Below are 72,089 nucleotides of genomic sequence, written 5' to 3'. Positions count from 1 at the left end.
TACACCACAGTTCTGGTAAGTGAAGGGAACAGAAGGGTAGAGAAAATGGTCAGGGACACCTTTCTCTCCTCCCCATCTACCCACCTGCACAATTGTCTATCTTCCCCAACCACTCACTTGCTTTATCACCCTTCCCCCCTTCCATGGGGGCAGGTGCATGAGGGCACCCAAATCGTATGTGCGTGGGGGTGGGGATTCAGGTGCTGAAGCGGTGGAAGGGAGACATCCTGAATGGGATAAGTTTGTTGAACCAGCTGCCCAAATGCAACCTACGGCTAATAATTCTTGAACATTTTGTTGAGCCTCCATTTCCCATCAAAAGTTTTCCATCTCCCTGTAGGGGCCCACCCCTGGAGGGGCCTGGAACAGGCTTGCTCCATCCCCAGGGAGGCCTCAGATTGGCTGGAAGGGAAGGGGTTCCAGCACCCTTGTCCTCCTCCTTAGCAGAACTGCCACACGTGGCTTAGGGACAGGAGCTGTTCATCAAACAGCTCCCTGCTTCACACTGCCTGCCTCTCATCCCTGGCTTCCCTGTTTTATGGAGCAAGCCCGCCCCCTTTTGGCCCCTCCCCTTCCTCCAGGTGGGGTAGAAAAGGCCTTTCCTGTGCCTGCTTTGTTTCCTTCAGTGTTCCTTGTTTGCCCTGCCAGCCCTCACTGTCTGGTTGGGGTGAGCCAACCTTCTTCACCACCCTCCCCGCCCTGGGCATGGGGTGCCTGCTCCAGGGTAAGTCGGGGGTCAGGGCATCTGGGAGGAGCCCCGACACTCCCCAAGCTCCTTGCAGACATATCACTTTCTATGGCAGTTGGAATGTTGAATGGAACACAATGTACACAATGTGTAAGTATTCAGAACTGGATATCAGTTAATCAGAATATCAGATTTCTGGGATGAAGTGAATTGATTGCATTGGTTTAGCTCATTTTTATTGGTTGGCTTTTTGGTGGTGGAAATGAGATGTGTGAGCTTTTCTTCCAGTAGGCTGCATTTTCTTCTCCACACTTACAATTTGGCCATTTTAAAGTATCCACTCAGCAATCAATCCTCAGGTTCCCGTGCCTGGTCAGTGAGGACTCTATTCTAGAGAGGGCTAATGATTTCAGTAAGAAATGGACACAGGAATGTAGCCATAATTGAGAAATCTTCACTTCTCATATAACATACAACAGCTTATCACACTGCAGGCATTGTTCACTCAGTGAGCTCAAATTCTTTACACATTTCATTAAGAAAGGCATTGAAGATAATTCATTTCTTCCACAAGTTATAATGTGGTTTCAAATCTGTTTGGCATTCAGGATCACCGCAGACATTGATTCACATTAGCATTTGCTGGGGACTTTGGAAATCAGCCATGTCTCTTTCTAACTCTCTATGATGCCCCTGGGCATCTTCCATTTGGAGGATTACTTTTCCTTCGAGGTTAATAAATCTGACATATCATTTATCCTTAGACCTAGATGCTTCCCTGAATACAATTAAATATGATTTTAACATAATTACGTATTTTTAAACTCAGTCACATGACCATTTGAGTTCTTCTGGCCTTAAAAATAATGTATGTGATCTATGGCCTAATTATTTCTCCACACATTCTAGAGGCCACTTGTGCTTTTGCAGAAGACAATCTGATACATACAACAGTCACTACAATGCAAATAAAACTAACAAAACAAGGAGGGTGCATTTCCAACTCTATGGAAAAGCAGAGATCAACTGAATAATTGGAGTGAATAAGCTGACAATTGAAGCTTTTCATACCATGGTCTATCTAGTAACCATTTCAGAAAGGATCCAAACAGTGCAGTGTATGTTTGGTGCCTTCCAGTGCAGAAATGTGTAGAGCAGGGTCATCATCGAAATCCTGGGTTGTTGAGGTTCTCAAAGCTACATGGAGCTCAGCTTGGGAGGCAAAGACTCCTGCTTAATTTGCCACACACTGGACAGGGAATAGCAGAGCCACTTGCCCAGGCTTGTGGAGTCCCTGTACCACTGGGCAAGCAGCTCTCTCATTTGCTGTCTGACATGTATCAAACTGGACAGGAGGCTTTGCCTCCCAAGTTGAGTTCTGCACAGGCCTGGTGATTTTGGGTGATGGGCTGGATAATAGGTTGCTGACCCCTTGTGGAGAGGAAGGAATATCACTTTCTCATTTGCAGAGGCCTGTCCCATGTATGGTAGCTACAAGTAGCTTGGTGAACTTCCTTTTATTATCTACTTGGGACTGCGAAAAGGACGCAGGGTAGCAGTAATCAAGGGGCTGAAAAGTCACAATATGTGGCTAGTGGCTATGGATCATAAGTTGTGTAGGTTTACTTTTAAGTTAATGGGTTGCATCCAAAAGTTCCCTTGCTGGTGGACAGAGTCCCTTCACTGGAGGAAGACTCATTGCATTTGGAGAAGTAATTCTTCCTCCCAAAGAAAACTCAGTGCTGGTGTTAGGTTGCTAGAGGACCCTGGGGCAAAGCCCTGCACACACTTCATCTCAGTTTGCTGGTGACAGCAACACTGGATGGCTTATCTAAAATCTTCCCATCAGCAAATGGTAAAATCTGTAGTTGCTGACCTACTAAGAGTTTGGGGGTTGTCTCCACTCTGATGGATGTGGATCCTCAGCCAATGCATGAGCTGGTCACCTTTTGATACCACCCTGGGAAAGTTCCTTCCTCTAGAGTCAAGGAAAATTTGGGGGCAACCCTACACAGTGCTTTGTGCCTACACTGACTTCAGCCTTTAAATTTCTTGATCAACACAGTTTGAAATCTTCTAAGGACCTTCTGCTACCTGGAATTGGAATATGTGGATAATTGACAATGTTATGATAATTACCTTGGAATTTCACAAAATGTTCAAATATGTAGGGTGCAATCTAGAGCAGCCATTTTCAACCACTGTGCCATGGCACACTGGTGTGCTGCGAATGGTCTGCTGTGCTGTGGGAGTTTGGGGGAGAGTCCTTTATTAATAGGGCCATTGGGGGATGTGAGCTCCCAATCAACAGCATGGTGTGCCTTGTCCATTGTCAAAAAAACTGATGGTGTGCCTTGACAACTTTAATACCTTGTCAGTGTGCCATGAGACAAGAAAGGTTGAAAATCACTGATCTAGAGGTATGTTACATAGGAAAGGCCTTTAATCAAAAACAGCTTAACTTTAAGCCAACCTTTAATTCTTTTTTTTTTTTTGATGCTAAGAAACTATCAGTTGTGCATTGGAAGCCTCAGAATGATGAAGACCAATGCCACATTTCTACCCCACTGAAAAGATTCTTCAAATCACTCCCAACATCCATTTCCATTTAAGTAGGACTACTGCAGAGTGTTAAGAGGCTTTAGAACTGTCAGTCAGTCAGTCAGTTTATTAATGTTAGCTTTGTGTTCTGAGGGAAGCAGAACCACAGCTTACAAGTTGGTTCAGGGAGCAGGTGTAGATTGCTGAGTCAGCAGAATCAGCAGGCACCTGGGACTGACACACCCTGGGTGTGACCAAGCCAGCAATGATTGGCTAAGCTGACTACATAAGGTTAGTCTGCTGGAGTTTCCAGTGCAGTAGTAGGGGAGTTGTTGGAGATAACTGAGGAACTGCTGCCAGTAACTAAGGAGGCTGGATACTGTATGTATATGTTATTACTGACTTATGGACTGAACCTTTGACTGTGTATTGTTGGAAACTGATTTGGATTTGTTATACTTGGACTGACTGCTCTTTGTGTTGACTCTTGGACTGTTTACTGACTACTCTACTTGTGATATCCCTTGCTCAAATACATCTGCTGAAAGTACTCTGCTGTATTTGCTGTTTTTCTTGCAACCTGCTCACATTGGGACAAAGCAGGGATCCTACACCAACCATCCCATACAAAAATAACCTTAACAATTAATTTGGTCAATGACCAGCACAACTTTAAGTCTGTAACCTGATCAGTTTGGGGAAAGAGTACTACAATGGAAAATGTATAGACACTTCAAGATGCAAAAGTAAGAAAGGCAATGGATTACTCAGTTAGCGAAAACATGTTTTATTTACAGCAGTGATTTTTCAATCCTCTTCATCTGAAAGCACAAAGGTGCTACAATGATCAAGACACACCACCAGTTTTTTGACAATTGAAAAGGCACACTGCACTGCCAGTGGAGGGCTCACATACCCAAATGCCCATACTAATAAATGACTGTTCCCCAAACCCCTGTGGTACACCTGTGAACAATTCACGGCACTCCAATGTACCACAGCACACTCTGAAATTCACTGATTTAGAGCATGTCCTCATCCCTCACAAAACTATACAAGAAGCATGAACATGAATCTTGTTCTTTAGTACACTTCAATAGTACATTTTAATCATACTTTTTGGTTATGCATCTTATGGATGGTTACTGAAGGATGTAGCCTTCAGATCAGTGAATATTACAATAATCTTTCAAAGGTAACTAATAATGTAGACTATTAAGTATAAGAGAGTGGATATTTCAAGGATGTACAATTACATTGGAACATAAATCTTGCTAAATACTGGTACCCGGAATATTCAAACCTTCATTTCTTATATAATTTGACATAATTTAAAAAAGAGAATCTACATGCTTTCCTGTAAAATACAGCATGTCTCTTAAGTGAGGCTTCTTAAATAAATTTAGATACAAGAGTCATTCATACATCATAACTTTTTAAAAAACATGATATATTTTGTATTCATTTATCTTTCATGTTTCTTATTTTAATAGCAGGTTACTGATTAATAGTAAATGCATTATAAAGAAAATGCCACGAAGACTTCAGTTTATCTGAGTTTGGGTGCAATTCACCACTTCATATACCACAGTCTGACAGCCCAATGCTATTGGCTGAAAGTACTGGCAGAGCATGCCTTGTGGACAGGCCACAAGGCTGTGCAGGCTCAGTGAGATAGTGGCCCAGGGTGTATGCCCATTAGGCCACCAGGCAATCACTGCAGTCCTTTTGAAGGTGGCAAAGTACACATCGATGTCATCTTTAGGGGTCACTCTGAATGGCAAACTGCTTTCCTTGATAATTGCTCCTTCACCGACGGGAGATAAACAGTTGGTCATCCCTGCATACATTCTGCAGGAAGGCCACCTGCAGATCCTCTTGTTACAAGATCTCTAATCTGAGATCCTGATATGAGCTGCCCCTGATGTTCAATAACCACTGACCAAACTGCACCCAATCTACTGGGGTGGTCATGCTTCTAGCACTCAAAGGTCATATCTTTGCACGGCAGGACCTTTGTCCATACTGTCAAACTCATGTCATCTGGACCCTCATGGCAGGGCTTGTTCCTTCTTTGGTCTGCTTGGAGTACCTCTTCCCCAGGTCTTGGTAAGCTCCTGGAGTTTGAAGAGTATTGGGTCATTCCCCCTTTGACCCTTCAGAGGTCTTGAAGAGTGAGTGATGGTGAGGGGCTTTACAGTCGTCTCTACTTCCTCCACCTAGAGGCTTCCAGTTGCCTCCTTGCCTTCTGTTACCTCCTTGCCTCCCACCTGAGACTCAGCAGAACCTCCAACAATGGCTTCTTCCTAATAGACCTGTTTGATCCTGTCCGGCCCCAAACAACCTTCCTGGTCTATCCACCCCTGCATCCCCCTGACCACTCCAGCCCAGGCCTTGGTGTGGGATTCAATGATGCAGCTATCCTCGCCACTGTCATGCTTGGCCAGCCCCTCCTTCCACATGAGACTTGATTGTGCAGTTGCTATCATGTTGGGAATGAGCTCCTGGACAGGAGGTGCTTGTGTACCTAGCATGTTGTTGGCAGGGCCAGGTTCCAGCTCCTGGCATTCAGTGGCTAGCATGGGTTCTTCAGCTGCCTTCTTTGTCCTGGCCCCATCATCTAATGCAGCCTTGAAACCAGTAGTGCTCCCAGATTGCTGCACCCATCATCCAGGATGGGCTTGCCTGACTGTTATTGCCATGCCTCCCCTTGAGCCACAGTGAGTCTGTCCCTGGACGTAAGCTTAGTAAATAAGTAAACACTGTAAGTAAGGAATGTTAATGAGTAAAGTGACTATGTAAGTAAACAAGGAAGGAAGGTAAACTTCCATGAATTTGTCAGCCCAAACCTAATTAAATTCCCCCCCTCCGCTAATGCAGCCATGCCACCATAGTGTGCACTACACCCAGCGGGGGAGGGGAATTCCAGAGGTCTCCTTCAGGAAACATTCACTACCTTGCCCAGAGGTAAGCCTCTACTGTCTGAATAGGTCTACCTGCACGGGCTCTTTTGCTGGACTTGGGAAGGTGGACTGAAGCAATTCACCCCTTTTCCTGCTCCATTCCTGGTCTCTGCCCCATTCCACTTTCTCCCCACCCTGTTCTGCCCACCCACCTTCCCCTTCCTGCCTCTGACATGCCTCAGTCCTCCCGTATTCTTCCCCAATCCTCCCATCCCATCCTGTTAGCCAGTGGGATTGCTACAGGGTGCAGGCCACACTAGGTGGTGTGCACTGTGGGAGTGACACCACTACTGGCCAACATTTTTTAATTCTTGGTATTTTCAAATAATACTATCATGTTATATATCAATTGATGTGTAATTTCAGAATGCAATGAAGCTAACCATGCTGAAATATATTCTGTCAAGTGATAGCCAAAAAAAACAGTGACGTGGGACAATGGTACATCACCATGCCCATCACCCAGGGCGTTGCCCCACCCCATGCAGCAGAGAGTGCATCACAGGGGTGACACCCTGGCCTCCCACTCTGGGTGACACTAACCCTAGTGATGCTACTGCTGTTAATCCACCCCACTAACCTACCAAACTCAGCAGGCCTTCTCTTCCCTGCTGCTGCTGTGTGGGGTCCTCTATGGCATCTATAGTGGTGATCTGCCAGCGTGCGGCTAGGAGCGCTTCTGGACTGACCATCCCTGACATGCATGACACCATAAAGTGTGTTCCACCACTAGGACACTAGTTGTGGCTGTGGCAATGCTGTTTAGGACTGAGCTGCAAGCTGGGGTTTCCCAGATTGCCCCCCCCTCGCCTGGTCTCGGTAGCCTGGGATGATGGCAGAGGATAGAAACAACCTGTTTCCTGCCCCGTTCAACTGTTGGTCCATGTTAGTGAAGTTGTTGGTTAAGTCAGGCTGCTATCCGATCCACACTTTCCTGGGAGTAAGTCCTATTGAACACAATTCTGAGTAGACATGCATAGGATTGTGCCCTGAAAAACACGAGAGAGAGAGAGAAAGAAAGAGCCCAGCTCATAGCTGGTGGACGTCCCTGCCGCTTTTGCTGGCTTCCCATTCTGCTCTGCTCACCTGTCTTCCCGGTCTAGGCGAGCAGCGGACCTGCAGCTGCCACTGCTTCAGGGCAGGGCTTCCTTCCTCCTCCGGCGATCGAATGAGCTCTGGGTCCGCTGAGATGGTCTCAGGGGCCGGAAAGCGCAGGGGGCCAGGCCGGGTGGGCGTCGCTTTGCCCTCTGCGCCGGAGCCCCGCCCCCCATCCGTCCCCCCCATCGCTTCGGGCCGATGAGGCGCCCTCTCGAGGGGTCGTGGCGCTTCTTCCCAGCGGCGGAAGCTGCTGGCCTGGGAAGCGGCAGATGGGCGCCGCTGCTGCTGCGTGTCCGTGAGCTGCACGGACCGGGCAGCCCCCGCCCCTTTCTCCCTTCGCTCGCTCTCCAGCGCGCACAGCAGCAGGCATCGCATTCCCAGGCGCGCACCGGGCGAGCATCTTCGGTCTCTAGAACGAGTGGAGTCGGATCGCCGCTGGCCGGGAGCAGCCTCCTTCCTGTGGACCAAGGGAGAAACGATGTCCAAAGCTGTCCTCCCGTAGGTGAGTTGGCTGCCTGCTCCTCCTGCCTGGAAATCACTTCTGCTGCGGACTCGCCTCCTGCATGCCCAGCTGCGTGTGTGTTTGTGTTGCTCCAGTCAAAAGTTATTTCCCACGAAATGCCTTTGAGTTTCGGAATGATGATCACCTGCTCTCTCTCTCTCTCTCTCTCTCTCTCTCTCTCTGGGAGGGAGAATACAGAAAATATAAAGTGTCTGTGTGTACAACAATTTATCTCTCTCTCTCTCTGGGGGGGGGAAATAAAGAAAATATAAAGTGTACACACACACACTTTATATTTTGTTTTCCCTCCTAGAGAGGGAGAAATGGTGTGTGTGTGTCAATTTCTCACGTGTGTGTGTGTTCTCAATTGTGTGTGTCAATTTCTCACTCTTTATATTTTCTTTATTTTCCCTCCCAGAGAGAGAGAGAGAGAGAGAGAGAGAATCTCTCTCTCTCCCCCCCCCCGGAAAGTAAAGAAAATATAAAGTGTACACACACATACTTTACACGCGCATGCACGCACGCACACAATTTCTCTCTCTGGGAGGGAAAATAAAGAAAATATAAAGTGTGTGTGTGTGTATATATATGCACACACAATTTATATTTTCTTATTCTCCCTCTCAGAGAGAGAGAGAGAGAGAGAGAGAGCATGCCTAAACTCAAAAGTGGGGGGGGGGGCTCAGTTACATTTTTGTAATTTGGAGAGAAAAAAATATTTTCAAACTATGCAAACAGCCAAAGGCGAAAACAGAGTTAAGAAAGATTCTTGCAACATTTATTCTGAAGACAAAAGAAGTAAACCTAATCTTTGCAATTCTAATTCTGAATACATCTGGACAATGTCTGAAGACATGAATGCATGCAGAAAATATTGGTGTGTATTACATGAGGGAAAAGTTACACAATGCATTTGAATATGAACGTGAATGAATCGAAAAGAAGTGTTGGATATGGTCATAGGAAAGGAGGGAAAACAATGCCGATCTGGTTTTTTTTAAGATATAAATTTACTTTCAGTATGTGCAAGCTTGTTAATTGAAGATTAATTGAAGATTGAAGATTTGTTAACATGGGAGAGTTTTCAGTGACAGTAAAATCTCTTATAACCCAATCCTATGCATGTCTACTCAGAAGTAAATCCCATTACAGTCAATGGGGCTTACTCCCAGGAGAGTGTGGATAGGATTGGGCTGACAATGGTTAACATGAATATACATTAAGAATTGTCATTGATATTGTGAAATGTGACTTGCCAATTGTGAAAAGTGTATGCCAATTTTTTATTACCCACAAATACCCTTGATGGAGCACTGACCTAAACAAACAGGGTAGACCATTCACATTATTTAAGAGATGCCACAGAATTAAATACTTTGAAGGCAATTCTTGAGCTTTGATTAGTATTTTACTACCACATATTTTTAAGTCTTGCTACTGAAGAAGTCCTTGTGGCTTCAATTGTACTGACTGCTCATGTCAACCAGAAATACTGGTTGACATGAAAGAGTAGGGATACTCTTTTCAATGCAAAGTTTTTTATCTTTAAAAGCTTCCAAGAATTGGTGTAAACAAATTGGTATTTGTTGAAGCATGTGTCTTCTAATGGTTTTATTTTATTGCAGTTTGCATAAAGGCCAGGGATAGGATATCGGCAGTGGCACTGCCACGATACTGCCCCCTTCCTGGGCTCAATCTGCCCCCTCCCTGTCCCATCCACTCCCTGTTCTACCCTCTTCCCTCCCTGTTCCACCCACCCCCGTCCCCACTGCCATCAGACCTATCTGTCTGGGTCTAGCCGCAGTCCTCCTGTGCTGCCATTGGTTGTGGCAGCTCTTCTAAAATGGCCATCAGTGGTGCATAGCATGTACCGCTGGAAGCCATTTTACAACAGTGAAACTGTTCTGCTGTCTTAAAGCCCCTCTGCATATCGACTCATTCCTGAATAGGAAGATAGAAACCCAACTCTGATACTTTTGTTCTATCCAGGAGCCCCAAATAGCACTTGGGCTAATAAGTGTACAGTAAACCTTCTGTGCCAAGTTAAGTCCAAATTCTTCAATGGGCATAAATTATGCAAATAATCAGATATCTCGTGCGTGTGTGTGTGTGTGTGTGTGTGTGTGTGTGTGTGTGTGTGTGTGTGTGTGTGTTCCTTTGCTTCTGCTAGGCTGGACGGGAGGAAAAAGCATCATAAATGTGAGGGTATGCACCCAGATTTTCCTTGATACAAGTTACAACACTCCATTCACCCCATACTCCATAGGTTCTCTTATCAGAGCATCCAGTTCCTCTCCCCTTAGCTTTTTTAGATGACAGAGTGAGGATACATAGGATATAGTCATAGATACTACATCGCTGAAGAAAATACAGTGATAACCCTTCCCTTTCTCAGGTGGAAATGCCTGTTCATCTCAGCTCCCACCTTAGGTGAACCAGCCTATCCACAATGACCATGTGCCTTCCACTAGGTCAGCAGTACATACTCAGTTCCACCAGGACCCTTCCAAATGACCTTTTCCCAGAACTTATAGACCTTGGTCTGTTGAGTGATGTGGTAGTTATGTAAAGTCAGAGTATCTGGGAATGTGTAGGTGGCCTTTATTATCTGCAGATTCAGTACCCATGGATTTCATAATGGGTACCGCATCCACCTGTGGCCTCTGCAGGTCTCAGAATGCAAGTTTCAGGCAAAAGAACCCCACAACTTACAGTTTCTTATGGAAACCAGCCCATTCTGCCCTTCCCCTGTCACTGCTCCATTCTATCCTCTCTCCACCCTGTCCTGCCTCCCCTGCTATCTTACCTGGGTTGGTGGGTCCTGACAGTGTCACTGCTGCTTGCAGGCCTCTGTGGCCTCCCCACTGGCACTCTGGCAGTGCCTTCCTGCACACATAAGGCAATCACTGGTGGAATGCTCATTCTGTGTTAAAGCCCAATAGGATTGGGCTGCTTTGAATCCCTATCTAGGACCTGGTTGGCAAGCTTCAGGTGGTGCATGCTTGGGAAGTGGGGCTTGGCAATGGGAGGCTGAGAAGAGGTATTGATCATGCAGTAGTCAGTATGCAGTATGGCCCTGCTGACAACATTGCTGTGCCATCACCAGTCTACTCCTATGAGAGGCCTCAGAGTCACCACTGAAAATCAACTTAGCACACAATAGACATTACAAATGATACAGTTTAAAAAAAAAATCACAATACAAATTATAACATTTATAGGAATATGTACTGTTCAAAACGATTGTCGATGGTATTGCCCAACAAGCCAGCATGCTAATGGACACAGCATCGGCCTTTGACTAGTGAGGCCTCAGTGCGAATTGCACCTCACCCATGAAAATGCACTGGGTGGCCTGGGGCAAGTCATGTCTCTCTATAACAGCTCCCTATCTTCTGCTTCAGGCAGAAACATCTGTTTTGGAGACACACTGACATCCCACATTAACCAGGCATTCATCTGACTGCTGGCATACATTGGTATGACTTGTTGAAAACGCACACAACATTTTCTTAAAACTCATTATTGACTTAGAGTGCAAAACCTCATCAACAGACATGAGCTGTTTTCTTAGGTGAGGGTTTAAAACGGCTCTCGCTTCAAAAAGATTGGTAATGCATATGTAAAGCCTGCTGGCCAGACTGCTTGTTCACATTACTTCTCCTCTGATTTCTCATGCATGATTAGACATTAATAGAAATAATGCCGAGAGGCTTAAAGATGATTTACGACTCATGTGTGGTAACCTTTAATACGTAGGCCGCTGATTCTTAATGCTAAGAACTGAAGCCCAGCAGTGCCATTATGACACTCAAGCCTTTATCTCAGGCACTTACCCTAACACTTTTGTGTTATTCCTAGACATATGGGTGCTTAAGAACTCTTTCTATGAGGTGCTTTTGAGTTACAAACACAGGTCTGCGGGTTGCTCCCATGTCTAAAATTGTCAAGGGAATCCTTCAAGGGTATTTCCAGGCTGCTGCTGCTTCCATCAGCGGAAGTGCTTTTGTGAATGACAGGTGTGCTTCATCAAAGCCCCTGGCATTTACAAGGCAGTGAAGGTGCCAACCTTGTTCTGAGTTTGACTTGTCCAAATGGTTCAGTGTGGGATGCCAAAAGGCAGTTAGTGCCAAACCAGCCACCACTGTGTCCACACCTTCCTCTCCCCTGGAAGATTTTTGTTGCACTTTCTTGTTGCACTTTCTGTACTAATCACTAGAGGTGCGGCCATCCATCTGAACTTATTGCCTAACCCCCCCCCCCCCCCGTCTCATTTTATGTAGATCTCTTTGCAAGCAGCTACACACACATACTCTCTCTCTCTCTCTCTCCTGTTTCTATGTTTTCAGAATTGGGATGACTTGGGAGAACACACCTAAGGCATCAAGTGGCCTCACAGATTAAGCTGTGAATACCAAGTTGTCATGCAAAGTATCAAACCGCTTGAAGTTTTGTTTTGTTTTTGCAAGTCTAAAGGAGGAAATCCAAGAGTTCTGGAAAGGCATTTACTTTTAACCTATGGAAATCTTTAACAGGGAGCAAAATTAGCCATAGATCACCTGTTCCCATATAACAGCACAAGCTTCCTGAAATTATCAAACAGTAATTAGATAACAATTTAGAATGTATATGTTGACTTCCAGATTTAATTTTGAATTAACAAACCTTAACCATTCCAATGTTTAACTAAGCAGAATGACCAGGAGGTTTTAATGATATTGGTTGCGTGTTTCTTTCATATGGATTTTCATGGTTTTCAAGAAAATCATGCGGGCTTTCAAGATGCACATTTGTCTTACCAAACATGTGTTTGGAACCACAAAGGAATAAAACAAATGCCTCCCAAAACTGGTTTTAACCAGGGAAAACAGCTGTTGGGCTTTATACATGTTTGGGTGCACTGTGTACAGTATTCCCCTCTGTTGTTATGCAGAACTTTGCACAGAAACATCCTTGTAACTTGAATGCTTGCATTTCCTTAATTCCAGAGAAGTTGTATCCCTTTCATTTTCTTGTCCTTTTTTGGCCACAGAAAACAGCACCTTGAACAAGCTCTGAAAATGTTAACATAGCCATTATTTCGAACAGGCAATATATTCAATAGCACTATACTAGATCCTTGCTGTGAGTTATTCAGGTCACCAGAAACACCATTCTATCTGAAAGGAGATGCTAAATGATGGTGGCATTCTCCGATCATAAACAGAAACCATACAAGCTGGATCCCAATCTAAGCAGAGAATCCTCTTGGATGTCTCAGCTGTCTTCCCCTGCTGTTTGTTTGATAGGCAAGATTTCAAATGCTGTCGGAAATTGGAAGTTGGCTGACTGGCATGCTAGGAGCTAACGTCAGCCAAATGAAAGCAGTAGAACTGCAGCTTATAACAGAAAACAGACATGACTTCTGGCCTGCTCTCATCAGTTGGCTATGACCAAAGAGTGAATCCAGCAGCTTGGTCTTTATGTCCTGCAGTATTCATGCCTACTGGGTTTCTGTTCCCACTCCTTTAAAAAGTCACCTTTACATGCCTACCTATGATATTAATAAGCGTGTAAATAAAAGAGTCAATTTTCTCTGTGCTGTACTATTATTTTCTCTAACTTTTTAAAATCTTCTTGTTAAAAAGCACCCACCCAAGTGAAGCAGTAGATGATACTGGGGTGATGTTGAAATACTGAGGTCATACTGAGTTGGAAGGAAAATAATGAGACCCCAATCCTATAGCGCAGCGTTTCTCCACTGTGCGTTTCTCAAACTCACTAGGTGGGTTGCAAACCAATTTCAGGTGGCTTGTGTAACTCAACCACCATTGAAAATACATAGCTGAAAATATGGGATGCAGAGCTGCTGGGCAGGTGGGCTTCTGATGGGAAAGAGGCATGTCGCTTTGCCCTGAATAGTTGGGCAGCTGGGATGTTGGAAAGAGGGGAGGACTGTGTGGTTGGAGAAGGCTCCAAGTCTGCATTCTGCTTTGACTTCTGAGCTGGCATGTTTGAATTCCAGGCTATGCAAAAGAACAGCACAAGCGCACTGTGTACTGGAGCCTCTGGTTGATCGCATTTTTTGTTTGAAGCCTAAATTGATTATGTCACTTCTGGCCACGACATCACTTCCAGGTTAAGGACATCACTTCTGGTGGGTCCCAACAGACTGTCATTCTAAAAAGTGTGTCCTGGTGGTGAAAAATTTGAGAACTACTATTATAGGGGCCTTGCACTGCTGGAACTAACATTCCTGTGTGCAAGGCCTTTTACGGCGGCATGAAAGCTGGACCACCATTGCACGCTTCTGGATCGCTGCTGCAAATGGTCAGTGGTATGGCACATGCAGTAGTAGCTCCCAAAGCCCCTGCCAGTGCCAGTAAGTTGGCAGGATAAGCATGTTGTGAGAGGGGAGGGAGAAGGCAGGGTGAGTTTCAGGATGGAGTTTCAGGCAAGGAGAGGACAGAGTGCATCCCAGCAGCAGTGACTGGCACCAGGATTCTGTCTCCTCTTTCCTAGACTGTTGTGCCCCTTCTCTCTGCTGACTTACTTCAGCAAAATGACTGGGGTACATCCGAGGAGCAGTGGTGGGCCTGGGGTGGCAGGGGATGCCATGCTTGCTGCATCCCTGCCACTGCTGCCTCTGGCCACTGCCCTGCCTACCTGTCGGAGCCATTCTGGGGGTGTGGTGCTCCGAAGTGAATGAGAAGCCTTCTGAGGCTTCTAGTGCAATCTTAAAGAGTACTTCTGGTTTAATTGGGAAACCTGAAGAACTCCTTAAACCATTTTTGCCCAATGTTGCATATATGCAACGGGGATAAAATGTGTACACCTGTGAACCGGGCAAAAATGGGTTAAGATCAGAAGCCTCAAAAGGCTTTTTGCACATTTTAGAGCATTGCGTGAGGCTCCATTACACCTGGGTAAGTATCCACTTGGGGAGACGGCGTGATGTGGGGGGGGGTGGCATGTTGTGGATCTGCGCCAGTGGTGTAGCTAACGATCATGTAGCCCGGTGCCAAGCTCAAAATGTTGCCCTGGAAGTGATGTCACAACCGGAATTGACGTCATGCCCAGGCTTTTTAAAAAGTGCAAATTGGGAGGAAACCACCTCCTCGCCCAGCAGCTCGCCACTCACTTGCTCTGCTGCCTCCTCCCAGTCAGTGCATAGCTAAGCCATCTAGCTGCTATCTGGAGCCAAAAATGATTTGTAGGCCCCCCCCCCATAAAAAAATAAAATTTAATTAAGTAAATAAATAAAAAGTGTGCCTCTGATTGGTTCAAGACACTCTGCTGGGGTGAAGAGGGATGGTTATTCTCTCCCTGCTAAATATAAGAAGGGCACCACTTGAAAAAGTGCATTTTTACCCAGTTAGCAGGGGTAACTGTATTATGATACATGGAAATGAGAGCTGACTCATATTAACACCTTATTGATTTCATGATGTATCATGATAACATGTCATTACAATATGTCAATAATATAATAACATCTCATTTGCTCTCAGAACAAGCAGTTTCACAGGTCAGTTTTGAGTTAAGAAAATCCATTTTTTGTTCTGTAAGGCAGTTTTGTTTTCATTTTCTGGTTAATTGGCCATAACTTCTGATAGAATACAGATATTCCAATGCAGTTTGTTTCATTGTATTCTGCATTAAATTACCTTTCCAATGATATATAAAATGATGGTATTATTCATACATACCAAGATTTTCACAATTTTGGTCACTAGTGTCCAAGCTCAGCTTGTTGCCTCCCGAAAGCTTGATGCCCGGTGCAACTGCTACCCTCTGCACCCCCTTAACTACGCCACGGATCTGCACCCTGAGGTGCCATGGGGGCCAGGTCCGTTACTGCTGAGGAGACCCATAGATAGAGTCATTGACGGTAACTAAATAAAACATTGCATTTTTCAAGCACCTCTTGTCCGTACGTAATGAGTAAAGAATACTGGAATTGTGTATTTCAACTGAGAATAAAAACACAAAACACCACATTTTGCATTTTAATTCAACCTTTTTTTTAAAACATCATTCTCTAGCACCTCTACTCATTGGCAATCAGGCAGCCTAGCAGGGGGTAAGTAAAAAATATTTACTTACCTCCTGCTGGCTGTCCAGTTGCCCCACCACTACCACTACCATTGGATGCAGTGTGCTCTCTCTGTCAGTGTGACTGCATCAGTGCCAACTGGGCAGTTATTGTTATACTTCTGTTTGTGTGCTTGCTTGTGGAAAAATGATGCAGGGCTGCCTAGATTTAAACAGTTCTGTAGGGGACACTTTTTGAGAGCAAGCAAAAGAAATGTATTATCCCTCCAGGGGTTGTACCTTTGTTTATTCCCCAGACACTTCATATCAGAGGTTGTAGAAGAACATGCAGAAGTGTATTGTGTCAAGATGTGAAGAGGGTTTTTGTGGCGAAAAAGGCAGTTTGTAGAACAGCTGAGGCCCAGGAGAGAGTAATCTGTATGGTGGGAGGTTTTTAATGCCTGAACAGATGTTGCGGGTTGATGTGGAATGGCTAGTTGTTCATTATTGGCCTTGAGGAACTGATGGTCATGTCCTGTGGTTAGGATAACATTCATCCCAGGTATACAGTGTTAAAGGAAAAAATTATAACTCCATGCCTGATAATCCTGAAAAGGCTTGAAGTCCTTTCTCCTGGCCAACTGCTGCTTTGGTTCTTTTCATCTGCAGACTGCAACATCCTTCTGTTCTGCTTGGCTGACTACTAAATCTCCTCCGTCTCAAGGCTAGAAACGTATTCCTAGGCTTTGGCCTCATTGCTGATTCTTCTCACTGGTCACTAATCTGGTTACAACTGTGTAACGTGCACCTATGGACTCAAGAGGTCCAAGGCAGTTGGCTTGCTCTTTATAATACAGTACTAGACCAAGATAAGCTTAGTCCTTTTCCTCTCAATAGCCTTACCTCTGGTCTAGGCAAACTACTGTTGAATCTGAAAAAAACCTGTAAACATTTTTTTGTGCTCCACCCAGATTTCCCTCTTGACTTTCTAGTTTCCATCTTGGCTTGACCAATGACTTGCCATGTGTCACTTGCATGAAGATCTTAAAAGATGCGAAGGTCTTATGACAGATTATCCGCACACCCCTATGCATGTCTACCCAGAAGTAAGTCCTATTGTGTTCAATGGATCTTACTCCCAGGAAAGTGTGCATAGAATTGCAGCCTAAGTATAATCATTCCTGTTTAGTAGAGCAATTTATCTACTAGTAGTATCGTAAACAGATTGTTTTTAAATAACAACTACTTAAATGCACTGTAAATATGATTTTTTTTCCTGAATAAAAAGTTATTACTTCTACTAGCATTCTCCCACTCTTGTATCTGCATGTAAAATTTGGTCCTTCTTGGTTGGATTAGTGACAGGACTCATGGCCTTGCATGGTGGCCAAATCTTAGTACAAGTAGAGGTACAGCAGCAGCAGCTACCAATACTACTGCTCCAGCAGTACCTCTGGTCAGGGGCAGCCCAAGTGGAAGTGCCACCTCACCCCTCAAATTCTGCCACATGCACCAGCACAAATGCAGAAGCAATCATGTGTACCAACATCCTCCCACATGCCAGCTCCTCTGCCATCAGACAGCACACGCGCACAAACTCATCTTCCTTTTTGTCATTGTTTATTGGTGCATGTGTCCTCTGCTGCCTCCTGCTCTGAGCTGACAGCCTAATCCTACGTACATCTACTCAGAACTAAGTCTGATGAGAGTCAATAGGGCTTACTCCCAGAAAAGTATGGATAGGATTGGGTTGTGAATCCCTTTTGCCTGGCCAGTCCAGAGGAGCTGTTGGAGGACGGCAGGCAGCAGAGGTGCTTTGGTAAGTTTGGGCAGTGGTGCTGGAAGCAGGTCCCCCAGCTTGCCCACCTAACCGCCTACTGCCCTTCTTTAACATTTTCCTCCTCCATCTTAGCTGAGCTGCTGTTTAGGAATAGAGCAGCAGAGCAAGCCAGAACAAGAAAGCTGAGGAAAGCAGCGCTCCACTTAAAAAAACAACGGAATATTTTGAATGGGGGTTGGTGGTGCTTCTTCCAACTTCCTTGTGCACCGGCAGTGATGGAGGATGTAAGTGGGGTTAAGGTGAGGTGGCTGCAGCGGTGACTGACAAGTGCAGGTTGCCACCTGCACCCATAAGGTAGCTTATCTCACCTTGCCTTATAGAACGGCCAGACCTGTGTCTAGTTGCGAAGGCAGCACCATTGGAAAGGGAACGCCATGGACTTCCTGATTTGGGCTGAATTTCCCTGACAAAGTGAGAACTAGACAGAATGTCCACTGACCTGGGGTAGAACTTGCTGTAGTCCAAGCTTGTGCTTCTGTTGCTTATGTGACTGCATTTGGGGCTTTATTCCTAAGTCCACTCACTTTAAAGTGCCATTGAAATTAAGAAGAAATTTGTTTCATTTAAAATTGAGGAGGAAAACACAACTCTGCAATGCTGGATTAGGTTAATCCTCTCTGAATTCACTCTGGAAGAAGTTGTGTTACTATCTGCTGGTTTTCAGACAACACTGTTGAAAATATCACTGTGAGTGTCCTCATATAACCTGTTAAGAGTCAATGTATTTATCATACTGCTGTACAAATAAGGCTTTCCTTTGTTTGCTTTCAGGAAATAATAGGATTTTTGGAGCCAAGTCCAACAATGTGCACCTTGAGCTGGGTTTCCAAAGCCCTTTTTCTAATTCTGTTGTGCAGGTAAGAGATAGTATTTGCTGTATTTATTGTATTACTCTTACAGCTGTCATATACATGTGAACTATTTTCAGATATTGGAAAATAAGATTATTAGACTAGTATTTTCAGGCAATAATAACAAATTTCAGTGTAATATGTGGTTACATGCAGTGAAATTTGGGGGGAAGGGCATACAACACAATTCTGAGTTGCCCGGGGTCTGGGGCTGCAGTGGTGCTAAAAATGGCTGCTGCTGAATCCTGTGCGCTCCGGGCAGCCGCTGGCAGCTCCTTGGAAGAAGGGGACTTTTGTGCCCCTCCCCTGGGTAAAGAGAGTAGCCCCACAATTGGGCTACTTGATTCACCACCAACGCAAAGGTCGGCGGTGAATCAAGAATCTCCATGTTGGGCAATAAGCCTGACGAGGAGGCTCTGGATCCAGTGGAGCTGCTCCACCGGTCCCGCTTCCCTTCCTCCCCGCTCCCTTCTCCAGAGCTCCTCCTCCCTGCTTCTGCTCTCCCCATTAACTCCTCCTCCCCCACCTTGCCCACCTCCCCCCTTTCCTGGAACACCTCCTCCCTGCCTCCCCCCACCTTCACTTACCTCTCAGCTGCTGCGTAGTCTGCACGACCACCGAGGGGTGGAGCTCTGGTGGCTGCCTGGTGGTAGCCTAGCACCAGTCAGTGTGCTGGGCTACCACCAGCGTTTGCCTGGTGCTAGAGCCCACAAATATGCCTTACAGCACATTTGCGACAGTGTTCGCCGGCGGTAAGCCAGCGCGCACTGTTCAATATTGGGCCCATAGTTTTGAACATTAGTTTGTCTGTTCACTGTTTTCACATGGACAGGACGACACACACAGCTTTCTTGGGTCTTCCCTTGATCCCATCACCCCCCCCTTTCCCTCCTGTCTGTTGAAGAAAGCAGGAATCTTTTCCCCTTTTGGGCAGGTGTTGAAGATGGACAACATGTGCAGGAGAGGAATGAAAATGGGAAGGGGGTAAATGAGGTGGGGGAGGGTAAGGAGGGGTGAGGTGGGTGGATCAGGTCTTGGGAGTGGGATTGGTGCCGTTGGCTCTGCCGATATGCTAACTTCCTTCCAGGGTCTGATCCTGTGGCATGGGTCAACGTGCATTTGCAGTAGCAAAATAGCTATTGCGGGTCCAAGTAGACCCTCCCTTCCCTGCACCATGAAGTCTTACCCCTAGGGATAGGGAATGATTGTTCCCTTACGTAGAGGAGACTTTTGCAACTGCCCCTAACCGTAGGATGCTGCAGTTGCTGCTGTATCAACAGGAGGCAGAATGAATAAAACTGGACTGACAATTTCTTGAGTCTGAAATAAACCACAGTCCTCTGTTACATAAATACTGAAAACACTGAAAAACCTACTTGCCACCTTCTTCTCTTATGCCCAAGGGAGAGTGGGGAAGCACAAGAACCTGTGGCTGTACGTATCTGGTTCACATTGCATAAAGCCTGTTTCCTGTTGCATCCGAACTCACTCAATGTATGTACAGGAGGGCTCCCTGGTAGCTCTGTTCTCCTGATCTGAGCTCTGATCTCCCAGAGGGTGGTCTGAGCCCAGCAGAGGCTGTGCATGTGCATCTGCAGCCTCTGCTGGGCTCAGACTGAGACTTAGAACAAAAAAAAAAACACTTCTGGTTTTTCAATAAAATCGAAAGTGACTTTTCAATGCCTTATAAGGCATCAGGAGTCCCGGGGAAGCCCTCAGGGGGCTCGCAAAGTTCACAAAGTGGTTTGCAGAAAAAAATCAAATAACTAAATGGCTCCCTGTCCCAAAATGGCTCACAATCTAAAAAGATGCAGAAGAAAACACCAGCAAACAACCGATAGAAAAGACACTGTGCTGGGGTTTTCAGTCACTAGAAGAGACACTGTGCTGTGTTCCCTCTGCTAAGTTTAAGAGGAGCACCACCTGCAAAAAGTGCCGCTTGCCCAGTTAGCAGGGCATACTGTTGTAGCAACAATGTCTTGAGATAAGCTTATTGCACAATCATATTGGGCAACAGTGCAAACCAGTGGCTAGCTGCTGCATCCAATGTGCTGTTTGGATATGAGGCAATTCAGGAAAGATAAGAAGGGGCAAAACTTATTTTCATATTGAACTTTTCATGGCCCGCAGTGGGTCTTTTCAGACCTGTATCAGCTATTTTGGTGGCATAGCTCTGAGGAGCCTGCTGGGGGCTGGCGGGTGGGGGGGAGAGGTTCGAGATGTGGTAGATGCCATTGCTATCATGATCCACCCTGCCCTGCTTTGATCCACCCCAATCTCCACCACCAGCAAAACCCCACTAGTGGCTTGTCTGTGCTGTGCTGCTGCTGGTGCACGACTTTCTGTCTGCTGCACCAGTGACAGTGCAGCACAGACCAACAGAGTCTGCTGCATCAACAGGGCCCTTATTGCACTAATGTACCTGCTGGTATGTCAGTGCAATAGGCCCAGAGGATTGGGCCATTCGTTGAGACTGCCTGGCCCAAGCATGTCCAGTGAACGTTGTGGCTGAATTTTTGAACTGAGGTCTCTGGTGTCTATACAACACTTTCCCTCTCTTTGGCATCATTGCAACAATACCTTTTATAATTTCCAGAATGCTGATTATTGCAGATGCTTACTTTCCTATTCTCTCCCAGTCTATTCTTCCTGTTCTCTTTGATTCGAGCTAAGTGCACCATCATTTGAAGATCATGTGCTAATTGCTATAGAAACATACAAAGTTATCCCTGCTTAAAGAATTTTACTATCTACTTTGGAAGCAATCAAATGAGTTCAGTCATGCGTTCTCTGGTAGACTATGCTATAGCTTGTAAAGGCTACTTCTCTTTGCTAGTGACTGGAAGGTTTAGGAGAAGCGCTGTTTAAAAGCCTTGGTCACCATTAGCCTGTTCTCAAAAACTATGCTGTATGTGTATGGTTTTTTGTTTTTTTTAATTTGCAGTTCATTTTTTACCTACCATAGATACTTGCCTATGGTAAGTAAAATTTTTGCTAAGTAATCAAGCTCCAATTATCACTTCACCTTATCTCCAGGTCAATCAGAGGGCAGAGCCTTTCAACTCTGAACAGTTTCCTTTCTCAAGCAGCAGGCAGGCACTGCAGAGATCATTTGTTTTTACAGCAACTGGGAAATTCCAGTCAAAGTTAACCTTTTATTCTCCTTCCTTCTGCTGCAGCCTGGTTCTGCTTTTCAAATGCTTGCAAAGCAGGTCTGTTTTTTTGAAACAGCAGGTTGGGACCCTCCTTCCCAGGCTACAATTCAGTGCACCATTACTTAAGAATAACACCCATGGAAAGCAGTGGGTCTACTTCTGAGTAAAAAGGGTTGCAAATATCTCATCTCTCTGCTGTGAATTGAATTGCACACTCTCAGTTATGTGTTATAAATTGTATGTTGTATGTAGAGCCTCTGGCTTAACACACCAGACACCTTAAAGGTGTCTTTGATTCATGGTTCTCCTCATGTCCACCTTAAAAGTGGATTTGATTTGTGGATCTCCTGCAGTGGTTCCCAGCCCTTTTCACTTGCATATCCCTTGGCAGTCCATTTCCATAAATTGTACCCTTCATATTAGCAAAATGTTTGTAATTAATAATACAAGCCTTCATCTCTTCTATATGAAAGCCCAGACTTCATGTATTCATCACACATTTTCTCTTTTCATCTGTTTGAAGAACAGAAGACTCTGCCTTTGCACTGTTTTGCACCAGAACTGTGCTGAGAAATTCTGGGTGATTGATCACTTTCCATATTATGTTTCAGCTTTTTTACTGTGCTGGTTTTCAATCTCTGGTTCATAGATGAATTGATGACCAAAAACTAGCTATTGGTGGGGCTTTCACAGCCAACTAGCTACCTCCCTTCCTGCCTTGCTGGTCCTTGAAAGCATTCCTGTCTTGCAAGGCATTCTGGAGCATGACCTGCCTTTTTCTGCCATTATTTCATTCTTTTTCAAGTACCCCTAAAGGTCCTGTTGAGTGTCCCTGGGAGTACACAAATAACAGGTTGGGAACCACTGTTTTACTGGTATGTTGTTTACAGTGCACTTACTCTGATAGTGTTTACAAAAGGGTGGTGACGTCCAGAATTTAAAAAGAATAAAAATGTATCTTATGATCTTTTACTATGTTTTTAATAAATTAGACTACAGTTCTTAGGTAACAATTAGTGGTAGGTTATTTTTCAGGATCGGGCCTTGGGTAAAATCAGACAAAACTATAGTCAGACACCTCCCTAAGTTTAATTTTCCAAGGGTCATAGAAAATTCCATGATTTTTTTGCTCAAAACCTGCCCTTGACTTATCTGTGGGATCGACTTATAGGCGAGTGTCTGCAGTATATTTGTCAATCATGATTTGCATCTTGTTTGTATCTTCCAATTGGGAGTATCATCCCTGCACAGACAGGAATCAATTTTTAGAAAGTTCAGTCAGTTGGTAGACCACCAGATCATGTAGATTTTCATGTGATAAATATGTCATCCTTACGAACCTGGTGCACAAATAATATGTAATGACATATAAATTTTACCATGTAAAGCAAAATGAGGTGACATTTCTTGTGAGCTCTGGAAAATGGGGAATAGCATCTGGCATGCACCTTTACCACTGAGATCCACCCCCTTCCTGCTCAGTCCTTACAGCTGCCCTCCCTGTTGCAAACCTCCCCAGATCTGCCCATTAACCACCCCATCCACCACTTTACCTGAGCTGGTGGAGTGTTCAGGCAATTCTGGCATGTGTGCAGAGCCATTAGCCATTTCCACTAGTGGCTTCATTGCATGCTCTCTCCCCCAGATGCCTCATCCCCTGGGAGCTAGCCGCATGGTCATTATGGATTTCCATATGTGCCAGTGCGTTTGGCATCAGTTCCTTGTGTTTGAGTAGCATTTATCAGATAAGAACTTACTAGGCATCTTTAAAGATTAAGCACCACTTATTACCCTGTGCAAAAGAAGATCCTGTTATTACAGGATGAATAAAGATCCTGTTATTACAGGATTTTCTCTTTATCAGGATGATAAAGAGAAAATGATTGCTCATTGCACACCACTTTCCAAACAGTACGCTGTAGAGCTGCTTTAATAGAGGAAAGATAGCTAAATGTTGTTTAAACAATACCGTAGGTTGCATACAGGGAATAGTTGAGAAATGAAGATGGAAGCTATCTTGGATAGTGCTAGCCACACTCATCTCACTGCAATAGACCATGCTACATGTTACAAATCTACAATTGTACAATTAACACTATCCCAAAGACCCTTTTTTGTACAGGATATACCACTTCCAGAGTACAAACAGGAAGTAAACAAGCAATAGGAGAGGGCAATGTTTAACCCCCTCCCACCCATCATTACTTTGAGGCGGAGGGAGGAACCAGGATGGGGATTGGGATTGGCAGAGCCCTGATACACTGGATCCTATCTTCCGTGTTGGGCTGCAAAACTCAACACAGAAATTCTCGCATCTATGCCAGCAAAATAGCCAGTTCGGACTTGAGGAACTCCATTGCAGGCTTTGGACTTCCCCCAAGGAGACCTCCAGCGGCCCCTGCAGTGCTGCTGGATGCAGAGGTAGCTATTTTAGTGCCGCTGCACCCAGCACTGCCACAGGGGATAGGATTGGGGTGTGAATGCCTTCTGCCCAGCCAGTTAAGAGGAGCTGTTGGAAGAGGGCAGGGAGCAGTGGTGCTTTGGTAATCTTTGGCAGTGGTGTTGGGAGCTGGTCTCCTGGCTTGCCTACCTAGCTACCCACTGCTCCTATGTAACATCCATCCTCCATCCTAGTTGGGCTTCTGTTTTGGAATAGAGCAGCAGAGTGGGTCAGAACAAGAAAGCTGAAGAAAGCTTCCAAAAATGGAATCTTTTGAATGGGGGTGGTGGTGCTTCTTCCTTGTTCTGGACCGGCAGAGATGGAGGAGGTAAATGGAGTCAAGGTGAGGTGGCTGCAGAAGGGACAGATAGGGGAAGGTTGCCACCTGCACCCATCTACTACCTAAGGCACCTTATCTCACCTTGCCTCATGTATAGGCCGCTGGGGATAGGATTGGGCTGTCAGTCATTAGTAGAGCACCAGATTTGCATGCAGAACAAATTTTTTTTTTAAATAATGGAAAAAGTGCAGCAAGTGGAGGAGATGGAAAAGAGGCAGACACCAAGAGAGAGGAGAAGGAAAAAGACTTGTATGGTCAGAAATTAAAAGTGAATCTCATATGCCCAGTTGATGTTAAAGGTGGGTCTTAGAAGGATAGATGCTTGACCTTGCTATCTTTTGTGTCCTGCAAAATTAATACACAGCTCTCTCTTTTTTATGTCATTGTAGCAAGAGCCTTATTTCATTAAATGTATAAAGCCCCATTATATTAATCTTAGTTTTATGCATTTTAGTGATGCTAGTTTCTTTTATTTTTGGTCTCTGTGTGTGTGTGTGTGTGTGTGTGTGTGTGTAAACCTGAATACTTCTGACTTCTGTGGTTCAAGGAACTTTTCTAGTATGGTGGTTTTTGCATTGCTTGTGTTAACATGCTGCAGTTAGAGTAGAATTTGGGGACAGTAACACAAAATTGTAATCTCCAAGAACGCACTCCTCTGCATTTTTTCCCTTGGGGGACTTTGGTTAAGTGGATTTCATGGTATACAACAAGAAACGTCATTACAGTATAAGCAATGAGAAAAGGTCTACTATTATGTATCTCACAAAAGCAGTGAGAGAGGAATCTGAGCCACTTTAGAAATTAATTAAGGGATTAGGGCAGTTGTACCAAAATTGAGAAAAACTGATAGAGTCTGCACTGGAGGAATTATCAAGTCTGACGTTTTCAGGGTGATGTTTTCACTTCAAGCCGTAGGCAAGATGGAATACAAAAAAAAACTCACAACAACTTCAATGTTATAATTCTACCAATAAGCACAATTTTGCATCTTTGGCACTAGCCCATGAATAACTTTCCCATTCTTCTTTCTGGTTAGATTATCGAATGTTTCCCTGGCTGAAGGAAAAGGTGAAATTCTTCCTCCAACTATACAGAAAATAATGAAAGGATATAACAAGTATCTGCGCCCATTTTTTGACAGTAAGTAGAAAAAGGAATTTGACTGGGTACGAAATGGTATGTGAAGAATGAGAAACGGAGCTATAATGAAAGCCTTGTTGGGTCTCTGACAGTATCATGTCACTCTGAAAGATGTGAAGTTCTGTGTCATTAAATTGGAGGACTTGGAAGGAACTTGAACATTTCATTCTACCCCCCACAATACTGATTCATGATCGTTATCTTGCAGATGTGATTGACTGGCCTATATAATCAGGTTTCTAAAATATACAGCTCAAGCCTATATATGTCTACTCAAATATAAATCCCATTGTATTCTGTGGACTTACTCCCAGGAATATGTATATAGCAGCGGTTTTCAAACTCTCAGGGAGTTTGAAAACAAAACTTCCGCAAAACAAGAAGTGGAGCATGATCGCTGCATTTTCACTTTTCAAGATCTGCGGAGCCCTGCAGATGCTCACACAGGGCTCCCCACACCCCCAGGAGGCTGCTGCAGGGACTGGTAAGTAAATGCCATTCCCTGCAGCCCTCTGAGCAACACAATCCTGGGGATTGCATTGCTGCCTTCTCCCCGCCCCTTAAGGGGAAAGTGGCCAGGGCTCACAGGCTGGGGTGTCACAGCGCCCCAGTTTGAAAAGGCCTGGTATATAGGATTGCGGCCATAGTGACCTGCAAGCATAGTGTATGCCAGGGTGGCCAATCTTTCAACTTTAGGGCCGGAATTTCAGCAGGCACAACTTGTCAGATGATAAGCTGCACCTGCTGAAATTCCCTCTTCTACACAATTGTTAAAGAACGAGAAGCCCTAAAGTTGAAAGGTTGGCCACCCCTGGTGTATTCAGTACAGCCTACCTAGAAAACATTGCTAGCAATCCTGCCTTATGCTGGAAGGGAAGCGATGTTATTTATTTATTTTATTTATTTACAAATTTATATCCTGCTTTATCTCCCTGGTGAGCGTTCAAAGCAGCTGTCTTCTATCCATACTTTGGAACCTCATGAAATCACTTTTTGGGCTCCAAGGACCATTTCACTCAAACATAATTTGGCACGTTTTGTACATATATGGGCGCAATCCTAACCCTTTATGTCAGTGCTTTCCAGCATTGATATAGCAGTGCCCATGGGACATGTGCTGCATCCTGCAGTTGGGTGTCACTCACAGAGGCCTCCTCAAAGTAAGGCAATGTTTGTTCCCTTTCCTCAGAGCTTCATTGCCCTTATGTCAGTGCTGGAAATTGCTGACATAAGGGGTTAGGATTGCGCCCTACATTAGATAAGGCCTTCTTAAACTCCTACAAGGGAATTGGGAGCACTGTAAGTGTATGCATGGGAGTGGAGAAGGGAGCAATATAATCCCCAGGATTGTTCTGCTGGTGGGAATGGAAGGGGATTTTTTTAATTTATCTGTAGCCAGCACTGAAGCCTGAGGAGTCCTCAGCAAGGCTTGTGAAAACCAAAAGTACCAGTTTTTTAAATAAGACTTTTGCAGGTATGGGGAGCCCTGTGGAGGGCTCCCTGGACTTCAGTGTTGGCTACAGGTAAGTCAAAATAAACCCTTCCTGTCCCCAGTAGCAGCATGCTCCCAGGGATCGTGTTGCTGCCTTCTGCCCTCCCCACACCTTAAAGGAGCAGGTATAAGTGCTTCCCTGGCTGGTGGGTCCCAAACCCCCCAGTTTGGGAACCACTGCATTAGATCAGTGGTCTTAAATTGTAGCAGCTGCCATCCCTTATGTATTTTCAGGTGGTTTCCAAGACCCTGATAATAAAAATAGAGGAAATTGCTGCACAACCAGAGGCAGTGGTGGTGCTTTTGTTTTGACATTGTTGCTGAAGAAACAATCCACGTTTCTGTTTGAAATTTTTTAAAAAATAAAACTGAAAAATAATCCAGTTTACCTCTTCAGCTGTACAGTGGAGGCTTCAGAACAACCCTTGACAAATCATGCACCAGCATCATTTAATCTATGTATATTAGTTGGGAGTCACAAATTTTGTTATCTGCCAGTTCAGTAATTTAGTGTGATATGTTTATATCAGAGTTGGTTATTTGACGTTGTTTGTAAGTGCTATAATTCAAAGGAATGTGCTGAATTTCATATTAAACATACCCTTCTCCAGGTTCTAAAATGAATTATACAAATGTGGAGATAGATGTTCTTAGTACTGATTTCTCTTTCTCCTGTTGCCCTGGGAGACAGATGTTTTAAACACAGAGAATAAAATACAGTGCATCAAAGCACACCATGGACTGAACTGGGCAATGAACCATACTCCATGGGCATGCTAAGTTTCCAAACTTAACAACTTTTATTACTATAGAAAAGTCCTATACTGGAATCATTGACTTCGTCAAGAATATGCTGGCTGTGGAATTGCAGCTCTGCTATGCACTTCTTGGCACAAAACAAGCAAAACATACAGGGTGGTTTCAGACATAATGCTAAACTATGTTTTGACATTACTTGTATGGACCTGGTGTACCCAGCAACTACTTCCTGTTCTGTCATACTATGTCTCTTAGCAAGCAGTGCTTCAGCTCTGTTGCTCACCAGAACCACTGTACCTAACACCAGAACCAGGGAACAGCCACTAAAATTGAGGGTTGGGAGAGTTAGAACAAAAGAAAATATCTTTACCACTATGTCATTAATTTGTGGAACTCCTTGCCACAGGATGTAGTGATGACACCTGGCCTAGATGCCTTTAAGAGGGGATTGATTTTTCAAGCTTGCGAAAACCACGCACTAGAGCTCTGCCCATTGAGCTGAACCTCCTGCCACTGTTTGTCACATTGCAGTCTTGTTGTCAGGCAGCAGTGTCTAGGGGTGTCGCACGTACCACCAGACACCACTTCTCATACCACTGATGGTACACAAAGCACTGGTTGGGAAACACTGTTCTAGAAGTACTTTTTATGCATTCCAAAAAGGATGCTTCCATCTCTACACAGATCTTCTTCCGTGTTTGTCATCTTTTTCTCCTTCCTGTTTCTTTGTTCCTTCCCATGAAAACTCAGTGTCAGCAGTGGTGGGGCTGAAAAGCAGTTGGACTGAAAAGGGGCTCTTCTGAATATATGCACCATTGAATATTGAGGATACACCGGTGCAATAATAGCAGGTTGCTCATTAAGGCTACAGTCCTACCCACATTTACCTGGGAGCAACCTCATTAAGTATAATAGGACTTCTGAGTAAACATGCATAGGATTGGGCTCTAAATAGTTTAACCTTGGTGTCCATTTCACCAATGTAGTCTGGATAATATTCAGCTGGTAGGTGTTTACAAGATCACCTGGAGTAATTCCCCATCAAGAGATACCTGCTGGTAGGAAGAGCTCCATGAGTGTGCTGGAGTTCCTTGTGCTTGTAAGGAACTGCTGGATCAAGCCGAATACATTGACAGTGTTTTGGTTCACACATACCTGTAAACTGCATGATTAGGGATTACTTGATGACTCACTGCTGATTGTGTAAACAGCCTCCACTGAAAAAATATTAGGTCTATGGGGCATATGAACTTCTGTTAGGTCTCTGATGGCTCTTTAACGCATTTGAGAACCCATTTCTGCCCAGCCCACAGCTGTACATATTTGATCCCTGTTGTGTATGTGCAATGTTGGACAGAAATAGCTTAAAGTAATCAGATTATGAGCTTGTATGTCTGAACTGGCCCAAAGCGTGCATTGTAAAAAAAAAAAAAAAAGACAAAATTCAAATTTGCAGAGTTAGAAATACTGTACTTGTTAGAAAATGCTGTACAGAGTTAGAAAATACTATTTTCATCCCTGTTATCTGTAGTAATGTCAATAATCTGCAGCTGCTTTAAATAGGAGCATTGAAGTCCCACTTTTTTCTTCTTCCTACAACTGCTTAATAGCCATTTTCTTCTTTTTTTTTTTGTTTAAGGAGAATGTAGTATACTGAAGCACCTTTATGTGGTTATGTATGGCCCATAGGTGTTCATGTTATAGGTGAGCTGTAGTATATCCTATATCTCCTTGTTTTTCTGTCAGGAGATAGTTTTCACTGTATAATTCTGTTTCTCTGCTTAATGTGAGAAGACTGGATAAAAGGGGTAATTTAGTTTATATGTATTGATCTGGTATTTGTTGCAAATTAAAGCTTTCACTTCTGTTTAATGGTCTATGTTGGACTTCCTAAACAAAAACAAAAAAAGGCAAGAGTTATCTACTGCCATCTATTGGAAAAAAGGAGGAACAAATTCAATAAGTTTCTTGATACTCAAGAAATTCACTGACATTTTCCTCTGTGCTTAACACTTTCAGGGGGTAGAAATCTGGATTACAGCTGGATTTGGGGAAAAGGGAGCAGATCTCTCTCCCACAGAAACACAACCCTGATTGAAATTAGACTCCCAGTTGACTGCTTTTGGGCATCTCTGTCACAGGTTAGCCCTATCTGGATGGTTAACAGTGCAAGTCTATGCCTGTCTACTCAGAAGTAAGTCCCATTGTGTTCAGTGGAGCTTACTCCCAGGAAAGTGTGTATAGAATTGCAGCTTAAATTGTCCAAATCCACCGAAAAAGAAGAAAAGAAACCATCTTCTTATTTGTTCTATGATGATGTAAAGTCCATTTTGCCCAACTGGATGTAGCAAATACTTATTCAGTACACATCACCTTTGATAGGCAAGGTATCAGTATAGAACAGAAGGATGTTATACAAAGGACACAATCCAGTCAAAGTTGATGGCTTTGAAGAGAAAAGTGTGGAAATAATATACAGTATGTCCTTGGTTCTCAAACTCCATAGGAGTTTTGAAAACTGAGCTAAATGTGTGCAGGGGCAGGGCAAAGGCAGCAGCATAATCTCTTAGATTGAGCCACTGCCAGGGCTGACTGGGGGTGATTTTCACTAACCTGAGCCAGTTTCTGCCTCCTCCCAATCAAAAACAGGAAGTCGGTTCCAATTGTTGTTTACTTTTGGGGGGGGGCTTCAGAAATTTCAGCAGGGCTCTCTGCACCTCCAGGAGGCAAGATCTGGCTCAGGTAAATCAAAATCACCCAACCCACCATCCCCCCAACAGCAGCTCAATCCTGGTGATCATGCTGTTGCTTTTCCCAGCAACCACTCCTTAAGGGGTCAGAGGCAAAACTTCTCAGGCTGGGGTGTTGCAGCGCCCCAGTTTGAGAACCTCTGCAGTATGTATATTTCAGTATACATCTGGGAAACTTGTGCCAACTGGGTTTCCTACATCTACATGCATATGCTTGGTCTTATTCATTTCAATGGGAGAGAGTTAAACACATGGTTAAGTATCTAGTCTTGATATCAAAGATATGTCAAAGTGCTTAGTTTTGGCTAGATAGTGTGGCACAAACATCTCTGACTCATTCTGCTGTCAACTTTGGCATTCTCATGTCAACTTTGGATGTGCTACAATCCTAAAATGATAGCTTTATTAGCCAAGCTGCTTTGGTATATGGAAGATTTGGCCTTGGGATGGCAATTAGGACTGCAATCCTTTGCACACTTACCTGGGACTAAGTCCCACTGAATTCAGTAGTACGTACTTCTGAGTAGACATGCCTAGGCTCATACTTTTTTAGGGTGGGTTCCTTTCAAATGCATTTTTTGTGGTTTTCTGAAGCTGCCTCTACAAAATCTACAAGCTGTTCCTAAGAACTGTCCTGGGATAGGAAGAAAAAGGCAGCTTGGGGATTTGACAACAGTACCGTAGGCCCCCCCCCAATAAAACCTGGGGGGGATCGCCTACATACCACCAGCTGTTGCTAGTTAAACTGCTCTATGTCAAATCCCCTAACGACTTTGGGAATTGGCTTAGGAGCAGTTTGGGTGGGTGTTGCTCCATGATCCATAGGAAAAAAAAAGGTCTATGGATAAAAACTGCAAAAAATAAATAAATGTGAGTGCATGTGAATGGATTCTGCAATTTCCAGAGGTAGAATTTTCCTGCCGTTTATAAGTGGCTTTTAAAAATTAATCAGGTACATATCAAATATATCTATTAATCACCTGGGAACCAAGGTGTTTGCCTTCTTGCGTTCCATCATGGAAAAAAGGCAGGAAATAAATCATCCAACTTTAATTTGCAGAAAGATTAGATTAATACTGTTGGTTGTGAATGAATGAAACCCTCCATGTCAAAAAACATGTATAGTTGATAAATTTTACTGTATGTGTGTTTGTGCTTCTATTTCAGATGGTCCTGTCTCAGTAGGAATGAGTCTGGATATAGCAAGCATTGATACAATATCAGAAATAAATATGGTATAATATTCTTATTTTGAATTCATGTTAACTCAAAGTAGGAAACTGTTTCTTTTGCTTCCAATATTGATTGCGTGCTAGCTTTTAGAATAAGGAACATGTCACTGATTCTTGTTCGGGCTGTGTATTTGCAAATCTAACTTTTATATACGGTTACAGGTTGGAACTCATTATCCAGGGCAGATCTGTTCCTGGACCCCCTGCGGACACCAAGCGTACGGATACTGAGATACGCAGGTGGGTCCACAGAGGACCTCCAGACACGACCAGAAGGCACTTCAGTCACGTCTGGAGGTCCTCTTTGGGTCTTCCAGCCACTGGTTCGGAACCCATGGTGGGTCAAATCCACAGGTTCTGAATTCATGGACAAGGAGGACCCACTATGTATTGATTTTGTGGAAACTTGGGGAAAATTTTTTTACCGTCATCATCACTTTGACTAGCACAGTCAACTGAGCTTTTATTGTGTTGTGTTTCGGTTTGTTTGTTTGTTCTTCCCATTCTGCTATTAAACTAGCATGAATCATATGCATCCAGAACAATAGTGGAAGTTGCCTTTTGCTGTCTTAAATACAGCAGCTTTGTTGGAAAAGGCACTGGTCACTGCTGGGCACCAGGGATCTGGCAGTGGAAATTGCCTGCAGCTCCTGGTGCACTGACAGCCTGCCCAAACCACTCCAAGATAACAACAGTGGTGGGGTTGTTTCGTGGGTGAGAATGGAGGGAAACAGAGCTGGGACTGGGGTGGAGGGGGGGTTTGAGAGTGGGAAGGGGGCGGTTATTGGTGACAGCAGCTCTGTCAATATCGTATCCACCTTCTTGTCTCAATCCACCCCCCTGGGTTCACTCAAACTTGCACCAGCCAAGGAGCTGGTACAGGCCTGAATATACCCATTAGAGATGTGGCGGCTTACCCTGATGTATGGGAACAAATGCTGATGTAAGGTTCCCAGATGCAAGGGAACAAATTTCTTTTAAATCTGATGTAAGGGAAAAAAACTGACCAAATGTGTAAAGCAGTGGTTCGCAAATTCTCATGTAGAGTTTGCGAAACACTATGTCTTTGCGGGGGGGGGGGGGGAGCCAGTGGCACAGTCCTCAGGATCACGCCACTCCTGGGAACTGAGGGGCTCTTTTCTCAACTTACCGTCCTTGTGCCAGCCTCCTGGGTGTGTGGGGAAACCCCACAGAGCCCTCTGCAGGGCTCCCCACATCTTGGAATATTTTTTAAAATGTGATCGCAACCTACTTCTGTTTTTTTGTTTGTTTCTTTTTGTCATGGGGAAGGCTGCTGCTTGGTTGGTGGCTGGGTTGTTGATTTCTGGGGCTTTAGTTTTGGATTTACCCCTGGGTGCTGGGGATAAGAATAGGCCCTCAGTTTGGCTGTACTTGTCGTAAGAGGCGACTAAACAGTCAGTGGGTAGATGGGACTCGTCAGCCTGGGAAGGCAGCTCATCTGAGAGAAGGAAAACTCTGATCCCAAACCTCCACTGCCTTGTGGCTACATCCAGTTATGGAAAAGGCTTCAGTCAACCTCGAGGCAAAATCCAGAGCCGGAGTCCCTGAGGCAGTTCATGGCTGAACACAGTCACGTTCTGGCAACTCCTGCGACGCCGCAGGAACCAACCGTATTGGCCTCTGCCTTTCCATTGGACCATTTCAGCGACGTGGAGAGGGGGGATTTGCTGCATGGGTAACAGCCTATCCTCCATACCTACTTTACCCAGGCTTTGCGCTCTGGAGAGGACACTCTGTTCCAGAACCACCATTCAGAGCGTGACACCATAGTCTTCCGAGACTGAAGGATGCCAACAACAGTTTTGGATTGTCATTTTGTTTTAGCTACCTTTTATAATATTTTTGACTGTGATTTTAATGATTTGTTTTATTTTTGCTTTTTATTTTTGCCTTGGGACACCTTTGCTGAAAAAGGCAGTATGTTTTTTTTTTTATAAATAAAAAATAAATTCAGAGTAACAGTCACTAATTTGCAATTCTTGTGCAGCATCCATGAGAAATACATAGTGCAATCCTAACTTGAGCTGGAACAGGCAGGCTGGTAGGCCTGAGCTATATCCAGTGCAAACTTCGGGCTGTCTGAGCTTTGGTCCGCGGCAAGGGGAAACTTTTCCCCTTACCCTGGGGAGAGCTGCAGCAACCCCGATGGGGCTACTTGGATCTGTTCCACCAAAATCGCCCTTCCCCTGCCCCAAATGTCTCTCTCCCACCTCCTCCCTGCCCTCCCCTCGCTCCCCCCCCCAGAACCCTGCGCCAGCCAAGCTTGGCTGATGTAAACTTATCTATTTCCAGAGCCCACATCAGTGCAGGGAAGCTGGCACGCATCTGTGCAACAGCCTATCTCCCCGAAGTGTGGCACGAAAGTGCTTTACAGCACTTACATGACACTCTTCAGCCAGCGCAAGGGACTTGTGCCAGACAAAGGGTTGCTTAGGATTGTGCCCATAGAGAACAACAGTATTTGAGGATTATGAGCTGTACTGGTGTCCTTTTTACTTTGAAATTTGCATTTTGAAGAAAGTACGTTCCCCTTTAGAGTAAAACGATTGTGTTTTGTCACCCTTGTTCATTTTGTACAGGAAAATTATTTAACTTTTACACATACCAGTGGGAGTTATATGGAAAAATCTGTTTCATTCTTGGGCAAGTCACATTTGACTTTGAACAGCCGACTGAAAAGTAAAAACTTAAGTTGACCAAATGTATTTGGTCCAGGAGAACTGCCCTCTAATTAAATGATTTATGGGGCCAGTCAGCTATTGCCAAACTTCAGTTCCATCAGCTTTATATAAAGGAACTTAGAACTTATAAGTGAACTTAGACTGCAAAAAATATTTATTGTACCCTTACTTGGAGCTTCCAGTGGTCTTCCATCCAAATTGTAGTTGAGATCCATGTATATTTTAACTCTGGCAATGCTCTAACATTCACTGGGCTCTAGAATGCAAACAAGTTGCTTATAGTATTTTATACAACATGTTTTGTTTGCAGGATTTTTTTTTTTAATTGTGAAATTGGAACTTGGGAAACTGGAATATAGAGGGCCATAATTTGAGGGCAATAGACTGCTGTTGAGGTTGGTGTTAGATTGCAAGAAGCAGGTCAGGGCCATATTATTCATAAGGCTGACTAAACTGAAACCTAAGGTCCCTGCAGGGACTAGGGGTTAATCATCATTATTATTTTTTTTGCTGAGGTACTGTTACCTGTGCCCTCGGGCTCCAGTGGTTAAAGGCATTTTGCACCCTGCACCACAGGGGTGTGTGTGTGTTTGTGTGTGAGAGAGGGGGGGGGCCTGAAATACCTGAAAGCCTAGGGTCTCAGCCATGGGTTAATATGGCCCTGGAATAGGTTGCTGTTGAGGGCATTTATTGCAGGCAGGATGGCTGAAATCTATCCATTTATCAACCAATGTGTACTTAGCATCTAGGGTGTGGCAGATATGGACAGTTGCCCTGGGTGCCTCTTGAAGGAGGCACAACTGAACTGAAGAAATGGGAATGGGCACGCCATACCTTGTGTTTTGGCAGCTTCAGGATCTGGCTGTCCCTGTTCCTTCTGTTCAGCGGCACCCCCTTAAAGGGGACGCTACCACAGGAGAAGGAATGGAGGTGGAAGCAAGTCTGTAAAGCTGCCGCCGCCAGCGCTACCTCCTTCTCTGGGTGAAACCGGAAGTGAATCACCATGTTATGTGATGTTGTGAAGTTACTGCCCCAGGGAGCTGGGTCTGTTAGTGATGCTGCTGGCACTTAGCCCACATTCTGACCCAGTGTCGCTCTCTGACGCTGACACTGCCAGGTGTTTCTTCCTATGCTCCATAAAGATGTGAGTTTAAGAAGTATTTTTTTTAAAGTAATAGAAATTCTCTGAGTTCTGGGCACCAAAGAGTGCAGGAACACTAATGATGCTGAATTTAGTGGTTGAGGACACAAATAGGGCAATGCAGTTGCCTAGCTATTTTCTTCCTCCTTCCCCATGACAATTTATTTTGTACGTAGTTTTACCTAAAATCATCTAATGCGACTAGTGGAATGCAAGCCAGGGTATGCAAGCCTGTTCAGTGGGGAAGTTGCAAAGGGAGGATGTGCAGGCCTTAGCTGGTCATGAAGCCTATTCAGCTTCATTGCACAACCCCCTTTTGACACAACATCTCTGGTGCTGCCAGGCCAAACATGGAAATAAACATGCATTCTGCTGGTTGTGTGGAGCTATCACTTCAGCAATTACGCTTTTAATTTTTTCCTTAAATTGTTCCCATGCATTAAGCTGCTCAAGGAAGGGCTAACTTTCTCCTGCAACCTTTTTTGAAATTTGTATTTACTTGTTCGTAGGATTACACAGCTACTATATTCCTAAGACAGCGATGGACAGATGAACGTCTTTGTTTTGAGGGTAATAAGAGTTTGAGCTTAGATGGCCGTCTTGTAGAAATGCTGTGGGTACCGGACACCTTTATAGTGGACTCAAAAAAGTCATTTCTTCATGACATCACTGTTGAAAACCGTCTAATAAGAATATATCCCAATGGAACAGTCCTTTATGCCATACGGTATGTTCATTATGGGATCTCTGCTTTTTCAAAATAACTCTGCTTGCCCACTGCTGAAACTTATTTTAGTGGCATTTTTCTGATACATTCCACTACTTTACACTGGGTAACTTTGGCACAAAAATATATATTTGTTTTCCTAGGCTGATACTGTGCCTGATTCAGGTATTTGTCTACCCTCAAGTAGCCTGTCCAGAGTGCCTTATGAAACCTTGAGCCCTCCCTTTCCTGGGCTACTCCATCTCTACTTACTTTACTTGATCAAGTCCTGTGGTTAAAGGGCCAGCATCACACCAGAATGTTGGGGGGGGGGGATTGTTCTGCAAGGAGCAGCTAACCCTTGCCTCGATGGCCCAGGGGACAGTGGAAAGACCTGACATACAGCCAGACATTGGCCATATGGTGTTGGTGACTGCTTCCCCACCATGGTTGTGATGGGACAGCTGAAGTCACCAAGACTGTCAGGTGAGCCTAGAATTAGACATTCCCATTTTTCAGCCCAACCCGCCGTCATTCTCTCAATTTATGCAAGCTATGTAGCTGTCATGGGTCTGAGGAGTCCCTTAAGTGGCCAAGAGACCTACCCAGAAGGAAGTCGTTTTCTTTTAAATTTACCTCTGATTGGCTTTCTGGTCAACTGTTACCCTGCACATGCCCGATCTCATCTGATCTCGGAAGCTAAGCAGGGTCAGGCCTGGTTAGTACTTGGATGGGAAACCGCCTGGGAATACCTGGTGCTGTAGGCTTATACCATAGTCTTTTGAGACTGAAGGTTGCCAACCATTCATTCATCTCCCCATGACCACTGGCTGCAGCATGCACACTGTCAGCACAGCTGCGTCATCATCAATGATGGGGATAGAATTTGGCTGTTAATATTATTGCCGAGACTCCTTGTAAACGAAAACTGTGTCTGCAATTAGAGAACAATTGCCTAGACACAGTTTTTTTTTAAACACAAGGAGCTGACCTTCCCAGCTTTCTTTTCATAAAACATCAGCTGATGTTTCCCCTAGCCATATGTTTTATCACTCAAAAAATAGCTCAGATAAGCAGGATAATTTGTTGCTATTTTTGGTGCTCAGTGTTATGCATAGATGGTAACCATCTGTACTTTGCTTTTAAAGGATAACAGCAACAATTGCGTGTAGTATGGATTTGACTAAATACCCTATGGACAAACAGACGTGTACCTTGCAACTGGAAAGCTGTAAGTGATTTTATTGCTTCCATAACAAAGGAAAATACTGATTCAGTTTGCAGGGATAGATTCACCCTTAGGCAAAGGATGCTACAGAGTAAGAACCTAGATACACTGCTCCTCCTCCAGTGGCCCCCCCCTTCTGTAGTAAAATCAATGAACTCTAGTCTATCACATGCCAGGGAGGCAGTGGCCATTGTCTCCACTGGAGACAAATTCAAAATGCTACTCTGTTGCTAAACTCTTCCTGTAGTTGGGAATTCTTGGACCCAGTGTTGTTCAATAAATTACTTGAATGAGAACAGAGGAAGAGTTCATTAAATTTGCAGATGACACCAAACTGGAAAGAGCGGCTAACAGGACAGGAAGAGGACACAAGATGATTTTGACAGAATTGGAAATAGGATAGGAAGCTGGGCAAATGCAAGCAAGACTTTGACAGGAGTAAATGTTCAGCATTGCAGCAATTTTTCAGTTCAGCATTTGGGTAGAAAAATCAGAAACACATATAGTATATAAGAGTGGAGGTACTTCCCTGAGCAATAGTTGTTGTTGGCAACCTTCAGTCTCGAGAGACTATGGTATCGCGCTCTGAAAGGTGGTTTTGGAACATCGTCTAGTGTGACTGAAAAGGCCAATTCGGGAATGACAATCCCTTCCACAATGGGAGCAAGTGCAGTCTGTCCCTGGTCTGTCTCCCTGGCTATGGGCCTTCCTTCTTTCCCTCTTAGCCTCAGACTGTTGGCCAAGTGTCTCTTCAAACTGGGAAAGGCCATGCTGCACAGCCTGCCTCCAAGCGGGTCGCTCAGAGGCCAGGGTTTCCCACTTGTTGAGGTCCACTCCTAAGGCGTTCAGATCCCTCTTGCAGATGTCCTTGTATCGCAGCTGTGATCTACCTGTAGGGCGCTTTCCTTGCACGAGTTCTCCATAGAGGAGATCCTTTGGGATCCGGCCATCATCCATTCTCACGACATGACCGAGCCAACGCTGGCGTCTCTGTTTCAGCAGTGCATACATGCTAGGGATTCCAGCATGTTCCAGGACTGTCTTGTTTGGAACTTTGTCCTGCCAGGTGATGCTGAGAATGCGTCGGAGGCAGCGCATGTGGAAAGCGTTCAGTTTCCTCTCCTGTTGTGAGCAAAGAGTCCATGACTCACTGCAGTATAGAAGTGTACTCAGGACGCAAGCTCTGTAGACCTGGATCTTGGTATGTTCTGTCAGCTTCTTGTTGGACCAGACTCTCTTTGTGAGTCTGGAAAACGTGGTAGCTGCTTTACCGATGCATTTGTTTAGTTCGGTATCGAGAGAAAGAGTGTCAGAGATCATTGAGCCAAGGTACACAAAGTCATGGACAACCTCCAGTTCATGCGCAGAGATTGTAATGCAGGGAGTACATGTGAAAAACAGTGACATTGCTAAGGGCATGAGGGGGATGTGGACCGTACCGGGTGACACACTTGGGTTATATATCATTCGATGTGTAAATTAATGCAGAATGCAATGAAACAAACCGCTCTGAACTATCTGTAGCCTATCAAAAGTTACAGCCAAATAACCAGAAAAGGAAATCACAACTGCCTTATGTATCAAAAAGTAGATTTCCTTATAAAGGACCATTGAGAGTGATTGTTATGAGAGCCAATGAAGTGTTATGACACAACAAAGAACCAAAAAGATGTTAGTATGAACCAGCTCTCATTTCCATGTATCAGAACTAACATTAGAACTAATATTAAACTAATTTTTCTCTGTAAACCACTTTGTGAACTTTCCATTGAAACATGTTATATAAATAAATACTGTTGATATTAGAACTCTTATTCAGTTATATGAGTGTCATCAAGGTGGCCACTGGTTTTTGGTTGGTTCCTGATTTGTTGGGTCACCTCTACTCTTCTATATTTAAAAAATAAAGTTAATGGGAGTGACACCAACACTAGTGATGCCACTGCTTTTAGGTTGTGCATATGATATTGTAATTCTGTATGGTCTGGTATGGGAGGAGGTCCATCATGGGGGTGATGCAGTGAGCTCTTGCACTGGTGGACGACCAGCTAAACATGAGCCAGCAGTGTGACATGGCAGTGAAAATGCTGAGTGAGATTCTAGGCTGCATCAACAGAATCGTATTGAGATCGTGAAAAGTAATGGTACAGCTGAATTCTGCTTTAGTCAGATCCCACATGGAATAGTTCTGAGTGTCTACTTCTGAGTGCTGCAGCTTAAGAGAGATATTGACAAACTGAAGTAGGGCCGGAGGAGGGTAACTAGGATGACGAAGGGACTAAAGACCATATCCGATGAGGACAAGTTGAGGAACTGGGCATGTTTGGAGAAGAGACAGTTAAGAAGTGACATAATGTATATCTATAAATATCTGAGGGGCTGTCATATGGAAGATGAGGCTATCACCACTGCCACCAAAACCACTACATACCAAGACCCAATCCACACTCCTCCCTGCCGTTGTCACCATCCCATTCCATCCTGCCTCGGCCCATCCCACCTCCCCTGCCCACTTGGTGGCAGGCTGTCTCCAAGCTGTCACTCTACACAGGGCCGCTCCAGCTTCACTGCCTTTCGTGATGATGGCCATAAAGCATATTCCGCCATCAGAATGCCAAGTCTGGCATCAGCCCACATGGATAAGATTGGGCTGTAAGCAGAGACTAGATAGCCGTCTATCAGGGATGTTGTCGTTGCAGACAGCCTGTGTTGTTAGGGGGCTTGATTATTTCCTAGGTCCCTTCCAACTCTGATTCCAATTCCCTTCTAACGGTTGAACTGAATCAACCTGGCTCCAGCTGCATATGTGATACAAAGCTTGTATTTTTTCTTCACGTGACTTTAGGTTGCAGTTTTCAACCTCAATCCTATGTACACTTACATGGGAGTAAATCTAATTTAGCATAGTAGTATTTACTGTCAAGTAAACATGCACAGGTTATGCTATTAATGAAGTCTTGGTTGGGGGACGACAACAAACAAACCCAAGTCTTAGAATGTCTTGGGGAAAGTACTCAATGAATAGAATCAAGGCGTATTTGAAGCAGAAAAGAACTTCCATGCTTAGTTGCATATACCATCCCTGAAGCATTTTCTCATACTGGAAAAAACACACATTAGTGTGTGTCTTATTGGCTAGGGCCCAGTGTTCCAATTTCAGGTTTGCTTTCACAGTCAAGTGCAGTTCTGTGCACTGTCTCACAATCTTGGGCTGCTTAAATCCCTTTACTTGATTATATGTAAGCAGTCCAACCTTGCATGGAATTATCATCCAGTCATACAGGTCAATCCTTTTTTTTTAAATTCATCTAACATTCTCAGGCCAAGGCTCTTGAAGGGGGAGAAATGACCCACATGTCAGGAGACAGCCTAAAACTGATGTGCTTTAGGCCAGGACCCTCCTTCCATTGTATCTCAATCTTGCCTTAAGGCTGTGATTCTATGCACACTTACTTGAGAGTAGGTCCCACTGAATGCATTGGGACTTACTTCTGAGTAGACATGTCCAGAATTGCACCATGAATCTATATTTTCAAAGGTTTACGCTGAAGGTTTACTGGCTGATAGTATCTGAGTGTCCCAGTTTAGTCTTAACTTCTGCCACCATTCATGCAAGCAAAACTCAATTGCACAATTATTTACACAAAGTGAACTGCAAATTTCTTTTCTACAACTGAGAAAATATCTGTTGACTTTTTCCTAACAAAATTTGCCTTATCATAAGCTTTCAAACGTCCAAATCAACAGCACCACCAAGCATATCTAGACGTCTTCAGGGGAGAGAAAGGCGCCATTCTGTAAACACGGCCATCTAGTGGGAGACAGAAGAACATGCCCAGGAGAGGAAAAGAGTCAGAGAAGGGACAAACAAAAGAAATCCTGAAGTGAAATGAGAGGATAAATTTGTTGCTCTCCCCCTCCCCCCCCCAAAAAAAGAAATCCTGAGGGCAGCATAGAATCACACCCAGTGTGCCCCCATTCAATAACACACTAAGTGGAAGGTGCAAAAACAGCTATTTAGTGCAGGTTAACCAGCAAGGTGCAAGGAGAATGTTCTCAGATCATGTGCAAAGTTCAGCTGGATGCAGCCAGCCTTTTACATTCAGTTCAAAGCAATACGATTCAACAGGCAAAAGCTCAGTAAATTTCCACCCCTGCCTCACCCAAGTGCCCCTCTACCCATTCTTTTGTAATGATATCCTTTCTCCAGACACATTTTGCTGCTCTTGCAAGATAACGGTATTTATGCAGATTGGCCCTGTGGACCTTCAAGGTCCAAGGCACGGGGTGACTGGGACTAAAAGTACTGGGTGAGGGCATGAAGCTATCTCACTAACTTAGCAAGCACAAGGTTTGTGAGCATTTAGTTTTACTCTAGTCAAGGAGTGTCCAAACATTTTGGCAGAAGGGCCACATCATCTCTGATATGGGGTCGGGGGCTGGAAAAAAAAGAATTAATTTACGTTTCAAATTTGAAGAAATTTACATAAATGAATTTATTAGAGATGGGACATATGATTGAATGAAGGTCTTGCAGTAGCTCAAGGCCTATAAAAGGCCTTGCACAAAGTAAGGCTGGCCTTTCCTTTTCTGCCACTGCTGCATCACAGACGTGAAATATCAAGTAGTGGAGGGAGCCCTAGTCCCACAGCTCAGGTGAGAGGTTGAACAGTCATTCTCATGCTGAGAGCAGATGTATCGGGCCAGCATGGGCTCCAGCAAGTCTCCGGAGGGCCAGAGGCTCATTGGAGACTGGGGGCTCCCTGAGGGCCTCATTGGAAGGCCCCGAGGGCCGCAAGTGGCCCCGGGCCGGGGTTTGGGCACCCCTGCTCTAGTCCAATGGTTTCCAACCTTTTTCATCTCATGGCACACTGACAAGGCACTAAAATTGTCAAGGCACACCACCAGGTTTTTGACAATTGACAAAGCACACCATGCTGCCAGTGGGGGCTCACATCTCCCATTTGGCCCTATTAATAAATGACCTTCCCCCAAATTCCTGTGGCACACCTGTGGACCATTTGCAGCACACCAGTGTGCCACGGCACAGTGGTTGAAAATGGTTGCTCTAGTCTCTAAATATGGAGTTGTCAAAGCATATAGCCCTCTCTCTCCCCAGGTTGGAACACTTTTTCCGTACTTGTGGTGTTCCATGACTTGGCCTAGACCAGTGATGGTGAACCTTTTAGAGACCGAGTGCCCAAACTTCAACCCAAAACCCACTTATTTATTGCGAAGTGCCAACACGGCAATTTAACCTGAATACTGAGGTTTTAGTTTAGAAAAAACAACTCATACATTAACATCTTTTGTCTTTAAAGAAAAACACAATAACAGAGCTTTCAGTGATACAACTTTTTATTGAAAGGTCAAAGTTTGCATTTGGCCTGCTTTTGAACCATTAATGTGATTTTTGCTGTTGTATGCATGCTGTTAATTTGTCTAACCTTGGCTCATACTTTGTAAATTTGAGAGCAACACATGAAGCACTCAGGTCATCTGTTAGTTTCTGGTGTCAGGTTTGATATCATTCAAAGCTGAAAACAGTTGCTCACAAGCATAAGATGATCCAAACAAAGCAATCCCAAGTGCTTTCATTGACTTAAAATTATTTGGCAGAGAATTCCACACTTTAAGGATTTCATTTTCAGAACTAACTGTGCTGTCCTTTGTCATCCCTTCTATCTTCTCAAGTGTTTCACGCAGGTAAAGAGGGTACACAGTTGCTTTCCCCTACTTTAAAAGATGACTGGATTGCCCAGGATCCAATTAGACAAGGTTAAACATAAGGAAGTTACAAAAGTTATACTGAATAAGAAGGGCATTTCCACGCACTAGGGAGAAATGAACCTTAGCAAGTGTAGTCTAGTGGCTGAGATGTCAGCTATCTGCAACAGGAGGATAATAATATTGTCCTACCTGAGAGTTACTGCAGGTATGGACAAGACAATGCCAGGGCAGCATTTTTGAAGTGCTGCATAAATACTTATTAATACTTATTACCACCCCCTGTATAAATACAACAGCAAAGGAATAGGGCAGCAGGCACAACTAAAAAGGGAATGTGCAGAGTGATCCTGTGACACTTTACTCAGAATTCAGTTTACAATGAAAAAAGGCTTACTTCTGAGAGAGCCTGCACCAGATTCACACCCAAGTGAAAGAGAGGTGGGGGTGGAATGAGGACAACTACAGACTTGGGGCCCAATCCTATCCAATTTTCCAGTTCTGCTGCTGCTGCTGTGCCAATGAAGTATGTACTGCTTCCTGTGTTGGGGGGGGGGGTAGTCACAGAAGCCTCCTTAATGTATGGGAACATTTGGTCCATTACCTTGGGATGCACTGGTGCTGGAAAGTTGGGTAGGATTGGGCTCTCAGGGTCTGTCTACTCAGAAGTAAGCCCCATTATAGTCAGTGGGGCTTACTCCCAGGCAAGTGCGGACAGGACTGCAGCCTCAGAGCTCAAGCCTATGCCTGTCTACTCAGAAGTAAGCCCCATTATAGTTGGTGGGGCTTACTCCCAGGCAAGTGTGGACAGGACTGCAGCCTGAAGCTTCCACCTGATGCCCAATTTGCGGGGATGAAGCCCCCAGGCAGCTAGTGAACATGCCCAGGACAGAGAGACCGAGAGCGACTGAAGAGCAGTGACCCAGCTTTGATGGCGATGACGTGCTCCCAAATCTAAGAGCTGTGTATCTGCCTGGATGGCCAACTGCTGCTGCTAGTTCATGGCGGGGGCAGGTGCTCCAGCGACCACCCCGCCCGCAGACCCACCGACCGACCAAGGCAGCAGACAGCAGCCCCCAACAGCCTGCCACTCAGTCCGGCAGCCAACACACACCAAGCTCTGGCGCTGTCAGTTCATCCCCGCTCCGGCTGAGGAAGCCTGGGGGCACAGGAGGGGGCCGGGTGCAGAGGCCACCCCTCGCATTCAACACCCCCTCGGGCCTCCAGAGCCGCTGCCACTGCTGATGGCACGCCTGGCACCCTCGCAAAAACCCAGCCCCATGGCTCTCTGGGGCTTCTCTGGGGTTGAAACTCTGTGCTGGGGCAACAGTGCACGTGCCCACAGAAAGGGCTTTGAGTGCGCTCTGTGGCACGCGTGCCATAGGTTTGCCATCACTGGCCTAGACTAACAGGGGAGCCCTTAGCCTATGGCATTGATTCACTACGGTGCCTGTGCACCTAGGACAGGAGGCAAGTGCTGAAGTCTCTGGTATTAGCAGCCTCAGTGCTGCTAATACTGACACGTAGCTAACAGGAACAGTTGATTTAATATGGTAAAACAGGAAAGCTTGCAACCATTTGAGGGTGGCATATAAAAGCAGGATTCCACACTGTCATAAGTCATGTTTGCCAGTTCCATGGTGTGGTCCACAAGTTCCGTGATACATTAGGCCTTTCGTTTCCAGGACTTTTCTCACACAGCCATTGCAACTAGAGTCCCAGAGCAACCTTTGCATCTGCTTAGCTGCAAAGGGTCTTAACTTCTTGTAAGGCCTTCACCAGCCTTCATAGACCTACTCCTAAGCTGTCATTCTCTCTCAGAACCTGATCCTATTCTAGGCAAGTACTGGCAGCTGTTGCACTGCCCTAGTAACCACTCTCACAAAAGTGCTGTAAGGCACTTCTGTGCTGGCTGTAAGACTGCTGGATCAGCACTGAGGTCAGGGCTGAGAAGATGATGCTAGAATGGCTCCAGTGGTAAGTTTCTCCACAAGCCATCAGAATGGCTTTTCAGGGTGAGAGGAGAGTGGATCAGGGGTGGAGATTGCAGTAGACTGCTGCCGAATCCTAGGCCTCTTCTCTGGCCAGAAAGCCTGGGCCTCTGGTTTTGCAACAGCAAAATAGCTGGCGCAGCTCTGAGGAGACCCATTGGGGCCACAGCGCCTTTACCTGGGGTAAGAGAACAAATGTTCCCTTACATTAGAGCTTACCTTAGAACCTAAGGTAAGGTTAGGTAGAGCTTACGTTACCTTAGGGCTTAGAGTTAGGAACTCTAACTTTCTTAGAGTTTGGAAACCACAGTAAGTTGTTGTGGGGGAGGGGGAGATGCAGCGACGCAATCCCCAGGATTGCGCTGCTGCCAGGGGTCCAAGAGGCTTCCTTTGACATACTGGAAGGAGCAGAAGCCACCTGGGGGTGCAGGGAATGCCATGGAAGCCTCCATAGGACTCCCTAAGCTGCTGGCAATCTGAAAATAATGTGACCCACGTCCTGGGAATTGCATTGCTGCATTCCCCCCTTCCCGCCACTTAAAGGGGCAAAGGCAGAGGTTCTTAGGCTGGGGCGTCATAGCGCCCCAGTTTGAGAACCTCTGCCCTAGGACTTCCCAAATTGGGGAGTTGTGACGCCCCGGCCAGGGAAGCCCTGTCCTGTCCCTTTAAAGGAAGGGGGAAGGGAGCCATCCCCAGGATCATGCTTCTATCAGGGATGGAAGGAGTTTTTTTTTACTCACCAGCCTCTAGTGCCATCGTCCTGGGGGGGCCCAAGGGGGTTTGAGGAGCTCCTTGCAGGGCTTCCCACACTTTTAATTGTTTAAAAATAGAAAAAAGGGCACTTATGGTTTTCATCACACCATTCTCAGTGGAGGACGAAGTGGGTAGTGGCTCTGAAAATTTTGGGAACTACTGCTGTGGTGGCTTTGAACCAAGCTTACCATTCTGATCCATGTCTGGAAGGAGAGTTGCATGTACATAGGGACCATTCCCACAAGTGTGATTTTCCTTCTGTTCATGGAAGGACCTTCCACAAGCAAAGTAGTAGGCTGGGATCTAAGTCAGTGCTATAAATAATCAGTGATTGATATCTTCATTAAAACTAACAGAGCTTACTATTTGAAGTGATGTATAGTTCATAGTTTTTCCCTCAAGAATAAACAGAATTGTGTTTTGTTTTCTTTTTTAAACCAGTGTATTTTACTCAGGATTTGGGTGAGGAAAATAAAAATTCCCTATGCACCCAAAACCAAAGGCTTTTAAAATAATACCATCTGTCATTCAAAATGCACCCAAGCATCTTCTGACTGAAAGAATGAAGAGAAAACACAGTAATGAGATCAAAATGGGTCCCATGACATTTGTTGCTTAGCAAACAAAATAAAAGAAAAACTGAAAAGATTAACCGGTCTATGAAGCTCTGGTCTGTTCATAAAAAGGCACACTAATGCTCCCCCCTTGTTCGGTTTAAACAGCTGTCACTGAATAAACAGTGACATTGTCCAAAATTATGCTGAGGATATCAATGTGTACCTGTCAAACCATTTATATGAATGTATAGAATTTCTAACAGCAAGAAAATTATTAAATGAAAATAATGAGCATCTGGAGGAAAACAAATAATATTGTCAAATAACTATCTTCAAAATTGCTTTGCAAGAAGCTTCCAGAAGACTGTAGTAGTGACCCTTACAACCCTTCTGTTAGTGAGATTTGCTGCTTAGTTATGTCAGGCTGAACACTTCCCTGCATGTCAGACCACCAGCTCCTGCTTCGCCCCTCCCCAGCAGCACATAAACTGTCACCCACACTGCTTCCCTTCCTCTTTCCACTCCTTGGATTCAAAATAGAAAAAGGTGCAGAACGGAAGTGGGAGGAGAGGAAGAAAGATGGGCTAAAGCAGGGATGTCAAACTCATTTCATACAGCAGGCTGAATAGCATTGATGGTACCTGCTGAGGGCTGGAAGTGATGTCATTAAGCAGGAAAAGATGTCATTAAGCCAATGATGGCCAAAAATAAGCACTTTGTTTTCATGTAGGAACTTATTAGCGGCAAATGGCAGAAAAGAAAATATACAAATCTTGATCATATTTTCAAGATTTATCATGAAATTATCATGCCAACTGCCCTTTCAGCAGCACCGCTTTTGCCATGGCATGACTTTGCAGCTCTGTAGTTAAGAAGTTCTCTGCAAAGTGACACCTTGCCAGAAAGCAGTGCTGCTGAAAGGGCAGCCCTCATGAAAATTGGGCTCTCCCTGCACCTCAGCAGCTTCTCCCCCTCTTGGTTTGTATTTATTTATTTATTTATACATACAGGTATATATATACCGCCTTTCTTTGGTCGTCAGATTTCTCCTCAGACTTTAATCCAAGGCGGTTTACATAGGCAGGCTGTTCTAAACCCCCGTAGGGACTTTTACAGTTGAATAGTTCTAGTCTTTCATAGAACTCCTCCTTCCAGCTGGATTCCTTCCCAGTCTGGCCTCTCTCTGGCCCTTCGCCTCCCACGCTCCACTTGACGGCAACTCCTCTCTGCCACCGAGGGTCAGCTCATCAGTATATCAACGTGTTGTCAGTTCTCGGGTACTTCCGGTAATACCTTCCTTCCCCCATAGCGTTCCTCGCCTTTTGAGGGCTTTGTCCATGATTTCCTCCCAGAGCCTTGTCAGAAGTGGGACTGCTAAAGGATGGAACTGGGAGAGCCCAGTTATGTAGGCCAGATAAAGAACTTTGGAGGGTCATATCCAGCCCACGGGCCTTATGTTTGATAACTCTTGGCCAGAGCATCTCCAGTTCTTAATAAGTCTTGACTGCAATAGTGATTGTTAGGAGAACTGATTTCTGAAATGGCACTAAGAAACCATGACATTTTTAATGGAAATTTCAGATTGTTCCATTGTAATTCACTTCAGTTTTAACATCTGTTTACTGAAGACACCTGTTTAAACAATAGTTCCATTGTTCTGATACAAACGGGGAATAAGGCGTACCCAGGTCTTAAATATACTATTTGCTTATAAGTATGTATGTTTTATGACTGTAGATGAAGGATGTATTTGCATGGCTGTTTTGAGAAGTGGATCAGAGCTATAAAAGTTGCAGTCTGCATTGATACCCCTTTCATTGACTGTAACAGGGAATTACAGCCCCATACATGGTGGAGGAGCAATGTCAGTGCAAGTTCACCCAAGCTAAAGTTCAGGAAGTTTCCAGGCAGGCAAACCTTTGGATGAATTCATATTCAGGGGTATGAAGAGTTGCACAAAGAGAAGATATATCCTTTAACCTGTGCAATCCTAGTGTTTGGTATCATGTTGTGCTATACAGTGGCATAACAAGGTGGGGGGCATTGGAGTCGATTGCCCCAGGTGCTAGCAACCCTAAGACGGTGCTGTCGCTGGCTGCAGCAAGAGGGTGAAGTTCCATTGATGCTGGCGGCTGCTCATGGGGGTTGCGTAAAGCTTGCTGCTTTGCTATTCAGCCCACTCCAGGGAGGTGGGCCCTCACTTGTCACTTCATGTTCTCACTGATGAACAAAAACACTAAGTGATGAGCAAAGGCCCACTCATCCCCAAGCAGGCCGAAGAGCAAAGCAACACGTGAGGGCATCCCCCCCCCCCGAGCAGGCTGAAGAGCACCCAAGAACTTTTCATCATAGCCAGGAGTGTGGCCACCTCCCTCGACACCTGGCCTCATTCTGGGGGAAGCTGAGCTCTAGCAGGATGACTCTCCTTTCCTCCCCAGCCACCACCTCCAGCAGGCCACAAAGCATCAGCTGCTCACTCTGCAAAGGTGCTCTACAAAGTGATGCCTTGCAGAAGCAGCGCTGCTGAAAGGGAGGCCTGCGTGATAATTGAGCTCGCAAGTGCCTTGGCAGCACCTTCCTTCCCCCTTGTCACCCCTCCTGGTCTGCCCAGTCCCCTGTACCTTCTGAGCTGTGCCTGTGCCTATACCGTCTGTTCCTACCCTTCTTGCCTTCTGAGGCCTCCTTCCATTTCTTCCAGTGCCTTGGCAGAAGTGGTGCCATTGAAAGGGTGACCCACATGATAATTGGGTTCTCCCAACACCACCCCTTCAGTAGTGCCACATCTGCTAATACATCACTTCACAGCTCTTCAGCTGAGAGCAACTGATGTTGGTGCTGGGAGAGCCCAATTGTCTCAGGGGCTGGATAAAGACCTTCAGCAGCCTGTATCCAGCCCAAAGGTCTATTTGACACCCCTGGTTTAGAACATGGCAAAGCCTGCTGTAACTTTAAGGTATTTACATTTAACAGTTCCTGTAGGGTTCTCTTCTGCAACATAATTCTTAGAGGTGTTCGATGATCTATGGGCTTGCTTGATCCTTGCCCTTTCTGGCTTCTTCTGAAGAAGCCCTCCCTAGATCCCCCCATATTGAACAAGTACTAGTCAGTCTCTAGCCTGTCACGTTGGGCCAAGGTGTTTGAGTGGATAGTAGCAGTCCAACTCCCGGAATGTCTGAATGAGACTGTTTATCTGGATCCATTTCAGTCTGGCTTTAGGCCAGGGTATGGGACTGAAGCAGCCTTGGTTGCCTAAGTTGATGACTGCCAGGAACTAGACAGGGGTTGTGCATCCTTGTTGCTTCTGTGGGACCTCTCAGCTGCCTTTCAGTGTCATAGATCATGGTATCCTTCTGGAACACTGAGTGCAGATGGGGCTTTGGGGCACTGTGGATTGTTGGTTGTGCCCCCTTTTTGGGAAAGGTGGGATAAAAATGATTTTAATTTATAAAATTTTAGAAGGGGACTTCTGCCAATTGTGAAATCTATCTTCACTGCAGTGTTTTGACCTGATAACCCTAAGCAGCAGTGAGGGCTGGGAGTATGGAAGGACAAGGCTGAATTCCACATACACTGATTTGCCATAGCTAGTCAGATTTCTAGCTGCAGGCTTCTCATAGCATGAATATATGACATCTACTTTGCCATTTCCAAGAAGGGTTCTAAAGAGTAAGGGCTTCAAAATCTATGGGAATCTAAGGGTCAAACAAGACAATTTCAGAATGGTGGGGACTGAGGGTTGGTTTTTCCATTTTGTGCCAATGGGAACTTCCCTTCTGAGGCAAATAGTGTGTGGGTGTGTGAGTGAGTGTGAGTGTGAGAGAGAGAGAGAGCGCGAGAGAGAAAATAAGCAGAAACAGTTCAAAAGGACCAGAGCAGCAGATGGTGACAAGGCAGGCTGAGGTCAAGTGCCAGCTTGGATAGACAATGATCAGAAGGACAAGAGATAAAACATGGTCAGGACTAAATGGCTGGGTCAAGTATGAAATGAGATGAGGCAAGGATAGTGGTCAGAAGAGTCAGAGGTAGAAAATGTAGTCAGGATCAAGCTGGGGTCAATTATCTGTCCAGTTTCACCCTCCCCAGGCAGCAAAGAGGAGAAGTTCTCGGTAAGGCAGGATCTGACCCCAGACACAACCATCTTTAAGGGGATCAGATGCATGTTCAAGCACTACTACAAGGGGCACGTGCTATATAGAGACTTCCAGGTGCCCATTGTTTTATTTTGATCACCTGGGCAGAAGAGAATAATGGCTCTGGTCATTATTGGGGTGTATGTTGCAAAGATAACAACTTCTTCTGTCAGTCTCCCAGACATCTTCTGTGTGGGAGATGTCTTGGCAACATGGGGCACCGGAGGCCTGCTGCGGGATCCACAGGTCAAGATTCTGCACCTTATTGGGGGGGGGGGGGAGGCAGATGAAACGGTAACAGGTGCAAAGCAAAGCACTCCTGCTGCAGTTACAATCTTGATTGAGGTCCCATGTGGTTGCTATTATAGAGACCAATCTGCATTTCATCTAGACTGATTTTAAACTTGCCATGCAGGTACAAAGGAAATTAACAGAATTTAAAAGTATTTTTTAATGGCAGAATATCCTTTAAATCTACTCTTCGGCTTGTTATTTAGAAAGCAAAATGAGAAGTTGTGTTTCTTAGTTTCAAGGATGGTTTTTCTTTGGTTATTTACAGAGTTAAGCAAAAAAGAAAAAAAATGTCTGTAGCATTTTATAATCTGCTTAATGTGACACTTAAAGCAATTTGGAACATCACTGTAAATGTCATAGTACTGCAGACATCAGCAGACTCTCACCGCAGGGTGCTAAGGAGCAGTAATGATATTCATGTACTTGATTAATATTTGTACCAACAACTATTTGTATGCGCTATGGAGAAATGTGTAAAGATCAGACTCCATCATAATATGCCACTACAAGTATATGTCCTTGTTTGTATTCATAGAAATTGATAGCTTTTAGAAGGAAGTTTTATAGAATCAATTCTCAAAGTAGCACATTGCAGCTCTAGCATCATCACCTCCACATTCTTCACTGCACTGTGACTAATGGCCCAATCTTTTCCATAGGATATAGCAGAGGAACATGAGGTCTGCTTTTGCAGCAGCATGTCTGACAGTCTGTGGAGTGTTGCCACTGGTTCAAGGCCTAGAAGCCTGTGTACCACCAATAGCACTCTGCAGGTCAGCCACCAGCACAGTTTTGCTGAGGTGGAAGCAGATCTCTGTGGCAGTGGCACCTGCAATATCTAAGACTCCTGGCCCAGACACTACTCTGGCAGGCTCCTCAGAGCTGTGCCAGCAAAATTGTTGGCACGGCCTTGAGAAGTCCCATAGGGGACCATGGAGCAGCTGAGGAGGTAAATAAAATTTTTCTTTACCTACCTCTCTTGACTGGCCTGGTCCCCAGCTGGCTCACAGGATGCAGCAGACACTGCATCAATGGCCCTGTGTAGCAGAGAAGATGATTGGCCATAAGTAACCATAAATCTAAGTACTCTGGCTCAACAATATAAGAGATCAAACTTCCATTTTTACAATAACCTATTAACTCATACTTGGTGACTATATAAAGATCAGTTTCTGGATTTTATCTCCTCGCACCATTAAAGCATCATACTCTCACGTGACCATGAAATGGAAGCCAGATGGCAGATTTGTAACTATCGGTGAGTCCTGTTGATGAGGATTTTGTTTTTAACAGAATGCTGTCTCAAGAGGCAAAACGCCGTGGCACAGTGGCGTCACTTTCAAGTTCACTCCGGAGGAGGGGTTCTCACAGCAGCAGCTTTGTGCCTCTGTTCCTTCTCCTATGGAGGATCCCCTTCAAGAGGAGCCTCCACAGGATCAGGAATGGGGGGACGGGGGACAAAGCCACCAGTGCCTCCTCTGTAACTAGGGTGGAAACAGAGGCAGTCATGTGCCTGCCGGTATATCACCCGGAGAAGGTGCCCCTCAGGTTCTGTCCTAGCTATGCCTCTGGCTGTCTCTAAGTACACCCCTTTCATTTCATTTTAGATATGTATACCCTGATTTTTCCTTCCTGAGGAAAACTCAAAGGGAATGACAAAACCGACATTTCCAGTCAGGCTGGCACAAATAGGCTCACCACCTGACGCTGCCCCATCTCTGCCACAGTGCATTCGAGAAGGGAAAAAGCCCCTTATTGTGCTCTGTGGCATCCCCAAACCAGGAAGTGTGGGACTTCTGGTTTTATTTAAAGGGACCATGTGAATGAAGGAGATTTTTCTTTTTCATGGTCTCTTTAAATAAATCCAGACATCCTGCACTTCCTGGCTTGGGAACTAATTACAGCACCATAAGGGAATGCTCCCCCACCCAAGCATACTGGGGAATATGCCAAATGTGACAGAGTAGGGTGAGGAAGCAGGTGAATGCAGCTTGTATCCACGGCAGGATGGAGGAATGTGGCAGCAGCTGACCGAATGTGATGGGCACACCGAATCTGCTGCTCCTCCTGCCAGTCCACCCTTATGCAGGCTCATCATTTGCTTCATGGCTGGGCCAGCTTTGCATACAGTCAGCGCAGCAATATCAGGACAAATATCAAAGCAACAGATAGTATTTTAATTTAATGTGAAAAGTCAGTCCTATCAACATGAGAAAACAACTGCAACAGAAATCCATCTCATAGAAGCATCAGCATCGTTAGTTAACTAACACTGAACGATAAGATACTACCAGTGTCTTTCCAACCCCACAAATACTTAAATACTAGTACATCTAAAATAACTCACAATCATAATTGAAATTGGAATGAACAACTAAATATAGCAGCAGTAACCAAAACACCCTCAGTATGAATATGGCACCAGTACTTTGAGACAGATAAATGGAAGCTTCAGCAGTAAACACCTAGTGGCTCTGGAGTTAACTCTGAAACAGCAAAATAAATGCAGTGGAGCTTCAGCTACCCAGAACGGCCTCTCTTCTGCTCTCCTCCGCACAGTCATCTTCCCTACCCTCACAAGGGGATTTGCACAGATTTCTCCCATGCCATTCATTCCTACAGGAGAAAGTAAAACATTGCAGATTCGGGAGCTATTCTAATTGGAGCAAAAGTGGCTCAGGGCATGCAATGTGTCTCTACGCACACCCAGATGATTATGTCCCTCTAACTCCTTGAAATACATTCTAGACATCTAGAAATGCATGTTTTCATCTATACTAGACAAGAGCTACAGTGCAAGTTGTATTCTTTCTTGATCTGCACCCACACACACAAGTTGGCTGCATTCAGTGTTGATTTGCATCCATCAGAAGTAGATCTTTCGATCTGTCCTGTTTTTGTCCATGCATAAGGCCAGACATTGTGGGTAGAGCTTATATGATGTAGAGCTTGTATACTGTGTCACAAGGTCTTTAGCATGTGTGTATACCAACTGCTGGATTTGGGCCTTTGAATTTAAAGTCATCTATATACAAATGACTTTACCCATGCAAGACTTCCAGCCAATAGCCATGCCAATTCTCATGCAAACCACCTGCCCTGTAAGTAATGAAACTACCTATAGCAGCGCTTCCCAAACTTCTGCAAGGGGGTCGGGAGCACTGTAAGTGTATGGAGGGGAGGGGCGATGGCAGCAATGCAATCAGCAGGATTATGCTGCTGCTGGGGATTTTTTTTTTTAACTCACTAGCTTCCAGCATCAGGGTTCTGGGGGGAAGTCCAGGAGCCCTCTACATATCTCCAAACATGTTAAAAATAGGGGGAAAAATGAGCACTTCTGGTTTCACAACAAAAACCAGAAGTGCTCATTTTCCCCCCTAATTTTAAATTGTTTGGAGGTGCAGGGAGCCCTGCAGAGGATTTCCTGGACCCTCCAAAATCCCCAGGACTGCGGCGCTCTAGGCTGGTGAGTAAAAATCCCTCCTTCCATCCCCAGCAGCAGCATGATCCATGGGGATCCTGGGGATCATGCTGCTGTCTTCCCCCTCTCTCTGTCTTTAAAGAGGCAGGACAAGTGCTTCCCTGTCTGGTGGGTCACAACCCTCCAGTTTGGGAACCACTGATCTATAGGCGAAAAGTTTAATCTTCTTTGATCTTTTTTGAGTACTTTTTGTTTCATGTTTAAAAATGGAACAATCTATGTCATGCTGCTGTATAAAGTACAAAACGCTGATTTGTGGCTTGACTTTATCTTTCTTGTTCACTAAACTTAACCCAAAGGCTATATCTTGGACTCTCCAGGCAGCCAGTAAACCAAGTCACTCCTTAGTCCACTCTACCATAACAGCTAAGCTTAAGGACGAATAACTGCATATAATTCTCTCCCTTCTGCCTTCATTTCCCATCCCTTCTTACATGGTTTCGGTTGCATCTATTTATAAGCTCTGCCCTCTCATTCTGTATTGAGCACCATATTCATTGATAGGACTGTATAAATAATAAAGTGAAGCAAGTAAAAATGTTGCCAGTGTTTTTAAGAGGTTTGTACAACATGGACATATCGAACTGACTTTTTAGATTTCTCTCTTTTTTTCTCCCTTCCACCTTCAGGGGGTTATAACATTAATGATGTCATGTTTTACTGGACAAGAGGAAATGACTCCGTTAAAGGCTTGGATACCCTTCGACTGGCACAGTACACAGTAGAAGACCATTATACATCTGTATCCGAAGCTGTCTATGAAACAGGTAGAGATAATGAAGCAAACCTATCAGTGGTTTTTCCTAGACATGAACTTGCATCGTGGACTTGCTGAAAAGCCTGTTTTTCTTACTGCCCAATCCTGATGTCCTGTAATGCTGGCAGACTGCCAGGTACACAGGCACTACAAGGGCCCCACCATCGCAGCAGCCCCTTCGCTGGTAGCTACTGCATGGCCACCTTTGCAGCAGCCCAGAAGCCACAAATTGCAGCAGCAGTTGCTGGCAGGTTTCTGCCGGCAAAGAGGCAAGATCAGGGCTCAGCAAGGGCAGGATGGGTCAGAGCGGCGGCGGCCAGATCCTGAACACCCATCTCAGACATGCCCCCAGTAGGCTTCTCAGAGTTACACCAGCATCAAAATAGCTGGCTCAGATCTGAGGAGATTCATAGAGATAGCAAAGGCTTCCTAAGGTAAAAGAACAAAAATTCCCATACCTTGAGGAGAGGTCCAGACTGCCCCTCACTGGATGTGCATTCTGTTGGCATGGTTGCTCAGCAGAGGAGGCTTTAATTAGGATTGGGCCCTGAGGTTGCAATCCTATATATACTTTCCTGAAAGTTAGCCTCATTGAATTCAATGGGACTTCCTTCTGAATAGACAAGTTGAGGATTATGCTGTGCTTTCCTGAGCAATGCTCCATAAATTTCAGTTTTAGGATATGTTTAGTACTACCAGTATTGTTTACGGACTGTGTTTTTCTAGGATTCTACGTTTGTAATTTGTTGTTTTTATGTAATTGATTTATTGCTTTGTAGAAGAGCAATAAAATTATTTTTAAAAAAATCAGCCAATGCAAAAAGGCTGCAATACAATTGTACTTTGCAATACAATGCAAAAAGGCTGCAATACAATTGGCATACATATCAAAATATATTCATGGACTGGAAAGGCAATGGGAGGTAGGGATGACATTTAGAAGACAATTACAAGTAATTGCAAGGTCATACTATTTGTCTTGGTCATCCCAAGTTGGAGGATAACAATCTAGCAATTTCTGTGTGCCATTGAGAGCCTTCTTTCTTGAGCAGATATTTGGATAGGAACTTGAACATTATGTTTTACTCATCAGTATCTGTATTAAAGGATGACCCCCAGCCTTACCTCTCAGTACCTGCAAGCCTACTTATAAGCCTAAATGCAAGTGGAAAATGGTCAGAAAGTAAATAACTAACTGCAGGCTTCCTTTAGGATAATGTGGAAGGGTGCAGAAGACAATCACCTGGGGATAAATGTCACAAAAAGATGTGATGTTTATGCAAGACGCTGTGTACTGCTGCCAAGGGTTGTTCCTGGTTGCATACCTCAGTGTGCTAGAGGAAATGGACCTTTAGCTGTAGGCATGTAACTTCATGTCATGGACTTCCTGGATCATGACTCTGTAGCTGCTACCGGCCCTTCTACAGGGCACAAGAACTGTCAGTATGTTTAATACTCTTAAGAGTTATTTTCCAATTTTTTTCCTTGTACACTGCACACATTTTCTCTTCTGCACAAGACACCAGATGGAACTTCTTTTCCATAAGAATGTCTAGGGAAGCTATTGGATTTGCCATTGATAATTCAAGAGTACATTTTTGAGATCCCTAATTTCAAAGACAATACAGTGCTCTCTTTCTATGGGAGTGCCCTGTTGAAACAGGAAATATTATTACTGGTTTACTTTTAAATATTAAAGGGCCCATCCATGGAAGAGTACAGTTAGCAGACCATGAACAGAAAGTACCTTGCTACTTATATAACTAGCATCTGCTTGCTTCCCTCTCTGCTTCTAGCTAGACAACATCATGCTCAAAGATGGCAGATAATTCTACAGCGCTAATCTGCCCAGAGAGAAAGCAGAACCTGTTCGCTATTCAAAAAATAAAATGCATGTCTACCTTCTCCTACCCCAGGGAGGAACTATCCTAATGGCACTAGAAAAGCAAAATTGGAGGCTATTGTTCTTGTTTAAATGGATTAAGTTTTTTCCCCCCAACAAGTACAGTACAACCAGAAGCATAATTATAATAGATTCTTTCTTTCTTAGTTTTCCAGTCCATGTCTTTATATTATGTACTGAGTGCTTCACACATCTTTAAATAAAAGATACATAGCCCATTAACCTTCTTTTTCTGGAATAGTCCAGTTGGCTTTTTAGAAATGCCTTTAGAGTAAGTCTGGAGAACTGTTGTTACTTGTACTGGAAATGATATTCTGATCACCTGCAGAATTTGCTAGAGTGTTGAACTCCCTGAGTCTTAACAGAACAGTCCAACCTATTTTCTTGTGGCACCAGTGGCGTGTCTGCTGCATCCTGCAGGGGAATTTTGGCCTCCAGAGGCCTCCTTGGGGCAAGAGAACATTTGTTCCCTTGTCCCAGGGTAAGCCACTGTCAGGCTGATGAGTCTACTTGAACCTGAGGCAGAGATATTGCAGGTGCAATTCTGCATGGACCTGTGAAGGTGGATTGAGCCCAGGAAGGAGACTTGGATTTGGCAAACCCCAGTCCTGGTCACAATCTGCTCTCCTCCCTGCTCCCACCAATCCCGCCATGTATTCCACCCTCCTGCACCTTCCTCCCACCCCTGCACGATCCTACCTGGGGTGTTGGGCCTCGGTCCACCGCCACGTGGAATTTGCTGCTGTTTCTGGTTGTGGTCGGCCCGTGCGCTGTAGCATGTTGCGCTTTGCAGCTGCTGGAAAGCACCTATCACCACTGGAACTCAGAATGAACATTTGGAGTTCTAAAATCCTCCCCACAAAGGAGAGGCAAATTTCCAAAACTTGGCTTCTCAACCAGAGCTCAAAAAATCCTGGTCCCATCTCATTAACAGCTTTCAGCCAGCTTCAATAACCCTTTACTTATCCCAGCAACAATGGAGAGCTCCTTTTGTCTTCCCAAACTGGCAGAGACAGTAGCAAGTGTAAACTGCTGCACAGGACGACTTCTTTTCTCTCCAAATAGCAAAAAGAAAGGTGAAGAGGCTTATGGGAATACTAGTCTTTGCAAAGGTGACTTCCATTGCAGTAGCTCTCACAAAGATTACCATTCCATGTGTCTTATCTTTCTTCCTTCCTTCCTTCCTTCCTTCCTGCCCGAAATGACTCCAGCAGTGAGTGGGAGGGGCCACTTACATGGCACGTTGCGGTGCTTGCAGTACTTACCATTTTGCCCCTCTCCTGCTACACTACTGTGTGAAGTTTATGAAGTCTAGTGGTACTGTGAGTTAGAGAGAACTCTCATGAACAGCAGGACTGAAATGGTGTTCAGAACAGATCTTAGAACAACCTTTTGGTGAAATTTAAGGTTGGTGAGACTGAAGCCAAGCTAACTTACTGACATGAATACTGTCCAAAGATTGGTTCACTGAAAGCAGCAAAGAACAATACTTCTTAATATCTCCTGCAGCAATATAATGTCCAGCTTCATCCGTTTTTGAAGTACTCATTAAATATTTGTAAAATCATCTTCACATCGAGGCCACCAACATGCTTCACTGCAATAACTTTTAAGGCCCAAAATAGGAAGCATGACACACAGTAGTGCACTTTATGTGGGATCGCTGTACCACTGTTTGTCTTGATTGGCACCCATGGGAGGGTGGGTTAAATACATATTTGATGGCAGAGAGTGGAATGTGCTTTTTGTGGCTGACCACACACTTCTTTCTCGAATTGCCTGGAGAAGCCAGAGGACTTTAATTAAAAAAGAAAAAGAAAAAGAACATTGACATATAGCACTTTATTTTGAGTTCACAGGGATGCATGCAAGAAAATGTGCCTGACACAGCAATGGGCACAAGTCATAGGAAGGTCAGTTCTGTAAGCTTCAATCCAGAACACTCTAACAAGGAAGCAAACTCCATTTAGCGAAATAGAACTTATTTCTGAGTAACACACACATCCCAGCACCTTGAAAGTGAATCGTATTGCCTTGATTGAGGGTGCAATCCTATTCAGCTTTCCAGCACTGATGCAACAGCAGTGCAGCTCCAGGGTAAGAGAACAAACATTCCTTAACCTTGAGAAGGATTCTGTGACTGTGTCCCCACTGCAGGAATGCAGCACATGCTCCAGTGGCATGGCTTCATTGGCTCTGGAAAGTTGGATAGGATTGGGCCCTAAGTATGCTTTGCCACTTAATTGTTATATAAGCAGTGGGTATGTATACAGCTGGATATCAGTACATAACATTATAAACAATAAAACATTGATACTGCCAGATAGGCAATGCATGCTCATTAAGGAGATCAGATAAGATATACCAGTGAAAAATAATTCACATATATTTGTATAAAATTTAATTTGCAACTGGTAAATACATGTTATACAAAATTCAACAGGTGCATAATGCCAGGATCACTGTAAAATTAGCCAGATTTCAACCAATTTTTGTTAATATTTGTTGCAAATAGAGCTGGAACTTAATATCAATAGCAAAGTATTCCTGGAAAACATTTTTTAATCCTTACACATATAAGTTATCTTTCAAATCCCAGTTCCTCATTATTGGACAGCCAGTACTAGATCTTTATTTTTCCCTTTTCCCTTTTCCATCGCTTAAAAATCAGGCAGTCAGAATCTAATCTAGTAGTAATCAGCAAGCATCCATAAATCCACTTACCTTGCAATTACCTTGCAACCTCTGGTCCCCCAGCAAGCAAGCTGTTCCTAGATCTCTTGTTTGCACTACTGTTTAGTAAATGTAAGAAACAACAGGAAACCCTTCTGAGTGGGAAGAAAATCCTGTTTCCCCATACCCCAACACAAATGACAGCATATTGCATTTTACCAAGGACTTCTGGGTGGGTAAGGTTTGCGGTGGCCATAAGTAATGACCAGCTAGCAGTTCAAGCCAACAATTCAAGCTTGGTACTAAGAGAAGCAGCAACTGCATGCATTCCAAGCTATCAGTAACTCCACATCACTGGTAGGGTGGATGACATATGGTTCCAAGCACAGTGCTATAAGAAGAGCCCTGCTGAATCAGGCCAAAGTCCCATCTAGTTCATCTTCCTGTATCTCATAATGGACCACTAGAGGCCTCCAGGGGTATACAAGACAACATGATCCTTGTGTACCTGGACCTTTCACCTGACCTTCTCAGGTAGCCTATTTCTAAAACCAGGAGGTTGCACATACCCATCTCGGCTTGTAACTAGAAATCTGTCCAATCTGATAATAAATTTGTTGTGTTAACCAATTAATAAATTGGTTGTGTTAACATACCTAGCTGCCTCGGTGTGTTGTTTGGCCGTGACTTCACAGATTCCTAAGGGGAATCTCACTCCAGGGTGGTGTTTGGGGCAATTTTTCTGACAGTATCCAACACTGAATACCAAACTCATTTATGTTAATATATAGATAAGTGTGTATATATACAGTATGTGGATACAGATATAGACATAGATTTGACTCTGGTGGACTTGTAAGTTGAACATCCTGCTCAAAAATATTTAAAGCATAACAAAAATGGAATTACCATCCGCAGAGTAAAACCCATTCTCCTATTATGTGATCAGCATACATTCATCTAAATTGCCTATTGTATTTTTTTTAAACAGGACACTATCCAAAGCTAGTCTTCCACTTTGAACTCAAGAGAAACATTCTATATTTCATCCTTGAGACGTATGTACCATCCAGCTTACTGGTTGTTCTCTCCTGGGTGTCGTTCTGGATAAGCCAGTCATCGGTTCCAGCCAGAATCTGCATAGGTGAGAACCAGAGGGAAATGACCCACCTGTAGCCACACTGACGTATTGTGTTGGTGGCATAGGAGCTGTTGCAGCTCTCTTTTCTTCCAATATCACTTGGTTAACATGAGAAGTCTTGAGCCTTGTGTGAGGAGCCCACACTACAGTCCAACACCACCTCTCCCAAAACCCAGAGAGGAGGCTTGGAGAGGATGCTCCCACATGGTTCTGTGCTTCTCATATTACCTGTGCAATGTAGGAAGGAGCTGCCCCAGTGGTTCCCACAATGCCAGCATATGAGAAGGGGGATACACAGTGAACAAACAGAAACATTACGGTGTGTGTACAGTCAGTTCCCTTTATATGTGAATTCTCTATCTGTGCATTTGTGTATCTGCAAGGGGCAGAAACTGCTACCTACATTATCCGCATCTCTGTTCTCATTATCCACTATACTGAGAACTTCTGAGGTTACAAGGACGTTCAGAATGGCACCCATGATCAGCGCTGACCCCTTTAAAATGACTGGCAGAAGCTTCCACTGTCCATTTGAAAGGGGTCCGTGCTGGTCGCAGGCACCATTCTGAAGGTCCCCACGGCCTCTGGAAGAGCTCTCCAGCATTCAGAGATCTTTTGGAACTTTCTACTGCTCTCTGCTGGTTTCCTGAGGGCCTCTACTGGATTCTTCTGATGCAGATAAGGTACCCCTTTCCCCTAAGGCACCCCTTGCACCTAACCCTATTGATCCCATATAGGATCAATGGTTCATTATCTGCGAATTAGCTAAGATTTCCAAGAACCTAACCATAGCAGTTAATGAGAACTGACTGTATTTGTTGCATACTCTGCAAGATCTGCTTCAATGAGATTCAGGACTCCAGTGCTTTATGTCATTATGTTTTGGTTTGCCACTTCAGTACATCATGCAGATTCCATTTGGATTTTTCTTGTATATTATATAAGAGGGAAAATGGCCTGGGGAGCATTATACAACTATGGAGGCAATACGGAACAACAATCATTCCAGAAATGATTTTAGTATAGGCATGCACACTATCTGGAAAAAGAAAAGAAAAACTTGGGGGCTCTGGGGAAAGGTTATGTATATAGACATAAAGTTCTGTATGATATCTCAAGAAATCGGCAGAACTGGTGGCAGGAAAACAGATCCCCTTAAAAATAGAAGGGCAACTCAATCCTATCCACCCCTTCTGCTGGCAGAACACACAGAGGAAGTGACATTCTGCAGGTGACCACAAATGAGGCTGCCAGTACAATGGCTGGCGGCCATGCATGCAAGCTGGCAGAAAGGCCATCATCTGGCCCCAGTGAGTTGGCATTTGGCATCCCAAGAGATAGGAAAGGCTGGAGTGACTTGAAGCACTGTCTCAGCCCTCACACTTCTCTGCCCATCCAAAAAGGAGCCAAACTAAGAGCCAAACTAATCAAATGCACAGGAAATAGCTTGCCTGAGAGAAGGAATCATGAAGTCTTCTTGCTTTTGGATGAGCTTAAATAAACAGCTATTCAGTCATTACTGGGGGTACAGCAGAGAAGATCTGCAATTCATCTGTTTCCCCCCCCCCCCACAATAAACAGCCACGATCCTAAACACATTTACTAAAGAGTAAGCCCCTTTGAACATAGTGGAACCTGAGTAAATATGCGTAGGCTTGCAATGCATGCACTCACACACCCCTCTGCTTTTGTCAACCATGGAACAGAACTATCTTCCCCGGATTTCCAAAATAAGATTTCCAAAATTTCCAAAAATATTCTACTACACCAAGCTTTTCAAAGGTTAAAGCTCTATACATTTTGTTCTAAGAAATGTATGGGTTGAAATGTATGAATGGAGGACATCCTAGCCCACAGAATACTAAACTGGGAGATGCCACTACTGACAATTCTGCGACATTGTCTCTGTTTTTTTTTTTGTTTTCATTTTCCATAGGTGTTACAACTGTACTCACAATGACAACACTTATGATGGGAGCCAGGACATCACTTCCTAATGCTAACTGCTTCATCAAAGCAATTGATGTCTACCTGGGGATTTGCTTTAGCTTCATCTTCGGTGCTTTGTTGGAGTATGCTGTGGCTCATTTCTGCACCCTCAATCGATCTGGTGTGAAGAAACTCACAAAGGTATTTGTTTTCTTTTAATTCTTTCATCTACCATCTTCCCTGTCTGTTCGTTCAACTCTTCTGTCCATTACTCCCTGTAGCATGAAGTCATATCTGGACTTCAACTTTGAGCAACAATTTACCATAATATTTCTGACTTCTTATAGAGGGCAGATCACATATACATGTATTTTCAGTTGGGTGAACATTCAACACTGTAATCAAGAAAACCATATTTTGTGGTTGTGGAACTCATGGATCTTGATCACAACTTCTCTTGTTCACTACTTTCCAGCTGGATGTTTTCTGCATCAAAAGGCTTAAAGGGGATATATATCTCCAGAAATGCACCGAGACATAGTAGAAAGGTTTAGCGTAGGCATGATAGGCTGCACTCCTCAAGTCACACCCACTGTGTGTTTACAGATGTATATCTGCTCTATCAACGTTATACGCATTTGCTGAGAAGCGTGCAGATGACAATGGCAACGTCAATTGTCTTGCAATGTTTGAATGTTGCAATGTTGCAATGTTCTGAGAGGCTGACAGGCCAATCCTATGCACGTCTACTCAGAATGGAGTCCCACTGAGTTCAGTGGGATTTATTTCCTGGTAAACGTGTATATGATTGCAGCCTCAAATATGTTGATTATTCTTTTTAATAGCAGTCATTGTCAATAGCACTTCAGCACTAGTGTGAGATATTCCACTTCACGAAATGCCTTCATCCCTTTATTTTGTGTCTCATACTTGAACCAGAAGGAAAGAAGGAAGACAAAAAGCAAAGCATGAACAAGTTGAGAAACCCCAGACTAGTAATCAGTGTTCAGTCCTAGTTCAGAACCAGAATAGAATATTCTAAGAAATATGTTCCAGTTATTCACAATGCATTAGCGCCCACATCATTCAGGGTATTCTAGTGTGACAAACAGAGGGCTGGAAAAGGTTTGCCAGAGATGCCTCCTTGATGGAACAAATGGTGAAAAATAGAATACATGCAGCCATACATACATGTAAATTTTATTCCTGTCATGTACAGATAGACTATCACAATGATTTTCTAAAAAAATATTTTTATTCAATATGAAGAAAAGATTGAAAAAATTTCTTCTCAGCCAGGATGGTGTAGTGGTTTGGAAGTTGAACTCAGACCTGCAAGATCCAGGTTCAAGTCTCCACTCAGCCACAAAGCTTCCTGGATGACTTTAGGCCTGTCACTATCTCTCTGCCTCACCTACTTCACAGGGTTGTTATGATGACAAAAGGAGGGGAGGAACTATGTACACCATCCTGAGCTCCTTGGAGGAAGGATGATATAAAAATGTGAAAAATGAATATACATATGTACAATGTCCAAAAAAGGTTCTGTCATACCCATTTCTTCACTGCCATGTTATTCAGGCTGCAGTCTTAACCAACTTTCCAGCACAAGGTAAGGGAACAAACATTGTCCTACCTTGAGGAGGCCTCCATGACTGCCCCCCAACTGCAGGATGCAGCAAATGCCCCACTGGCACAGCTATGCCAGTGCTGGAAAGTTGGTTAGGACTGTACCCTCAGTCTCACAATGTCCAGATATTTCAATAACCATTCACTAAGCATAGGAGCCGCCTAAATTTATCACAGGTAACAATGAATGCACTAAAAGAAACTTTAACAAATGTGAAATAGTGATTACATGAAACAACATCATCACAGGAGAAATGTTCAGATTATGGAAGTTATTACTGAAATGAAATTCCATTGTCTTATGTTATTGGATGTGCTTTTCTGACAAGCATTAACATGCAGTCATGGGGGAAATCTGTTTCATATGCTGGGACCCTGTGGCCAATGGCATGGCAGGGAATGCAGAGGGAACCAAGTATGAAGGTGCAACAAACATACCTGTATTGTGGGGATAGTCTGAGAGAATAAACCAAAGAAAAGCAGGGAGAGGGAATAAACCAAAGAAAAGTAGACTAAAACACATGCACCCACAAAAGATGGTAGCAGTAAGCGTGTCGTCAGTTTGACTGCATATGAAACAAGTAAAGATAAAGGGGAGTTTGTGGGTTGATGGCAAGGCTTTGCCAAGGACCAAGTCTATCAGTATGTTTCTGCTGTTTCACTGCAAGAGTTGCAGGGCTAGAATGCTGAAAACAAGAGATCCTTTTCCGAAGCAGGGTATAACAAGGCTGAAAGAGCTTTGAGCAAGCCCAGAGTTGAAATTAAGGGAGGGGAGGGAACAGAAGAAGATGGGCAAGAAAACAGGAGCGGTAGTTACCAGTCCTGGGTGGCAGCACAGCAGAGTGGTTCTCGGGTAGTAGCTGGAATGGGGGTGGTTTAATGCAGCACCAGCAGGTCCAACAAATAAATGTATCTGCAGCAAAGTAGACAGAGTGGTGAGCAACAAAAATCTGGTGACCCAGCTTTTTATACTTTTTCTTCCTGTATAATACCTTGAGCTCTTCTGTGAGGTGAGATCATTAATGGACCTTCTTTTGTAGCTTGGTGGCTCTTGATTGCTCATCTGCAACCCTAAGTGGGTGTTACTATTGTTTTGCACTTTACAAAGGGTGCACCAAAGGATTTATGACTAACTCTGGAGGCCAGTTGTTTCATTAGGATAGACTCCTTGATTGCATTTGGCCAGTGAATTCGTGAGGACCAGGACAGTGTTGAAGACTCTTTTCTTGTATGATTAATGACTTTGTTGGCTCCATTTCAGGTAGGTCCCAGGATGTGGATTTGGTTCACAGGGTCAAATGTACTAGGCAAGCAAGGTGCAGTTGTCCATAGAGCTTTTCAAGGAACAAGAGTCAAGAAAGGTTTTTTCAAACATAACCTGATAGAGTATGGGTGTGTATGTTGTGTGCCCATGTACATGTGTATGCACATTTGTGAATCTTCATGGCATTTAATACAAGAATAAGGCTTGTCAGGCAACTTTTAACAAATGCATTTTAAAAGAGGCTTTCTCAAAAATCCCCCAATATGCTCCCTAGTTGGAAGTATTCAGCATCTCAAACACCTTTCCCTTTCCACACAAGTGACATCTTTTCCTCATCCATTGGTTTGTTGAATTTGAACAATCACATCCATTAATAGAAACAATAACAACAACAACAAAACTCCTCAGTTATCATTTCCAGCAGGGTTTAGCTGTAATGTAATTGCTTTCCACAAAGGCTGCAACTAATTTTTATACTGCTCTCTGCTTGCCAGGACAGGAACTGAGAGAAGAGTAAATCATATTTCTGTATAAAAATACACTCCTAGTTAAGCTCCCACTTGAAATGCAAGGTTGGCTTTAGGCCGGGATTATAGCTCTGTAAAGGAGCACCTGCTTGGCACACAGAAGGTCCCAGTTCAATCTCCAGGTAGGACAGAGGAACAGCTCCTGCTTGAGACCTTGGAAAGCCACCTCCGGCATCAGCAAGCTAGATGAACCAGTGGTCTGACTCAGAAAAAGACAACTTCCTGTGTTCACATTTTCAGAATGTGAAAATGCTTCATTTTCTTCTTTGCCCACAGCCTCTCAACAGTTCTTTAAATGTCCCCTGATGCTCCACATTTGTAAAGCAGGTAGAGATTTGTAGTTCAAATATAGATTCTCTTTCTTCTTTTCACTAGGGCAACAGGATAAGCAAACTTGCACTAGAAACACATCTTGTTAAGCTCCCTGGGAGAAGAGTGGATTCTGAGAGGCCATGATGCACCATGCCAGACACTGCATTTTTCACACACTGTTTAGTTTCCTCTTAGGGTGCATAAAGGAGCTAAAAGCAATCCGATAAAGCATCAGCCACCTGCAAACAATGTTCAGAAAGCAGCAGCAGAAAAGGAATGTATGTCTAACATCCTTTCCTGCTGTGTAATAAACCTGCAGCTTGATACAATTGTTATCATTTTCACTGTAAAAGAATGAATATGTCGCCTGAAAAAGGCACTCAGACCCATCGACCAAATTTATTTTATGGACAGATGATCATCAGTACTGTTTCCCTTTTATAATGAATGAGAATTGTGAGGTTTCATCTTTCTGCCTCCCCCTCCCCCCCAAATACAATGCCAGGTTCCATAACTCTGCTGTGACAGAAGATCATAAGTGAAGCTAATCTAATCTTTTCTCCTGAATTCTGAGAACTTCACAGAACAATTCTCTGTGTACATCCGAGGTCTCTCCTTAACAGTGTGGGATGTAGGGGGAGACTGATGGGGGAGGGATGAATAACTGGAAACCACTAGCGGATGCACTGCTCTGCTTGTGGTTTCCAGGTGGCTTCCCCTTACACTCCAAATTTCCATCTCATATTCTCCAACCTTCAGTAGCAGCTTTTCAAGGGAACTTCAGTAGGGCAACAAGATTTCCTGGTACTAACTCCCTAGTAAGTGTGTTTATCATTGCAGTCTCAATTATTATGTTCAATCTAAACAAAACTAGTCCATCAATTCCCAAAGTTACCCTGGCCATGGCATCCATGGTGTCATAGGAATTCTTTTACGGTGCTGTGACACAAGGAGGATGAGACAACCACCAGCATTCTCCCAAGATAATGCAAAATCTTGCAAGATTGCATGATCTCAGCCTGGCCAAGATGGCACACCCAAGAGAGCCAATGTCCCTTTGAATTCACTGTGGTGCCCTGAGGCATTGCAATGCAGTTTGAGAATTCCTGCTCTAGTCCGGGGGTGTTTTTGGCAGGAGGGCCACATCATCTCTCTGACACTGTGTCAGGGTCCGGGGGGAAAAAAGATTTTACATTTAAAATTTGAATAAATTTACATAAGTGAATATATTAGAGATGGAACTTACATGAATGAATGAAGGTCTTGCAATAGCGCAAGGCCTATAAAAGGCCTTGCGCAAAGCAAGGCAAGCCTTTCTTTTGCTGCCACTGCTGCTTCACAGATGTGAAACAGCAAGCAGTGGAGGGAGCCCTCGGCCCACAGCTTGTGTGAGAGGTCAAACAGTCAACCCTCATGCTAAGAGCAGTCATGTTGGGCCACCATCGGCTCCAGCAAGTGTCTGGTGGGCCAGAGGCTCATTGGAGACTGGGGGCTCCCTGTGGGCCACATTGGGGGTCCCCGAGAGTCACAAATGGCCTGCAGGATGGAATTTGGGCACCCCTGCTCTAGTTCCTTGACTGACTATACTAGAACATTGCTAATACTTGACAAGGGTGCCTTACATGAAGCATAAGGACCTAGTAAGCAAGCTAGGTAAGAGTTCTAGAAAGAATTGAGAAGCTGGGAAGGGGCTTTTCTGAGGGCAAATACAGTGGGCAGGTCAACAGAGCCCCAAGAATCTGTGTCAAGAACTATGCTGGCTAGTAGTTTTCTGAGCTGTTGTGATTGTGCACATGGGGGTGGCTGCATGTATTCTCAAATCTCATAGCTTTGTCCAATTTCCTTCCAGGAGGAGGATGAAGAGGCAGAGGAGGAGATCAATGGAGTCCTATCAGCAATCGCTAACAGTTGCAAGGCTGATAAGGTTAATAAGGATGACTCAGACAAGCTCACCAAAACCTCCAGTGGCAGAAAAGAAGAGAGAAGAAAACACCACAGGTTTCACTCACCAATGACAGTGATGAAAAGACTCTTCTGTATATTTGACTGCTTCCATGTCAAAAACCCTTATCACATAGACAATTATGCCCGGCTTTCATTCCCATTATCATTTATCATAATAAATGTTTTTTATTGGGTATACTATTTGTATTTCTAAGCTTTTAAAAAAATCTCATGAAAAGGTGTGATGGGAAGGGGAAGAAGGAGGTGAGTTTTATCAGTGAAAAGCTTTTACCCTGCCATGCACATCAAAAACAGTCATTTTATTGAGTAGCATTTCTGCTGAGTTTCTGGTTAAATTACTGTCCATCTGTTAAACTACTGTAGTATAAAACCCGTGGCAGGGTTAAATGACTGTATCTCCAGACTGACCTTATTTTAAGCATGCCTGATTCTCTTTGTAACATTTACTGGATGGCAGAAAACACTTTTAAAAAGATCTGCTCATAAAGGAGACACATAATACTGGCTTCTGGGCTGTGTTGAACATGTTTAAAAATAAAACCAGAAAAAGATGTCACTTGTTTTCTTGGAGACTTGATATCTTGTTTCCTGCAACTTTGTCAATAATGCACTGCTCTTCCAAGATTATTATATAACAAAACTATATCTGTGTTGATTAAATGTTTTCACTAAACAGTCAAAAACAAAATCACTACTCTGAAGATTCAGCTTGTGAATGAAAATGAGTGTGGCATAGAATTCTTTGCAATCCTTCAAATAATTAGAACTATTCCACATTCAAACTTTGCTGAAAGCTACCCCAGAGAGTAATGATTTGAAAAATTCATGTGCTTATTTGAAATATGCACCCTAAAATGTATGCTTTTCCCAGTGGACAAATGAGGTTTAATTTAATATTTCTCTAAAAGATGTCTGTGGTCATGGCCTCATGTCAAACACACAAACTTGGCTGACATATGCATGTTGCACTACAGCAGGGCCTAGGAGAAGAGAGTAAAGGGGGTAATTTGTACCCGGGCCCAGGGTCAAAAAGGGGGCTCAGAAATTTCCTGGGATCTTACAGTTTCCTATCTACTCTGACTTGTTGCCTGCATGGAATGCTGGGACCATGAGTGTGCGGCTACAGCTACTGTAGCTGCCAATCCACATGGGTCGGTAGACTTGGGCTCCAAAGACTTTTCCAGCTGTCTCCACCCTCCCCCCATCCTTTTGCCCCTCTCTGCCCCCATTTTGCTTGCCTGTCACCACCCTCCCCCGCTCTGTTTCACCCCTCCCCCTTTGCAAAGGGGCCCAAACTAAACTTTTTAACCCCTTGCTAAATTCCTCTCAGAAGCCCTGCACTACAGTCCAATTCAAACTGGGCTGCCCACCAGTGAAATGTGAGGTCTGCGCACCTAGGTTCCAGCCCACAGATGGAAGTGATTGATGTTCTACTGACAGGCTGGCACTTCCACCAGTGAGCACAGAGAGGCTGCCATCAAAATTGCTGGTGGCTCTGTGCGCTTGAGGCCCCCCATCCATTGGAGGCAGTAAGGCAATGAAAGGGGTGGGGTGGGTGGAAAGGGACAATGGTGGGCAGATCGAAGCAGAGATTGGGTCCTCAGGAGTGGGTATCAGCGGTGATGTCTCTACAGATATCCTTTATTCTGGTTTGGCCCTGACGTGCCTCGCCTCCAGAGGATCTTCTGAGCCCCGCAGAGGCCTTCCAGGCATAAAAACATCACTTCCAGTTTTACAAGAAAAATGGAAGTAATTTTTTGGGAGGGCTGAAATGACCATTCTGAGACTTGCAGAGGCCGTAGGCAGACGTGTGCAGGCTCAGAAGACCCTCTGGAGGTGAGAGGAACTGAGTAAGGGGTGGGGAGTGTTCCTGGTATCCATGGTTTCAGCTAACTGCGGGGGGTTCCATTCCAGAACCCCGCAGATGCTGGGGCACACCTGTATATGTTTCAATGCACAGTTGTGATTATGCGTTATGTGTATAAGTGTTCATTTGAAAAATTTATATTCCACCTTTCCCATGCTGAATCAAATCCCCAAGGTGGCTTACAAAACACAGAATCTGGAAAGGCAGTGATTCTGTGTTAGTTCAGATAAAAATACTGTATGTGATTATATTTTTGTGAGGTTGATTTGCATGGTTCAGGATCTCACCATGACTGCTGCTCTGACCTTTCCAGACCTTGAAATGTAATTGGCCACCCAATAAAGTAGAACAGGGAATACTATTATAGCCACTGAATAGGTTATATGTTGGTGCAGTTCATTCTAAACACTACAGATGGAGCTAATTAATTGTTCTTTCTTCCTGATTAGACGTGTGGATGACTATAAATTGGAAAATTTATTTAAGACAACTCTAGAAAAAGGCTGTTTATATAACCTGACATCTCTCCCGAAGCAATTAGGTCATGTTTACAATGATGGATTAATTAACAAATGCAAATATTGATTGGATTACTGGGATCCCTTTCCTCTGTGAAGGAAATTCTGATGGCTTCTACTATGCCATTGTATGTTTTGTTCCAAAAATACTATTTAGCATTGTTTCAAAAGATGTACTTTATAAGCAGAATTGAATTAATGCTTGAACATTGGGCATACTGCCTTTTCTGTAACTTCACAGCATATAACTGTGCAGTCTAGTTAAACAGTGTTGCAGTTTTCTTTCTCTTTATATTTCATCTTTATATTCATCGCTCTATGTTGCCAAGATGTCCTTATAAGGAAATAATAGCATGCTCAACAGAGTTTGTTTTCTGAAACAGAAAGGTATAGGTGCTCTGCAATATTCAATCAGAACTTCTCTCTATCTACTCTCTCCATCCCATGCATAATTTTAGATGTCTCAGTCATGTCTCCCCTCTGATGCCTCCCTCCTCAACATCTGGGGCTCTTCAAAAGAAGGCACCTGAGGGAGAAAAGTGGCAACTCAATTCTATTCTCCCTCCCCCCGCCAAAGATGCAATGCCAAAATGGCTACTGCTGTATCCTAAGGTGGGGGCAGTTGCGGAGGTATGGGTAAGGGAACACTCAAATTTCCTGGTGCAGGCCCATGTGTACCTATGCCATGGGATTGGGTCCAGGAAGGTGGCTAGGATTTGGCAGCTGCTGGACGCAATCCACCTTTCCACTTCCCCTGTTGCCATCCCATTCTGCCCTTCCCCCACCCTATCCTGCCTCCCCCTTCTGTCCTACCTGCCTTGTCAGGTGGCCAGCAAAACTTCAGCACCCAGGGGAAGACTGAAGCCTTCCTGCTAGTGCTCCAGCAGTATGTGAGTTCACACAGCTGTGTACCTTTTAGGACTGCCTTTAAGCAGTCGCCACCAGTAGAATGCATGTTCTACTAGTGGCAAGCCCCATTAGGACTGGGCCATGGTTCATATAAAATTATGTTCTTTTCCTTCTCACACAACATCAGATCCAGGGGACATACACTAAAACTGACTGATGAGATAATTAAAACAGAATATTG

General features: G+C 44.4%; 1 protein-coding gene and 1 pseudogene across 1 annotated transcript; both read left to right on the top strand.

The window, feature by feature from the left end:
* The first annotated feature begins 18,449 nt into the window (after window positions 1-18,449).
* Window positions 18,450-68,807, top strand: LOC136644909 (gamma-aminobutyric acid receptor subunit pi-like). The gene is made up of 9 exons (XM_066621121.1): window positions 18,450-18,502; window positions 25,468-25,571; window positions 31,740-31,807; window positions 36,157-36,374; window positions 37,502-37,584; window positions 55,144-55,281; window positions 60,839-60,991; window positions 62,925-63,118; window positions 68,499-68,807. Exons 1-9 carry the CDS (start codon window positions 18,450-18,452, stop codon window positions 68,805-68,807), a joined length of 1,320 nt encoding a protein of 439 aa, XP_066477218.1.
* LOC136646640 (5S ribosomal RNA) lies at window positions 36,999-37,120 on the top strand (annotated as a pseudogene).
* Window positions 68,808-72,089: the final 3,282 nt, after the last annotated feature.

Source organism: Tiliqua scincoides, chromosome 3 (assembly GCF_035046505.1).
Source record: "Tiliqua scincoides isolate rTilSci1 chromosome 3, rTilSci1.hap2, whole genome shotgun sequence".
Taxonomy (NCBI): domain Eukaryota; kingdom Metazoa; phylum Chordata; class Lepidosauria; order Squamata; family Scincidae; genus Tiliqua; species Tiliqua scincoides.
This window is presented reverse-complemented; position numbering and strand designations above follow the sequence as displayed.

Coding starts and splice junctions, on each gene's coding strand:
- LOC136644909 (XM_066621121.1), top strand. CDS start 18,450: ATGTGCACCTTGAGCTGGGTTTCCAAAGCCCTTTTTCTAATTCTGTTG. Junction 55,282..60,838: donor CGAAGCTGTCTATGAAACAG/GTAGAGATAATG, acceptor TTTTTTAAACAG/GACACTATCCAAAGCTAGTC. Junction 63,119..68,498: donor GTGTGAAGAAACTCACAAAG/GTATTTGTTTTC, acceptor ATTTCCTTCCAG/GAGGAGGATGAAGAGGCAGA.